Genomic DNA, 72,089 nt, shown 5'->3' with positions numbered 1-72,089 from the left:
ACCTGCAATATGGGAGGCCTGGGTTCAATCCCTGGGTTGGGAAGATCCCCTGGAGAAGGGAAAGGCTACCCACCCCAGTATTCTGGCCTGGAGAATTCCATGGACTATATCATCCATAACCAGTGGAATAAATTATCTATAATTTTATTTTAGGGCAAGTTTATACACTTACATATATCCTTTTGGGTTTTCTATATCCTTTTGTGCTTTTTCTGACAAATAAATTAGTTACTTTACTCCTGTACTTGATATTGTTACAGACATAGAAAGAACAGATAAAGACAATAGAGTTGAGAGGCCAAGGACAAGGGCTTGGATTTGCCTTCCTTGGCATTTCCTTAAATGTAAATGAGGCCAATAAGAGTCTCTTATAGAGCTGTTATCACAATTAAATGAGTTTCTATATGTAAAGCTCTAAGAACAGAGGTTCATTGGAAGTAGTCAATGAATAGTCACTGTTACTATGATCATTATTTTCTGGAACGGATGGATAACAGTTACAAGTACAACTGAGAGATTTTGGTACCCAGAGAATGAGACAAAATAAACCATCTCTCTTCAAGAGAGTGATGGTCATGAAGCTTATTTCTTTTAGGTGTGTTACCTATAAGAGAACAAAATCTAACCAAATAGTTGTTTAGATGAATAACTACATCAAATAACACAGTAAATTTAGAAAATAGACTAAATAGATATTTATTTTATTGTCTATTATATAAAAATGTATGGGTAATCACATCAGAACACACACTCACACATACATCATGGGTTTTTTGTTTTTTTTTCCCCCCCCCATGAAGAGTTACAGAAGTTGGTAACTCTTCTTTTCCACTGTTATTGCTGCCATTGTTCAGCTGCTCAGTCATGTCTGGCTCTTCGTGACCCCATGGACTACAGCATGCCAGGCTTCCCTGTCCTTCACCATCTCCCAGAGTTTCCATCAATTGAACTGAATTCTTTTTTTTTTTTAATTAATTTTTTTATTTAATTTTAAAATCTTTAATTCTTACATGTGTTCCCAAACATGAAACCGCCTCCCACATCCCTCCCCATAACATCTCTGTGGGTCATCCCCATGCACCAGCCCCAAGCATGCTGTATCCTGCGTCAGACATAGACTGGTGATTCAATTCTTACATGATAGTATACATGAGAGAATGCCATTCTCCCAAATCATCCCACCCTCTCCCTCTCTCTCTGAGTCCAAAAGTCCATTATACACCGCTGTGTCTTTTTTCCTGTCTTGCATACAGGGTCGTCATTGCCATCTTTCTAAATTCCATATATATGTGTTAGTATACTGTATTGGTGTTTTTCTTTCTGGCTTACTTCACTCTGAATAATCGGCTCCAGTTTCATCCATCTCATCAGAACTGATTCAAATGAATTCTTTTTAACGGCTGAGTAATACTCCATTGTGTACATGTACCAAAGCTTTCTTATCCATTCATCTGCTGATGGACATCTAGGTTGTTTCCATGTCCTGGCTATTATAAACAGTGCTGCGATGAACATTGGGGTACATGTGTCTCTTTCAGTTCTGGTTTCCTCGGTGTGTATGCCCAGCAGTGGGATTGCTGGGTCATAAGGCAGTTCTATTTGCAATTTTTTAAGGAATCTCCACACTGTTCTCCATAGTGACTGTACTAGTTTGCATTCCCACCAACAGTGTAGGAGGGTCCCCTTTTCTCCACACCCTCTCCAGCATTTATTGCTTGCAGATTTTTGGATCACAGCCATTCTGACTGGTGTGAAGTGGTACCTCATTGTGGTTTTGATTTGCATTTCTCTGATAATGAGTGATGTTGAGCATCTTTTCATGTGTTTGTTAGCCATCCGTATGTCTTCTTTGGAGAAATGTCTATTTAGTTCTTTGGCCCATTTTTTGATTGGGTCGTTTATTTTTCTGGAATTGAGCTGCATAAGTTGCTTGTATATTTTTGAGATTAGTTGTTTGTCAGTTGCTTCATTTGCTATTATTTTCTCCCATTCAGAAGGCTGTCTTTTCACCTTGCATATATTTTCCTTTGTTGTGCAGAAGCTTTTAATTTTAATTAGATCCCATTTGTTTATTTTTGCTTTTATTTCCAGAATTCTGGGAGGTGGATCATAGAGGATCCTGCTGTGATTTATGTCTGAGAGTGTTTTGCCTATGTTCTCCTCTAGGAGGTTTATAGTTTCTGGTCTTACATTTAGATCTTTAATCCATTTTGAGTTTATTTTTGTGTGCGGTGTTAGAAAGTGATCTAGTTTCATTCTTTTACAAGTGGTTGACCAGTTTTCCCAGCACCACTTTTTAAAGAGATTGTCTTTACTCCATTGTATATTCTTGCCTCCTTTGTCAAAGATAAGGTGTCCATATGTGTGTGGATTTATCTCTGGGCTTTCTATTTTGTTCCATTGATCTATATGTCTGTCTTTGTGCCAGTACCATACTGTTTTGATGACTGTGGCTTTGTAGTAGAGCCTGAAGTCAGGCAAGTTGATTCCTCCAGTTCCATTCTTCTTTCTCAAGATTGCTTTGGCTATTCGAGGTTTTTTGTATTTCCATACAAATCTTGAAATTATTTGTTCTAGTTCTGTGAAAAATATGGCTGGTAGCTTGATAGGGATTGCGTTGAATTTGTAAATTGCTTTGGGTAGTATACTCATTTTTACTATATTGATTCTTCCGACCCATGAACATGGTATACTTCTCCATCTATTAGTGTCCTCTTTGATTTCTTTCATCAGTGTTTTATAGTTTTCTATATATAGGTCTTTAGTTTCTTTGGGTAGATATATTCCTAAGTATTTTATTCTTTTCGTTGCAATGGTGAATGGAATTGTTTCCTTAATTTCTTTTTCTACTTTCTCATTATTAGTGTATAGGAATGCAAGGGATTTCTGTGTGTTGATTTTATATCCTGAAACTTTACTATATTCATTGATGAGCTCTAGTAATTTTCTGGTGGAGTCTTTAGGGTTTTCCATGTAGAGGATCATGTCATCTGCAAACAGTGAGAGTTTTACTTCTTCTTTTCCAATTTGGATTCCTTTTATTTCTTTTTCTGCTCTGATTGCTGTGGCCAAAACTTCCAGAACTATGTTGAATAGTAGCAGTGAAAGTGGACACCCTTGTCTTGTTCCTGAATTCTAAACTAAATTCTAAAGAAAGATCAACAAAAGGAGGCCTAAGAAAACCTCTTACATTCTATGACAGAAACAATGTGAAATCACATAGGAAGGGTCCTAGTAAATGACTTGTTTTCTTGAGTTGAATTCAAAAGAGGCGAATCTTGCGTGAACAGAACATTAACAAAAGGCAGGAGAAACATAACAGTTTTGAAAAACTGATCCTTTAAACAGATATGAAAGGGGCATAATTTATGCATCTCTGAGAGCACCGGATCAAGGTGGGGAGCTGTGAGGTGGATCTGGCACAAAATGCCTCCTGACACATGCCAGGTACTATTTACCACAAAATTCTACCACATGCATTAACGTGACAGGCATAGTCACTTGATTAACCGAAGTCAACTGGTCAGTGCATATAGTGAAATTTGGTTCAGATGTTTCCTGGTATACATGGAGAGAAATAGTAGAAAACTCAAAGAGCTGCCTCCTGAACAGAGGAAGTCATCTGAGTAGAGGTGAGAGTTGGGGGAAGACAGAAGTGAGAGGCTGAACTCAGAGTTCTCAAGAATGTGAGTCCACAATTGGGAGGCCATGGCCCACTTGCAGCAGCTCAGATGATAGTTTATATCTTAACAATCTTAAATGACTATTTATGACTTTTCTTGCCCTACTGATAAGAGCGTCCCCAATGGTTCAGAAGGCAAAGAATCCACCTGCAATGCAGGGGACACAGGAGATGTGTTTGATCCCTGAGTCAGGAAGATCCTCTGGAGGAGGAAATGGCAACCCACTCCCACATTCTTGCTTTGAAAATTCCATGGACAGAGGAGCCTGGCGGGTTACAGTTCATGGGGTCGCAAAGAGTCAGCTGCAACTGCGCCACTAAGCACGCACACATACACTGATAAAATAAGGAACTATCTCATCTGTCTCTGGGCTTCTCTGGTGGCTCAGAAAGTAAAGAATCTGCCTGCAATGTAGGAGATCTAGGTTTGATCCCTGGGTCAGCATTATCCCCTGGAGAAAGGCATGGCTACTCACTCCAGTATTCTTGCCTGGAGAAATCCATGGAGTCACAAAGAGTCAGACACGACAGAGCAACTAATATTTTCATATTCACTTTTCATCTGTCTCTACCTCAGAAGAAGCAATGATAAAATGAGAAAAGACAGATGAGATCTTCAGAAACAAGAATTCTAGTAAAAGAGCCTCAGTTCAGTCACTCAGTTGTGTCCAACTCTTTGCGACCCCATGAATCACAGCACGCCACGCCTCCCACCTAGATAGCATATTCAAAAGCAGAGACATTACTTTGCCGACTAAGGTCCGTCTAGTCAAGGCTATGGTTTTTCCAGTAGTCATGTATGGATGTGAGAGTTGGACTGTGAAGAAGGCTGAGTGCCGAAGAATTGATGCTTTTGAACTGTGGTGTTAGAGAAGACTCTTGAGAGTCCCTTGGACTGCAAGGAGATCCAACCAGTCCATTCTGAAGGAGATCAACCCTGGGATTTCTTTGGAAGCAATGATGCTAAAGCTAAAACTCCAGTTAGAGAGCCTAATGTGTAATTATTATTATTATTATTTTACTTTGGACTGATTTCATCTCCTTACACTTTTTGCTCTGACTTTAGTTTGGACCCATCAATCTTACACTTTTGCTTTTGTATTTTTTTTTTATAAGGGCAATTTAGTGCTTTGTTTTCACCTTGTGAAACCTCTGAAAGTGGTCCTTCCACCCCTGTCTAAGAAATCGATTTGATTCTCTGCCTTTTCCTACAGCCTCATGTCTCCCCTGGGACAGCTTACTATACAAACGAAATATGAAGCAAGACTACAGTTTTTACAGTGACAGAGCCAAAGCCTTTTCTGTTATCCTTCGTGTAGCCCATAGGGAAATATCAGAATGGGGATTGATTTTGGCAAAGAGACAGTCCACAGAGATGGTTGAGTTTAATAAATCTCTGCTATATGTGACTCATATTTAAGTTCCAGGAAGTCTCAGAGCTCATTCTACCAGGGCTATCTAACCTCTTGCCTCCTCAGTTACAAATTAAATATCCATTTGTCACTGATTCTTTGCAGTCCATTTTGAATGAGACAGAAGATGAAGGCCCTCCACCAGCCCATCCCCCATATTATAGAAAGCTGTTTCTGGAGCTAATTACTTTGCTATGTGTTCCAGTGGAAGCCATGGTTTGGTAGCAAATATCGCTTAGGCTAGTTGTTGCTACTTCTCAAGGACCATGGAAGTTATACCAATCATCACACATTCTTCCCAGACTTTTAAAATTCATTTTGTCCTCATGGGGTTTAAGGATGGAGAAGGCAATGGCACCCCACTCCAGTACTCTTACCTGGAAAATCCCATGGACAGAGAAGCCTGGTAGGCTGCAGTCCATGGGGTCGCGAAGAGTCAGACACGACTGAGTGACTTCACTTTCACTTTTCACTGTCATGCATTGGAGAAGGAAATGGCAACCCACTCCAGTGTTCTTGCCTGGAGAATCCCAGGGACAGGGGAGCCTGGTGGGCTGCCATCTGTGGGGTCGCACAGTCAGACATAACTGAAGTGACTTAGCAGCAGCAGCATACATATATCTGTAAATAATATGTACATATATGCATTTATGTTATATATAAGTATGTAAATATTCACAAATATATATGTACACATATATAAGATTAATAACAATAAATTATCCTATAACATTAAACTCTTTTACCTTGATTTTTGTAACTTTGAAAAGACCAGTTTAGACTAGGTGACCACTCCAGTTCTTAAATTTTATAATAAATAACTTTAGGCCAAAAATTCATTATACAGTGGTTGAGTAAGCTCTCCAATAAACAAATTTGGAGGACACCAATCATCCTGGAAACTCCATAACAAACATTTTCTCTGGAACTTGGAAAGAATATTAAACAGGCCAATTGGAACTGAGCTTCTGACCTCTCCCGATGCTCCTTGTTTGTTTTGTGTTGTTGTAATTAGCCATGTAAATCACCGGGTGAATTATGATTCATTCTAGGGACAGAATCCAATCTTTTTCATTTGTGAATCCGAAAGTGGGAACTTGCACGTAGCTGGCATTCAACAAAGTATGTGGCCAAACTGTTCAACAGCTTAGAAAGTTCTCAATCATCATTACTTTAGCTTTCATTAATAGCATTATCACCAGACTACTTCCAACACCTACGTTTATCCACAACCCTCCATATGGGCCATGCTCTTCTTCCTCACTGTGTTAACAATGTGTTGCATGGGGCAGCAGCCCCAGTCTTCTCAAACCAGCTACTTGGAATGGATTATTTATGGCGTTTGATATATTTACAACACTCCTGAGGATTGTGGACCTTGTACATATGCATAATTCAGGCACATTCAGCATTTTAAACTCTACCTGGGGTTTACTTTAAAAAGTCACATTGATTTTGATTTAAAACTCTAAAGAATAAGCAAAACCAAGCTGCTGAGTTGTTTTTATTAAGAATATTTCATTCTTTACCACTGGTTAAGATGGTGCATATAACAAAGCCCTCACTAAGCCATGTGCCCACCATCTTAATAAAGGCCTGCCTTTAGAGCTGTGTTCCATGAATAACCCACTGGGCTGGAGGTTGAGCCAGACACCTCTTGAATTTGTTTACAATTTGAAAATAAATAGATGTTCTTTCACAGGATTGGCAACTTAGCCCCACTCACTAATTTGGAAAATCTATCCCAGTTATCAGTCTGACACTTTCAGTGAGTGTTAAAACATTAAAATTATCTTGAATAAAATTTTGTTACTAACTGCCAGGCAGCACTGTCAGAAGACAGAGAGGTCAAGAACAAAATGTTTTCTCCTTCAGTCCCCGAGATTCTTCTTCTCAGAAGCTGAAATGCAGATAACATAATATTGCAATGTTCTGTTCTCATTTTTGAAATATCCGAAATGAACAAACACAAGGAACCGGAACAGGAGGAGGAAACTTCTCTAAGCATTGCCTAAATATGCCTTTGTTTTGAGCCCAGTGTCTTCATCTGTGGAATGAGCTCTAAAATCCATTTTAGCTAAAATGTTCTTTTTCTTCCTGGTTCCTAATTGAGGCTGCAAAGGAATGGACTGGAGTCACCTCTTAGAAGGGATTCCTGGGAGGTGGTTTTTCAAATGATGGAGAAAAGGCAAGTATTAGACTCACATTTCTACCCACAAAGAAAAGATTGCCAAGGGTAGTTTTACCTTAACCCAATTGCTCTAATTCACTGCTCTCTGGTTTGTTGAAGGACTCTCCATGTTTAACAAGGGCTACAGTGGGGAGTGGCACTGGCGACCCACTCCAGTACTCGTGCCTGGAAAATCCCATGGACGGAGGAGCCTGGTGGGCTGCAGTCCATGGGGTCGGAAGAGTCAGACACGACTGAGCGACTTCACTTTCACTTTTCACTTTCATGTGTTGGAGAAGGAAATGGCAACCTGCTCGTGTTCCTGCCTGGAGAATCCCAGGGATGAGGGAGCCTAGTGGGCTGCCGTCTATGGGGTCACACAGATTTGGACATGACTGAAGCGACTTAGCAGCAGCAGCACAGTGGGGAGTAGCTCTGCTTGAGACTGAGAGAGATGTAAAGATTCTAAAGATCACTCCAGCTTGGCTATGCTCTAGCTGTATTGATAGCAAAGTATGTGTTGGTGCGCTGGCGGGGAGTGTACCCCAGGCACGCAGACCTTGTGCCCTCCGTAGATGGCAGTCACCCACAAGGGACATACAGCGGTGATTTTTGTTCCAGTTACCTTCCATTACCCGATACATTTTGAACACAGGTCTGTCTACTAGCACCTTTGGATGATATTTTAACTCAGTGTATCCTAAATAAAACTTCCTTTTCTTCCCACACCCCTCTTCTCCTGTCTGTGCCAGTCACATTCAAGCATATTGCCATCCAATCAGATCCACAGGGAAAATTCAAAAGACCACCCTCGCCACACTGCTCACCTCAGCTCCTGCAACACGTCCTTCAAGTTTCTTTCATTTTCCTCCCTGAATGTATCTCAAGTCTGTCACCTTTGTCCACATCTACGGACACCACTCTCACACCCACTATCAGGTCTCACCCAGATGACTCTCATGCCCTCCTAGCACCCCACCAGGTTCGTTTTCCACTCTGCTTCCTAAGCGAACTTTGTAACAATAAGACTGCTCTGGTAAAGTCATTAAAGTCTCTCATTATTCGCAGGATTAGGAAGACAATATCTAACATGGCCCACAAGGTCCTGTAGGGTTTGGTCTCAGCCAGGTTCTCCATATTCACCTGGCACCACTCTCCCTGAGGCCCCACTGGACTGTCCCAGCCCCAGCGGACTAAAGTTAGCTTCTTAGGCAGATATTGCTTCCTTTTGCTTAAGAGCCTCAATCCCTATTTCCCTTCCTGCCACAATTTTCTCTCTTATATCTTTGCCTAGTTAATTTCCACTTCTCTTTCATATTGCAACTCCAATGTCACCTACATGGGGAAGTGCTCTGTTACGGTCTGAATGTTTATGTGTCCCTAAAATATATTTGAAACCCTAACCTCAATGTGATGGTAATCAAAGGTAGTTTGGTTTAGATGAGGACACAAAGGTGAAGCCCCCATGTTGGGATTTGTTTTTATAAGGATATGAAAAACCACTGGAATTTCCTCTCTCAGCCTTGTGGGGACACAGCCAGAAGGTGGCTATCTACTACTGAGGAAGAGAAGTCTCACCAGAAAGGCTTCTTAATCTTGGACTTCACAGATTCCAGGACTGTGAGAAATGATTATTTGTTGTTTAACTCACCCAGCCTATGGGAATTTCATTATAGCAGTCTGAGCTGACTCAAGGGCTTCCTTGAGCCCCTAGGTTGAAATAGATGTCCCTACTCTGTCATCTCATGCCTTTTAGTGGATGTTCTTTGTAACACCTGTCAGAGTTGATACTATGTGATAGTATAGTTAACTACTCAATCAGTGGTTTCTTCCCCTAAGGTCAAGGCCTGAGGTTGTGCTTTTTCATTGGCATAACATCTAGCACAATGACCAGTTCACAGTCAACACTTGATACATACCTGCTGAATGAATTTAAAGAAGTTCTAGGTACATCTGATTCATTAGCATGAAAATGCCTATTTCCATAGAAAATTCTTAGTTATAGAAAATAGGCCTGTTAACAAACACTTTCAGTGCACATAAGAGCCTGTTTATATTAGCACACTGTAAGAATCTTCTTTCAAGTAAATGGATGTCCCTTTTACCTCAAAAGAGGAGACTCCATCTCAAATATTCAAATCATCAGTTCAATTTGGATATAGCCAAAATGATTCCGTAAGCTTGGTTTTCCCTTTAATGACATAAAAATATACAATTTTAAATTTTAACCCATAAGCATATCGCTATAGTTATTCACAATTCAAGGGTAAAGGGAGCTAGAAACCATGTCCTCCAGGAAAGTGACTGAAGAACCTGAGGCAAGAGGAACATTTGAAGACTATGGGGCAGTATTCAAATGTTCATGATGCTTTGGGATAGAAGAGGCAGTAGTTTTGTTTGACTGAAAGGCAAAACTGGGAAGGAGGGGCAAAAATTATATAATCTAGGTTTCAATCCAATTAAAAAAGAGATTTCTAACATAATGCAATGTATGCTCAGAAGGCAACAGGTCATGTCCTGAGAGAAGGACTATCTGGCCAAATCAGAGACACTGTAGAAAGAATTCCTACATCAGACTCTGGGCTGTCTGCAGAAAGGCCCTCCCTTGTATGCGATGGTAGAAGGGAATAGCCATCTAGAACTCTAGTTGATATCTGAAAGGTTATTCTGTTATTAATACAAATTTGTCTGCATAATTGAAGAAATCAGTTTCTGTATGGATTGAAGCCACACTTATAAAGATAGCTGACTTTTGAATGTATTTGAAAAAAAGAAAAAGCAAGTTAAAAGGTCAAAAAGAATTTTTTTCAGGTCAGCTTAATGAACATTAGTATATGGTAAATGCATGACATTTTAGAAAAACTGGCTATTTTATAATTAATTGCTAATATTTCAGATAGGTACTATATTTCCTATCTGGTTATTTTGCCAATATTTGATTATGATGAAACAATTTATAGACAGGTTAGCTTGCTGCTTTTAATGAGCTGGATGTGCTCTCTAATGGAATTGCTAAAGTGGTGTTAAATTGTAGCTTGGGGACTTATTATTGTGAGATTCTATCTTCTTTTTGCTAGTTTTCTTCTTCATGGAGAAGAGACTTAAATTGGCTTCAGGTAGAACAGTGAATAACAATTTTGTAGAAATTACCCTATATATTGATTTAGTTTAACCTTTATTAGATATTTAGTCTATGGAAAATGTAAAAAAATCTTTTGTAAGATATTGAATATAGTTCCTTATTCTAGGACAAAAGCTGAGAAGTGGGACTGATAAAGAGCAGTGATCCAGCGGGCATGAGAGGATTCCATTAGGACTCTCATTTCAGGATTGCTCTCATAGTTAGACATGAGGGGAAAGAGTGTGGGAGACACATAGTTACTAACCCATTGATGTCCTCTCCATAAATGTCCCCTCTAGGCAAACAGGCTGATCATTAACAAAATAGATCTTATAATTTGCTTTCTTATCTCTCATGATGGTTTCTCTGCCTTTTAACTCATTTCAGCTCTATCTTCCTCCATGACAAAAATCTAGTGACTTCACCCACCCATCAAAGACCACTCCAGTATTCAAGACACATCCCTTTTATGAACTCAGCATGTATATTCTCCTATTTGATACTCAACCTTGAGCTGTTTTAGGATGGCATGCAATTTTTCCATATTTAAACTTGTTAACTCTTGTGTTCCTATTGAACTTCATGTATTTGTGCCTGGACTCTTCAACTACAGTGTAATTTCTTGGAGAGAAATGATTATATCTTACACCTGCTTGAGTAACGCTATCAAGCCACTCAGTAACTATTTAATAATTAATAGTAGGTAAGCTATTTCAGCCATGAGAATTTAATAATTAGTGGTAGATTAGTTATTTCAGCCATCTGATTCAAATTTATAAAGTATATATATATATATATATGTGCTGCTGCTACTGCTGCTAAGTCGCTTCAGTCGTGTCCGACTCTGTGTGACCCCAGAGACAGAAGCCCACCAGGCTGCCCCATCCCTGGGATTCTCCAGGCAAGAACACTGGAGTGGGTTGCCATTTCCTTCTCTAATGCATGAAAGTGAAAAGTGAAAGTGAAGTAGCTTAGTCGTGTCAGACTCTTAGCAACCCCATGGACTGCAGCCCACCAGGATCCTCCATCCATGGGATTTTCCAGGCAAGAGTACTGGAGTGGGGTGCCATTGCCTTCTCTGAAATATATCTGTAGCACATTCTAAAACCTTTTGAAAAACTTTTCACATTTATGAACTAATTTTATTTCCAGAACCTTTCTTTGAGTTAGACAGTACAGAAAAAAGGATCACTTTTTAGATGAAGAATTTACACCCTAAGAATTAAGATTCTAGCATTAATAAGAGCACTTAGGCTAGACTTAGTTCTCCTGACTATTAGTATCATATTGCTCTTTCCAGCACAACACATCATATCCAGGTCCCAGACATATAGTTCCTTGAACACACCTTTACCACTGGTAAAAGGGATCTGTTAGCTAGATACATAAAAGAGTTCTAGAACTTCATTACCTTCTCTGTGCCAAATTACTAGAAGTCAGAAATCTTCCTCCAAAGAAAGAGAGAAGTGCTAATTCTGAAACCATGCTTTTAAATCTTCAGTAGCTTTATAAGAAGGCTTAGCATACTTGTTTGCTCAGAAGCACAAGGGAAAAAAATTATATAAGCTCCAAAGTACATAGCCTCATATTTGGTTCTATACAGAACAGATTAGAAAACACAAGTTCAATTTTATCTCTACTTCTGTAAGATTAAAACAAAAAACAAATCCAGATCCAAAGTTGTTGTTGTTTTTTTTTAATATAGCAAAATCTCTTTAACTGCTTGAACCACATAGATTGGACTTAGTTAAAACACATGTTCAACTATCAGAAATGCTGTCATTCTTTTATTCTGATATAAATCATTATTCCTGCAAAATGAATTGATTCTACTTTAATTGTCTGCCAGCTGTGACTATAAAGAAGCTCTGTGAGGCTTACACTTGAATCTTTACCACAGGCGGAAATAAGGATACAAACCTCTAAAATACAGTTCATTTGGGTCATTGTTTAAGAGCTCATATTCTTTCCAATACTTCACAGTAAATTACACTATGTTTATGGTGCTATTAATCACATTATATCTTCTACACATTCAAAAGAAAAGTATCATGTCTCTTTATCTATATTCCTTACCCAGTGAAAATTGCTTAATTGTTCTCTGTATTAAAGAAAAATTACAGAAGAACATTAATTGCTTACCTACATGATATTTTGTTTCTGAAGCTAAAACATTAACATATGCAACAACAATAAAAGTGGAGATGAGTAAATTACATAAAATAAAACCATGGTTCGGTTTATGGGCTATAAAACAAACAAAGCCTGACTTTAAAAGCTGTTAATACATATAAATGAAAGTATAGAAAGTTCACATAAATAAAGGATGTATTTCTTCAAAGAAGAAAATGAAACAAAGAATCTTCACTATGTATATGACAGTTGTATGGTGTTTATTATGGCAAGGCATTTTTTGAAAATGTATCATGAGCTGAAATTTTGAAAATCAGCCAAAGCATCTTCAGAAAACTGATACTAACAGTTAAAAATCTCTGCTTTTAGAAGTATTTAAATATAGGTAGAACTTTTGTTTACTTTGATTATTAAGATCTTCATCTTATATGTATATAAATATTTATAATTTTTTCATTTCCTGGCAAGTGAATGAGTCCAAATTTAGCTTGCAAAGATGAAGCTTGCAGAGTCTTATTGTGCTTTTATATTTAGTGAATGAATAAGTACCTCAAATGTTTTTAAGTAATTCCTGTATATTAACTTGCATTCTGTTATTATTAATGTTTTAAAGAATTTAAATTTAACTAAATTTCACTGTACACACTCTTATGCTCATGGCATATATACGCACATAGCCTCATTTTACCAGTGCAGTCGCTCACCTGACAGTCTGTCATTGTGGATAAACACTGAATTTCGGGTCAGATATTCTGGATTTTGATTTGGCTATCTACCAAGTAAAACCTTATACTAGGCAAATAAATCAACTGCTTTTTACTGGTGGAATGTGGACAATTAATAGTTTCCCTTCTTAACCCAGAAATTGTGAGAATCATATGAAATTTTAACAAGCAATATAAATGTAAGAAAATATAAAATCTAGTCATCTACCATTTCAAACTACATTTAAAAATTTTTTTATTGGAGTATTTGTGCTGATTTATGCTGTACAGCAAAGTGAATCAGTTATATATTTTCACTCTTTTTTAGATTCTTCTTCCATATAGGCTACTACAGATTATTGAGTAGAGTTCCCTGGGCTATACAGTAGGTCCTTAGTTATCTGTTTTATATATACTAGTGTCAAAATACATTTCTTAAAAGTTTTAATAGGAAACTCCAAATTTTCCTTGTCTACAGAAGAGACACACGTCAGGATTCCAGGAAATTGTTCCTTTGTCTGGACACAGGCTCTGCTGGGAGCATTCATCTCCCAACACGCACTTCAGCTAAGGTCACTGTGAGGTTTCTCTCTATTTCCTTCTTTTACAGGGAGTATTTTAGTCTTAACAATTCAACTGAAAGCTGCTAGGGGTGATGACCATAATCTGTTGGCCCCCCAGTAGCTGCTGGAGCAGACACACACCAGGAGCACATTCTTTCTTGTTCGGTGATTGCGAGTAGCTGAGAAACTCACTTGTGAAATGTGTCCAGATGGGGGGAAGTATACTCTGTCCCCAGCCTGTCTGTGTGCATGCTTGATATGCAAATCAAATAATGAGTGCTGCCTCAGCCATTGGCCACCTGATTGGCTGTGGGACAGACAAATGGATCTGATTAACATCTGCAGAGATTCACAAAGGCCTGCTATTAATAAAACACGCTGTTTCCAGGTGAGTGCCAGTGAACATGTCCTGTGTACCCTCCTGTTCTTAAAAAAATGTGCACTAAAATGTACTTTTAAATTTTGTGATATAGTCACACAAAAGATGGAAATATTTCAGATATAGATGCATTCTTTAGCATCTAAGAGTTATCCAATGATTTCAAAGAATTAATCATTAATTCCAGGACAATGATTTAAAAGGTTAGAGAGGGCTCAGTAGATAAGAATCCACCTGCCAGTGCAGAGGACATGGGTTCCACCCCTGGTCCAGGAAGATTCCACATGCTGCAGAGCATTAAGCCTGTGTGCCACAACTACTGAAGTCCACTTGCGGCCTGCCTGCCTGGAGCCTACGCTCCACAAAAAGAGAAGCCACTGCAATGAGAGGCCCAGGCACTGCAACGAAGAGTAGAGCCCGCTCACCGCAACTCGAGAAAGCCCGCGCAAGGCAACAAAGACCCAGTGCAACCAAAAGTAATCTACTTAACTAGAAAAACAAATAAAAGAGTAGAGGGTGTGGATGGGTAGGTATGAGTTATCAAGGGTATGGATAAGATAGAGGGAAGACTAAGTTGACAAGTGGTCACTGGAATTGAATCCCAGCGATGTGTGTTTAGGCTAAGGGTTGGCAGCAGAAGGTAGAGCAGAGGCAGAATGGGGAGAGGAGGATGTGGAAACTAAAGGAGAAAAGGATAAGAATATAATAGAGAAAAGAATAAAATTAGATCAGAAAAGAGAAAGAAGAAACAGAAACAGAAAAAAAGAAAAAAGCAACCATCTGAGTAAGTGCTTTAGTGCTTTTTCCCAGGATTATCCAGGAAAATATTTTTCCATGATTCAGACTAATTTCTTGCAGATCTACCTTTGTCTCAAAAAGCTATCCCTCTTTTCCTCAAAATAAGAAACTATCTTATATGAGTGTACATTCCAAAGTTGCTTTGTTGTTTTTTTTTTTCCCCCTTGTGCTTTAGAAGCTATAATGAATCACTTCCCTGTATGTCAAAAAGCAGTCTCTGTCACCACAAGCAAACACATGGAATTGATTATGTCCCTTTGGATGGCTGGCTATGTGGGTTTTGAATGCTGCTCTCGCAGGTGTCAGTCCCTCTTTCCTACTCTTGACGATGGTATAAGAGAAGGAGCATATCAGGTGAGCAGTGGGATTATAGCATGGACACCTGCAATGAACTTCATTGCTGTTCTGCTAGCATTTTATGACTTTCAATGGGACTGTGAGTACTTCTTTCTGATCAAATAAACATTTGGGGAAGAGGGCTTTGAACTTCCTGGAAGGGACTATACATTTCCATGCATAAGGAAACGTATGCAATGAAAAGGATCGAATTACTAAAGAGTAATGTGGACCATGGGGAAAATGTACATTCCCAATGTTATGTGGCAAAGTTCTGTTTTTGAGATATTAACTCAAAGTAGCTTTCCCCCTCTCCCACAGTTGGCTCAAAGGAGAAAGAAAAAACAGAATATAGCTTAATTTTCACTTTTGTTTCCAAAAGAATGTGCCAGTTAAAGGCATTATGCCCATGGTCTCTGTGTTGAGCTTTAAAGCTGAAGGAGAGCTTGAGGACTGAGGAACATGCCGAGGGAGAGATAAAAGGATTTCATCCGGTGAATTGAAATGTGTAAGAAAATAGACATAAGTGGGTGGTTTGACTATTCCCTTAAGAGAGAGGGTCTATACATGAGGGCCCTGAGAACCAGAGTGAGTGCCAGCTCAATGAAGAGACAGTGTGAGAGGTATTGTTCCTGACAATGGAAGCTGAGTCCCTGTGCATAGCCATCTTGGTTTCCACGCAGGGCCACTAGCTGTCCTTTCCATAGCAGTTCAGAGCAGGACTATCCTTGTTTAGCTTCCAAGGAACTACTCAATACAAACGGTGAGTATCACTTGGGACAATCAGCAATTAAGTCTCCTAGGATTCCATCTGACTTCTTATAGATGACCAACTCCCAGTAAAGGTGAAAGTGTTAATTGCTTAGGCATGTCTGACTCTTTGGGACCCCATGGATTATAGCCCACCAGTCTCCTCTGTCCATGGGATTCTCCAGGCAAGAACACCAGAGGGGGTAGTCATTCCCTTCTCCAGGGGAATCTTCCTGACCCAGAGATTGAACCTGGTCTCCTGGATTGCAGGCAAATTCTTTACCATCAGAACCACCAGGGAAGCCCACCAACCCAGATACACATTTAAATAAACTCTTGCACACATAAAATGTTCCATAAGAACAAGGAGCACAAGAAAAGCAGAGCTAAGATTGAGGATCTTTCCTTAGTTTGGTGGAAGAAAGTCCCTTCCATCTGAATTTGAAGATAAGTGGTAAATAGAACCAATTTCTGATCCCCCCTACTCTAACCCAGAACAGTAATTAAACACTTACCCAGGAACTATAACTTTTAGACTAAATTTTTCTAATTCAACAGATGTATTTAATTAACACTTGAGCAACTCATTGAGTTTAAGTCAATAGAAGATAGAAGGGACATGGAGGGCCTTTTTTCCTTTAAATATAAGTAGCGGTTTTTGCATATTCATTCATATACTTAATCCTTTGGGACACACACACGCACATGCACAGGCACACACACACGCACACCCCTGACCCAGGCAATCATGCCTTGAATCTACAGAAGCCCTGGTAACACTGACAGTCTAGCCCTCTATTTAACACTGTAGGATCAAACTAATACCTGGAAGAAAGGAGACATGGATGCTCAGGGACAAATAATTAATTAATCTTATTAATGTTTATTGAGTCCACAATATGCAAGATCCTGTACTGCCTTTGTGGGCTGACACATTACAGTATTAAAGGCAACCCTTGTTTTTTAAGAAACAGAATCCAGTAAGAGCATAAAGTGAAACACAGCACTGTACCTGACCTAGTGGCTAACTTGCATATATGAATAAATAAATGACACTCATAAACACGTACAAAAAAGTAACAGGATGAATCACTAGAATGTCGATAAAAACTGTGATAAGGGAAATTATTTGAAAAACAGCATTCGCTAACTGTATATAGGAAAAAGAATACCATTTATTCTTCCTTCATCCTCATCATATGAGGAGAAATAAATAACTCTTTAAATACAGACCTGCTTAGGGAAGAATTAGGATGAGCTAGAGCAGAAAGTTTTGTGAAAGAGGGATCCAAATGCATAGGGAGGGGTGTGTGCTAAGTTGCTTCAGTCGTGTCTGACTCTATGAGACCCCATGGACTGCAGTCCACCAGGCTCCTCTACCCATGGGATTTTCCAGGGATGAATACTGGAGTGGGTTGCCATGCCCTCCTCCAAGGGATCTTTCTGACTCAGGGATCAAATCTACATCTCCTGAGTCTCTTGCATTGGCAGGTGGGTTCTTACCACTAGTGCCACCTGGGAAGTTCAGAGAGAGATATATGTATTAAAGGTTCCCTAAGGCTATGGTTTTTCCAGTGGTCATGTATGGATGTGAGAGTTGGACTGTGAAGAAGGCTGAGCACCAAAGAATTGATGCTTTTGAACTGTGGTGTTGGAGAAGACTCTTGAGAGTCCCTTGGACTGCAAGGACATCCAACCAGTCTATTCTGAAGGAGATCAGCCCTGGGTGTTCTTTGGAAGAAATGATGCTAAAGCTGAAACTCCAGTACTTTGGCCACCTCATGCAAAGTGTTGACTCATTGGAAAAGACTCTGATGCTGGGAGGGATTAGGGGCAAGAGGAGAAGGGGATGACAGAGGATGAGATGGCTGGATGGCATCACTGACTCGATGGACATGAGTCTGAATGAACTCCGGGAGTTGGTGATGGACAGGGAGGCCTGGGGTGCTGCAATTCATGGGGTCGCAAAGAGTTGGACACGACTGAGTGACTGAACTGAAGCTTGAAAAAAGAGATCTGTATTAGAATCGTTTCTCTAACTGGAGAATCCTCTAGGTGAGTGATTTCTTTTTACAAATGTCTCTGTCCCTCATTTATTATATTATTTGGAGTAATATAAATTTTGTGCTAGAAGGAATGTGGGAATTCCGTCATTTATTCATTTATTTTTCCTTCCATTTATTTATCCATTCTTTCATCCATCAGTTCAGTTGTTCAGTCATGTCTGACTCTTTGTGACCCCATGGACTGCAGCACGCCAGGCTTCTCTGTCCATCACCAACTCCTGGAGCTTGCTCAAATTAAAGTCCGTCCAACCATCTCATCCTCTATTATTGTCCCCTTCTCCTCCTGCCTTCAGTCTTTTGCAGCATCAGGGTCTTTTCCAATGAGTCAGTTATTCGCAGCAGGTGGCTAAAGTATTGGAGTTTCAGCTTCAGCATCAGTCCTTCCAATGAATATTCAGAACTGATATCCTTTAGGATGGACTGGTTTGATCTCCCCACAGTCCAACGGACTCTCAAAAGTCTTCTCCAACACCACAGTTCAAAAGCATGAATTCTTCAATATTCAGCTTTCTTTATAGTCCAACTCTCACATCCATACATGACCACTGGAAAAATCATAGCTTTCACTAGATGGACCTTTGTTGGTAAAGTACTGTCTCTGCTTTCTAACATTCTGTCTAGGTTGGTCATAGCTTTTCTTCCAAGGAGCAAGCGTCTTTTAATTTCAAGGCTGCAGTCACCATCTGCAGTGATTTTGGGGCCGAAGAAAATAAAATAGCTCACTGTTTCCATTGTTTCCCCATCTATTTGCCATAAAATGATGGGACCGGATGCCATGATCTTTGTTTTTTGAATGTTGAGTTTTAAGTCAGCTTTTTCACTCTCCACTTTCATTTTCATCAAGAGGCTCTTAAGTTCCTCTTCACTTTCTGCCCATAAGGGTGGTGTCATCTGCATATCTTAAGTTACTGATATTTCTCCTGGCAATCTTGATTCCAGCTTGTGCTTCATCCAGGGCAGCATTCCCCATGATATACTCTGCCTACAAGTTAAATAAGCAGGGTGACAATATACAGCCTTGATGTACTCCTTTCCTGATTTGGAACCAGTCTGCTGTTCCATGCCTGGTTTCAGCTGTTGCTTCTTGACCTGCATACTGGTTTCACAGGAGGCAGGTCAGGTGGTCTGGTATTCCCATCGCTTTAAGAATTGTCCATAGTTTGTTATAATCTACACAGTCAAAGGCTTTGGCATAGTCAATAAAGCAGAAGTAGATGTTTTTCTGGAATTCTCTTGCTTTTTCTATGATCCAACAGATGTTGGCAGTTTGATCTCTGACTCCTCTGCCTTTTCTACATCTATCTTGGACATCTGGAAGTTTTTGGTTCACATACTGTTTAAGCCTGGCTTGGACAATTTTGAGCATTACTTTGCTAGTGTGTGAGATGAGTATAATTGTGCAGTAGTTTGAACATTCTTTGGCATTGCCCTTCTTTCGGATTGGAATGAAAACTGACCTTTTCAGTCCTGTGGCCGCTGGTGAGTTTTGCAAATTTGCTGACATATTGAGTATAGCACTTTCACAACATCATTTTTTAGGATTTGAAATAGCTCAGCTGGAATTCCATCACCTCCACTAGCTTTGTTCATAGTGATGCTTCCTAAGGCCCACTTGACTTCTCATTCCAGGATATCTGGCTCTAGGTGAGTTATCACACCATCTTGGTTATCTGGGTCAGTAAGATCTTTTTTGTATAGTTCTTCTGTGTATTCTTGCTGCCTCTCACATATATTCATTTAGTGCTTAATTGTTTATAAGCATCTCAAAGATGAATTAGGCATTGACTTGTCTCTCCAGGAGGGTATATCATAGTGGAGTAGGAGGGATATATAAATACATGCATATAAAACTAAAAATGTTTTAAGTACCATGATGGAGCCATGAGGTTTCTTTGTGAACCCCAGGAAGTATCATATAATTCTTTCTGGGTTGAGAGTAGGGAAACTTCTTTTAGGAAAAATACCTGAAATAGAGCTTCAAATAATAGAATTAGCCATAAATATGTGGCTAGGGAATGACAGAAGCTAAGGAGCATTTCACAACAAGAACACATGTTTAAAATAATGACAACATCATGGGGCCTGCTCATTCTTTTTTTCTTGGAATGGAAAACTAAAGCCTAGAGGTTATGAACTGTCAAGTTTATAACCATTTGGTGACATATCTAAAGCAGAAACTTAAGATTCCTAACTCTAGTTGAGTACATACAGCACACATGCATGTAATGGAGTTTTCTACAACAGCCGCATAAAGGCAAATACATAATAACTACGGAGAATTATGATTCTTGTTATGGATTAAGTACCTAGTTTTCAGGGGCTTCCCAGGTGGTGCAGTAGTAAAGAATCCACCTGCCAAGCAGGAGACTTGGGTTTGATCCCTGGGTCAGGAAGATCCCTGAGAAGAGGGCGTGGCAACACTACAGTATTCTTGCCTGGAGAATTCTTGCCTCCAGATTCTTCCCATGGACAGAGGAGCCTGTCAGGGTACAGTCCATGGGGTTGCAAAGAGTCAGGCATGACTGAACAACTATCACTCAGTATATTTATGCATGTGTTCATGCTAAATTGCTTCAGTTGTGTCTGACTCTGTGCAACCCTATGGACTGTGGTCCCGCAGGCCATAGAGTAGACACTTGTAAAAAGAATGATAAAATTGCCCTTATAAATTTTACTGAATAAATCTTAGCAGTTCTGGGCCAAAACATTTCTACTTCTAGGTAGAAAAAGAAAGTGCATATCTATAGATGTCTTTTTTAACGTTGTTTTTCAAAGTATCCTTGCTTCAGCATTTGACTAGCTGTCATGTTCAAAAGTCCCATTTCCAAAATTAATAATAAAATAACAATCCTATCACATTTCCAAGTATTCAAAATCTAGGAGACAAGATGATTTCTTTTTGTTGCACAATTCATAAGTGATGTAATGTAGGAGGGATTTCACACTTGGCTTTAGGATGAAGGAAGTGGTTCGCTGCTTGTAGCAAGTGCAGTTAACGGGGCTAGTGAGTAATGACTGTGCTTAGGCAGACTGCTGATGCAGGAATACACAACTGGAGAGGTATCAAGCAGTCTGATTTAGGGCTCAGGGACAGTGGGGAGCAGTGAGATTGATAGCCCAGAAAGGGAGCTTTTGGTAGAGGTCCACGGCCTGCATCAGGGCTTTTGGGATTGATAGCACGGTATGCTATCAATCTCAGTGCTGTGAATGGGACTACTCTTCTCTATGAAAAATGGGTCATATTAAATACTCTGACATTGACTAGATTGAGCACTGCAGAATGACTACGGAAGCATACATGTTTGCAGGGATACTGCTGTACCATTTTGTTTTGTAGTTTGTTGAAGGAGGAGAATGAAATCCAATATAAGCCACACATATCTGAAAGATGTGATCATGCAGATGGTACTGTGACTTAAAAACTGAAGTGAAAATTAATGAGAGCTTAACAGTCATGATTAAGATCTCATATTCTTTGAAAGGATGTTAATGGTAGAATTATAGTCAGTCAGTAATAATTCAATAAAATGAAAGAAAATGAACATATGGTTGGCTGCACTGATAAAGAATAAAAATTAACCCCCAATTTGTGAAAGATTTAAAAGAATGGGTATAAATTAAAATCTAAGGGTGTTTAAACATTTTATAATATTTTACTCATACATCTGGTACCTGCTGTCTTGCAGCATATTTTTTTTGCTGCACAATAAATAAATGTTCATATAATTAAATCTGTTAGAATGAAAAATTATTCCAGGGCTTTATATTTTCATTCAAAATTAAGTTTTCTTCATTCTCACTTTACTTAAAATTAAAGTTTATATTTCTTGACTCATAAGACATTAATCCTAAAAAGAACTTTAAATTTCACAGTCTAACACCTTAGTTTTTAATGCATACCTTAAGCTCAAGATACATGAACTTGGTATATAGTCTGCTAGAAAAAACAAAAGAGGGATAATTGTAAACCCAAGTTTTTTTCTGAGACAAAATGTAAATGAAATGCTTCCTGAAATGAAATCAATTTGGTCTGCTAAGATCTGGCATAAAAGCTGCTCAAATGTGAGTTGTGTCAAGTTTTGGTCATTGGCATCGACAATCAATTGATGACATTTGCAGTTAGTGTTGCTCAATATCATATAAAATATATTATCAGTTAAAATTTTAAAAAGTAAAACAATATGGAGTATCATAGTCATTATGTACATGTGCTTAGTTGATTCAGATGTGTCCACTTTTTGCAACCTATGGACTATAACCGGCCAGGCTCCTCTATCCATGGGATTTCTCCAGGTAAGAATATTGGAGTGGGCTTGCCAGGCTCTCCTCAAGAGGATCTTCCCAACCCAGGGATGGAACCCACATTTCTTATGTCTCCTGCACTGCTAATCAAAATAACAAATAGAAGTGTATTCCAATGTAATATATAGGATTATTTTTTAATTAATGTGTTTATCAATAAATATTACCTACTGCTAGACTTTATATAATATGGTCTTAAAACAGGGAAAAATTTCCTCCGTGTTTGGATGTTTGTAGGCATCATTCTAATAGCATTAATCAAGTCCTATCTGAAAAGACACAATAAAAGAATTACAAATGACGATACTAAAGCTGTACCAGTTGACAGCCCCAAAGATCAAAAATCAAAAATTATGCTGAAGTCTAAGCAGTCAGAGTCAGCAATTTGACATGAAAGGAAAAGTTAACGTCATGTGATAATTGAGTAGTAAAGCCTGGTTCATAGGTTATGGGGAATGGACACTTAACTTGAAAATTATTATGTGACTTCTAAATGCACTTACTGTTTTTATTTAATTGTTAATTTAAAGTACTTTTGCTTACATCATTTTAATGTAGAAAATAGAAACTAAGGAGGCTTTCTAAAATGATAATATGGAGATCCACACCCTTTAAATTGCACAGGAGTACATGCAGTTTGTTTATATAAATACACTATCCAGTGGAACCAAGTGAACAGTATATTCCTAATTATCTCCCTTTCCATCCCTGATAGTTCAGTTGGTAAAGAATGTGCCTGCAATGCAGGAGACACCAGTTCAACTCTTGGGTCGCGAAGATCCGCTGGAGAACGGATAGGCTACCCGCTCCAGTATCCTTGGGCTTCCCTTGTGGCTCAGCTGGTAAAGAATCTGCCCACAGTGCAGGAGACCTGGGTTCGATCCCTGTGTTGGGAAGATCCCCTGGAGAAGGGAAAGGCTACCCACTCCAGTATTTCGGCCTGGAGAATTCCATGGACTATCCATGGGGTCACAAAGAATCAGACACGACTAAGCAAAACTCACTTCACTTCGGTTTAATAGAGCTCAGTATAAATTATATTTCTAGTTTTTATGCTGTAGGTGATGAATCATGTTAGATGATGATCATACTTACTTACATAAATAATATAAAAGATTGGATATTGTTCATTTTAGGAGGTTTTTTTCCCCATTGACTGTGAAGACATATGTTATCATTAATTGGTTTTCATAATTATATTTTTACTGCTTTTTAAAAAGTGTAAAATATTGACAGAAAAGAGAGCATTTAAGAATATTAAAAAATAGTTAAGTGATTTTATTTCATGGTTGAATGATGTAAAATTTATAATTTATATATTCAGTAGAATTATAACAATGTATCAACATCTGAGCAATATTTATTAGCTAAAGTTAAAAATTTTAAGTTCAAGATATTATGTCCCCAATTGCATTTTGAGAGTTTATTCTTCAACTATATCCCAGGGACAGAGAGCCTGATTGCAGTCCATGGGATTGTGAGAGTTGGAAACAACTTAGCAACTAAACCACTACCATACAAAAGAAGATACCATTTTAAAGAGTGCAGTTAATGTACTTTGGAGAAATTAGAAGCCAAAAGAGAGATAATAGGCAATAAAAAAAGATCACAGGCAAAATAAAATATTTTCTGACATAAATTGTACCAGAGTTTTCTTAGGTAAATCTCTTAGGTAAATTATAAGCCAAAGGAGAGAGATCATAGGCAATATAAAAGATCATAGGCAAAATAAAATATTCTCTGACAAAAATTGTACCAAAGTTTTCTTAGGTAAGTCTCATAAGGCAATAGAAATAAAAATATAAATAAATGGGACCTGATCAAACTTATAGCTTTTGCAAAACAAAGAAAACCATAAACAATAACATACAGAATGAGAGAAAATATTTGCTAATGATGCAACCAACAAGGGCTTAATTTTCAAAAATACATAACTTGATGACAAAAAAAACAACTCAATCAAAAAATGGGCAAAGGATCTAAACAGACATTTCTCCAAAGAAGACATACGGATGGCCAATAGGCATATGAAAAGACATTTGACATCACTAATTATTCAGTTTAGTTCAGTTCAGTCGCTCAGTAGTGTCGGACTCTTTGTGACCCCATGAATCACAGCACGGCAGGCCTCCGTGTCCATCACCAACTCCCAGAGTCCACCCAAACTCATGTGCATCGAGTCAGTGATGCTATCCAGCCATCTCATCCTCTGTCATCCCATTCTCCTCCGGCCCCCAATCCCTCCCAGCATCAGGGTCTTTTCCATTGAGTCAACTCTTCGCATGAGATGGCCAAAGTATTGGAATTTCAGTTTTAGCATCAGTCCTTCCAATGAACACCCAGAACTGGTCTCCTTTAGGATGGACTGGTTGGATCTCCTCGCAGTTCAAGGGACTCTCAAGAGTCTTCTCCAACACCACAGTTCAAAAGCATCGATTCTTTGGTGCTTAGCTTTCTTCAGAGTCCAACTCTCACATCCATATATGACCACTGGAAAAACCATAGCCTCAACTAGACAGACATTTGTTGGCAAAGTAATGTCTCTGCTTTTCAATATGCAATCTAGGTTGGTCATAACTTTCCTAATTTTTTTCTAAATTTTCCTAATTTCACTAATTATTAGAGAAATGCAAATCACAATCAGAAGGTATCACCTAACATTAGTCAGAATGACCATCACTAAAATGCCTACAAATAACAAATGATGGAGAGGGTATGAAGAAAAGGGAACCATCCTTCACTGCTGGTGACAGTGTAAGTTGCTGCAGCCACTATGGAAAACAGTTCCTCAAAAAACTAAAGGTAGAATTACCGTATTATCCAGCAATCCCACTTCTGGGCATATATCCAGACAAAATCACTTTTCAAAAAGATACATGTGCCCCTACATTCCTAAAAGCACTATTCTCAATGGCCAAGATATGGAAGCAAACTAAATGCCCATCAACAGATGAAATGATGAAGAAGATGTGATAGATATACACAACAGAATATTACTCAGCCATAGAAAGGACAAGCTAATGCCATCTGCAGTGACCTGGATGGACCTAGAGATTGTCATACAGAGTGAAGGAAGTCAGACAAAGATAAATATCATACAATATCACTTTTATGTGGAATCTAAAAAGTGATACAAATGAATCAATTTACAAAGCAGAAGTTGAGTTGCAGATGTAAAAATCAAACCTATGGTTACCAAAGGAGAAAGTAGGGGAGGGATAAATTAAGAGAATCAGTTCAGTTCAGTTCAGTCGCTCGGTCGTGTCTGACTCTTTGTGACCCCATGAATCGCAGCACGCCAGGCCTCCCTGTCCATCACCAACTCCCGGAGTTCATTCAGACTCATATCCATCAAGTCTGTGATGCCATCCAGCCATCTCATCCCATGTCGTCCCCTTCTCCTCCTGCCCCCAATCCTTCCCAGCATCATAGTCTTTTCCAATGAGTCACCTCTTCACATGAGGTGGCCAAAGTACTGGAGTTTCAGCTTTAGCATCATTCCTTCCAAAGAAATCCCAGGGCTGATCTCCTTCAGAATGGACTGGTTGGATCTCCTTGCAGTCCAAGGGACTCTCAAGAGTCTTCTCCAACACCACAGTTCAAAAACATCAATTCTTCAGTGCTCAGCCTTCTTCACAGTCCAACTCTCACATCCATACATGACTACTGGAAAAACCATAGCCTTGACTAGATGGACCTTAGTCGGCAAAGTAATGTCTCTGCTTTTGAATATGCTATCTAGGTTGGTCATAACTTTTCTTCCAAGGAGTAAGCATCTTTTAATTTCATGGCTGCAATCACCATCTGCAGTGATTTTGGAGCCCAAAAAAATACAGTCTGACACTGTTTCCACTGTTTCTCCATCTATTTGCCATGAAGTGATGGGACCGGATGCTATGATCTTCGTTTTCTGAATGTTGAGCTTTACACCAACTTTTTCACTCTCCTCTTTTACTTTCATCAAGAGGCTTTTGAGTTCCTCTTCACTTTCTGCCATAAGGGTGGTGTCATCTGCATATCTGAGGTTATTGATATTTCTCCCAGCAATCTTGATTCCAGCTTGTGTTTCTTCCAGTCCAGCATTTCTCATGATGTACTCTGCATAGAAGTTAAATAAGCAGGGTGACAATATACAGCCTTGACGTACCCCTTTTCCTATTTGGAACCAGTCTGTTGTTCCTTGTCCAGTTCTAACTGTTGCTTCCTGACCTGCATACAGATTTGATTGGGATTGCCATATTGCTAAGTCACTGCAGTTGTGTCTGACTCTGTGCGACCCCATAGACGGCAGCCCACCCAGCTCCTCCATCCCTGAGATTCTCCAGGCAAGAACACTGGAGAGGGTTGCCATTCCCTTCTCCACATATACATGCTACTATATATAAAATAGATAACTAATAAGAATTTATTGTATAGCACAGGGAACTCTACTCAATACTCTATAATAACCTATATGGGAACAGAATCAAAAAAGAATGGATATATATATGGATATAGTATATGTATAACTGATCCCCTTTGCTGTAGAGCAGAAACTAACACAACATTGTAAATCAACGATATTCCAACAAAGATTAATTTTAAACAAATCAACAACAATAATGACAAAAAAGATGGGGTAGATATATATAATGGACTATTACTCATCCATAATACAGAACAAAATGATGCCATTTGCAGCAAATGGATGGAACTAGAGATTATCATGGTACGTGAAGTAAGTCAAAAAGAGAAAGACAAATACCAGTGTTATCACTTATATGTGGGATCTAAAATATGAGATCAATGAACCTATCTATGAAGTAGAAAGAGACTCACAGACATAGAAGACAGACTTGTCAATGCCAAGGGGTGGTGGGGAGGGGTGGGCTGGGAGTTTGGGGTTAGCAGATGCAAACTATTACATACAGAATGGATAAACAACAAAGTTTTACTGCATAGCACAGGGAACTATATTCAATATCCTGTGATAAACCATAATGGAAATGAACATTTTTTAATGTCTATACGTATATAACTGAATCACTTTGCTGTATAGTGGAAATTAACACACTGTAAATCAACTATAGTTCAATTTTTAGAAAAGAATGTGATTGGGTCACTAGTAAGCACAAGCTTATCAACAATGTATTAATGACAATTGTTAAGTGTGTTATTTGGCATGGAATCCATAATACAGTCCCATTAGTTTAATATAAACCACATACTGCCAGATGGGGATGAATACATGAGCAAAAATGTGGACAATGAATGAGAAAAAGTAAGACACTCATCACAAGATAAAATACAGACATGGATTTGTAATGTCCAATGATTATTTGGGGGAAACGAACATATTTCTCTTTCAGGACTAAATATCTGTTCTGCTGCTGCTGCTGCTGCTAAGTTGCTTCAGTCATGTCCGACTCTGTGCGACCCCAGAGACGGATTCTCCAGGCAAGAACACCGGAGTGGGTTGCCATCTCCTTCTTCAATGCGTGAAAGTGAAAAGTGAAAGTGAAATCACTCAGTCGTGTCCGACCCTCAGCGACCCCATGAACTGCAGCCTACCAGGCTCTTCCATCCATGGGATTTTCCAGGCAAGAGTACTGGAGTGGGGTGCCATTGCCTTCTCCAAATATCTGTTCTGGACAATATCAATTATTTACTCTGATATATGTTCGTTTTATGCAAAGATGTAATGTTGATCCAGTGTAGGTAAAAAAACTTTTCACCTCTTATCTTTGAAATGATGCCAAATGAAGTGATACATGGGGGAAATTGTTCACCAAGCCATTTTCATAAGAATGCTAAAAATGTATAGAGGACTCATTTCTCATTTCATGCAGATAGAAGTTTTTATTATGCTATTTCTAAATTCTTGAATACTCTAAATATAGATTGATTGATCGATTGATAGATGGTGGATAAATGAGTCATGGAGTTTTGCTTGGATGAAGCAAGGTGCTGCTGTCCTTAGTACCTTTATCTGAGTGTCTGTGCTTTACTTTCCTGAGATCCACATTTAGGCGTGATGCATTATTTGACAATAGTTAGGCGAAGGAAAAGATAAGGTTGTTAAAAATGTCATCATTCCCCACGCCCTTTGCTTTCTCCCACGCTGCTGCTGCTAAGTCGCTTCAGTCTTGTCCGACTCTGTGCGACCCCATAGATAGCAGCCCACCAGGCTCCACCATCCCGGGATTCTCCAGGCAAGAACACTGGAGTGGGTTGCCATTTCCTTCTCCAATGCATGAAAATGAAAAGTGAAAGTGAAGTCGTGTCCAACTCTTCGCAACTCCATGGACTGCAGCTTACCAGGCTCCTTCGTCCATGGGATTTTCCAGGCAAGAATGCTGGAGTGCGATGCCATTGGCTTCTCCACGCTACGTATACATATACCTAATTTCAAAATATACCAACGCAGGCTAATGTTTCTAATGCTGTGTTGCTTCCGAAGGCAGTATTTAAAATGAGGAAGGATGGGAGATGCGAAGCCTCTTTCTGGCTTCGCTTTGCTTTCTTGTTGAAACTTTGCTGCCTCCAGAGGTTTTCTGCCTTCAGGACAATGCAGCATACCAAGATTGGTGATTGGTGAAATCTCTGATTTTTTCTCAGGAAACAACTACCAAAGAGCAATGTGAGAGGGAAGATGGAAAGAGAACTTGTATGATGCCTTGAAAGCAGACACCTTCTTGGGCTTGTTAACCTCAGGAACAGATGCATATGGAAGCAAAGGACGAGACACTGCTTTGCTTAAAACCATCTACATTCACATGACTCCTGAAAAGTTTTCATGTTCCCCAATACACAGAGATTGCTGTTCTATATAGGGAAATTGAGAGCAGGAGAGTTAACAGACTGATCCATCTGTCTATACTTGTTCTTTGTAGAGTAAGGATTATAATCAAGGCTGAAACACTTTAATTAGAGGGTCTTGGCATTTATAAATTACACGTTCCCCATGCACCCGTTTCTCAGATATGACACTCAAATTCATGAGAAATCAAAATAATCCACGTGGCTTCCTTTTGGAAAAGCTTGGGGTGCTTAATGTAAAGGTGGTTATGCATTATCTCCAGTTTTGTGTTATAAAAGACAGTATTTGTGAATTATTGTGGAGTATGAAATGTATATGTATACATAACCAATTCTTCTATCAAAAAACTCGTAAGGTGTTCACATTTTATTATTGCTCGACAACTTTATATTGACATTCTCTGGAATAAATGCACTAGAGATAGGAGTTTTAAAATTTTCTCTAGCAATATTTCTGTAATAGAGACTCCACTGTGATCTACATAGTGTGGTAATTTTAACAGGGAAGTAGAAATTGTGCAGATACAGACTCAGGCTCTCAAAATCTGAAACTATTGAATTAATTCAGTTGACAGTGCAAAAAGAATTTAAATTGATACTCCTGAAAAGGATTTGAAGTGTTTCCTCTTGAAGTTAGCAAGATGTGTCCCTGAAAAGCATATTAAAATTTTACCAGTAACTTGTCTTAATGGCAGTTTTGAAAACATGTAAAGAGAAATAGATATGCATACAGTATTATATATACTTCCCCAAATAAACAATGAAGTTGTTACAGAGAAAGGGGAAAAGTAAATTTAAACTGAAGTTATAAAAGGTAAATTCAATTTCGCAGGTAAGTCAACAACACTGAACACTAAAACAAATAACTGAAATAAAAAATAAATGAAAATAGAAAGATGCCCTAGAGATAATCAATGTAATTTGAGAATGATCATGTTTTGAAAAGTCTGGAACTTGACTCATTATATAATGGCAATTTTTTAAAAATAAGAAAATCTTAGGAAACTATATTCTATAGTTCCAGATGAGGTGTATTATCAAACTCATTCTGTAGTTTTATATTGGGCAATTACTCTGGCCATAGCTTATTTGGATAATAAAATTGCTTTGTTTTTTAAGATACTTTAAAAATCAGATTACAGGTATAAATTCTGGCGAGATGAATGTGAAACAGGGTTAATTTTTTTCTTAACAGAAAACAAATGTGATGACTAAAGATCAAATTATCATTATATGCTTTGAGTGTGTATGTTTGGAGATCAATGAAAAACATAAGGAATTAGAATTCTAACCGATATCTTAGATTGCACAGGAAAATTGTTAAAAGTTATTAGTAACCTAAGAGATCAACATAGCTATTAGAAAATATCCAAAGAACTACATACAATTTTACATTATCATTTTCAACACATACTCAAGTGAACAACCATTTGATTGGCATATGATCAAACAGTCAGATAACACCTCCAGAAAGAGACTATTCATGACTTCATTGCCTCCCAAAGTAATCTGTGTTTGTGACTCTATACAGAAGCACCCAGTTGAACACAAAAGACTAGAGTTTGGAATTCCTCGATTACTTTTCATGTTTTGGAGCGAAAAGAATGCAAATTACTTGACCTTCAAAAAGCCTTTAACCAGTTTCAACTGTCGTTTCTAAAAATTAACTCAGATTTGAAAAAAAAAAAAAATGTAACCACATATCCCTCCCTATGGACCAAGCTTCTATCCATGAAACAATGAAAAAGAATAAGCAGATCTAGGTAGAGGAAGTGTAAACTGAGAAATCCTTTAAGGATTGGTCTCAGAGAACATTTTTAGATGTGATCTGGAAGATGGAGTGCACAGTGACATCTCCAAATTTGCTGATGACACCAGCTTTTCCTGATAGTGAAATGCCAGGCTGACATGAATAAATTGCAGGGACATCTTGAGAGACTGTAGGAGTAAGCCAAAAAATAGTAACTGAACTCGAGTTTCAGAAAGTGTAAGGAAGTGTTAGATTTGAGGAAAATAATCTAAACTTTATTATTGAATGACTCATTCATTCTGCATGCAAATAAGCATGATGTTATGGACTGAATATCTGTCCCTCCATACCCACATTCGTATGCTGTTAGCCCTAACACCCAAACATAATGGTATCTGGAGATGGGGCTTTGTGGAGGGGGGGGGATTCGATTTACATTAGGTCATGAGGGTGAGACCCTCATGATGGGATTAGTATTCTTACAAGAAGAGGAAGAGAGAAAAGAGCTCTGGCCCTCTTTCTGCCACAAGAGGACACAGGGAGAAGTCTGCATGCCAGGAAGAGAATTCCCATAAGGAACAGACTTAACAGGCTCCTTGGTCATCGACTTTCCAGCTTCCAAATTTGTGAGAAATAAATGTCTGTTGCTTACGCCACTCAATTCAGTTGTCGTTCAGTCATGTCCAACTCTTTGCGACCTCATGGACTACAGCACGCCAGGCTTCCCTGATCATCACCAATTCCTGGAGCTTGCTCAAACTCAGCCTTTTGGCCTGGGTTTGCTTCAGAATCTTTACCTCTCTCTGCCACCATGCCCCCTCAAGACATTGCCACAGATCACCCTGTGGAAGCTACTGATGTGGCCTGGAAATAATCAATTATCACTAAATAAAAATATCCGACTGTCAAAAATGTTTTGGAGACAACACTGAGTTAAACAAATCAGTCAGATCTCTCTATTCTAGGTTTTTTCAGTGCCTTGAGTGTGCTGTCAGGAATCATGACTCCCCAAGTTGGGAGTTAGAGAATGTACCCTTTCCTAAACACACGTCTTTATTTTTCTTCCGGAATTTCAAAAGGGCTAGTCTCTGTGCCCACACTTTGGGAGACATGGTGATGGCCAAATAAGAGTAGATTTCACTTAGAATCCAGGCCTTCTGACATTCGGTGTCACTCACAATTTCTACCCAGTTATTATGATTCCCTCTTATTTTATGTATATAACTCTATAGAAAGTGGCCATGTTGTCCCACAAAACACTATTTTTTAATTTTCTCATACACAGTCTGGCTGGGGGGGGGGGGTGGTAGTTGCTGTGGTTTTACTACGTTAAACAAATTTGCTTTTTTTTTTTTAGCTTCCATCCAGTTTTATTGTTTTCTTGTGTACCAAGCTCATGTTTCTTTCCCACAGCCCTCAGAGGCTATGACTCAAGTGCTACGTTAATTTTAAAATGTAAAGGAATGAAACATCTGTTATCATGACAGGCCCTCAGGACTTTCATTTTTGAATGAGAAGGGTGAGAAATAGATTTAGAAGTGAGGGAAGATAAAAAGACCCAGGTGATACTCATTTAACACAATCTCCAGATACTGAGAAAAAGGCATATCTGATAGGAGTCAAGCTCACAGAAATATCTGGTCCTTCTGTGTTACAGAGTAACCTCTGGCCCATCTGTGTCTCCCCTTGACTCTGCACTGCTGCCTCCCCTGAACCAACTGCAATCTTAATTTCTGAGGATATATCTCTGTGCCAAGTGGAAGATGATATTTTGAGGTGGAAAATTAAGTTTTGTTTGTGGATTTACTTTTTAAGATCTGGATCATCATTGTCTAGTGACCTACTGAAACGCAGGCTAGAGTACAGGAAAACAGAATTAGGGGGCAAGCACAGAGGAGAGAGGAGAATTACTGGGCAACAGTGTGTGAAAGTCAAGTCAGTAATTTGAGAAGCAGCTTCCTGGAGAGAAAGTGAAATTGAAGTCGCTCAGTCGTGTCCGACTCTTTGTGACCCCCATGGGCTGTAGCCTATCAGGCTCCTCAGTCCATGGAATTTTCCAGGCAAGAGTACTGGAGTGGGTTGCCATTTCCTTCTCCACAGGATCTTCCCGACCCAGGGATCGAACCCGAGTCTCCCGCACTGTGGGCGGACGCTTTACTGTCTCAGCCATCAGGGAAGCTCTCCTGGAGAGAAATCCACACCAAAGCAAGCCAGAGTGTCAAAGTGAAAGTGTAAGTTGCTTAGTTGTGTCTGACTCCTTGCGATCCCATGGAATACTCTAGGCCAGAATACTGGAGTGGGTAACTGTTCCCTTCTCCAGGGGCTCTTCCCAATCCAGAGATGGAACTCAGGTTTCCCACATTGCAGGTGGATTCTTTACCACCTAAGCCAGCAGTGAAGCCCAAAGATCGCACAAAGTCCTCCGAGCCATAAGCAAACCAGCAACCTAAGTATCAAAAGAAGGAGGCATCTCCAAAGGGCACTAGTTCAGTTCAGTTCAGTCGCTCAGTCGTGTCCAACTCTTTGCGACCCCATGAAGTGCAGCACGCCAGGCCTCCCTGTCCATCACCAACTCCCAGAGTTCACTCATACTCACATCCATTGAGTCAGTGATGCCATCCAGCCATCTCATCCTCAGTCGTCCCCTTCTCCTCCTGCCCCCAATCCCTCCCAGCATCAGGGTCTTTTCCAATGAGTCAACACTTTGCATGAGGTGGCCAAAGTACTGGAGTTTCAGCTTTAGCATCATTCCTTCCAAAGAACACCCAGGACTGATCTCCTTCAGAATGGACTGGTTGGATCTCCTTGCAGCCCAAGAGACTCTCAAGAATCTTCTCCAACACCACAGTTCAAAAGCATCAATTCTTTGGCACTCAGCCTTCTTCACAGTCCAACTCTCACATCCATACATGACCACTGGAAAAACCATAGCTTTTACCTTAGTCGGCAAAGTAATGTCTCTGCTTTTGAATATGCTATCTAGGTTGGTCATAACTTTTCTTCCAAGGAGTAAGCGTCTTTTAATTTCATGGCTGCAATCACCATCTGCAGTGATTTTGGAACCCCCCAAAATAAAGTCTGACACTGTTTCCCCATCCATTTCCCATGAAGTGATGGGACTGGATGCCATGATCTTCATTTTCTGAATGTTGAGCTTTAAGCCAGCTTTTTCACTCTCCTCTTTCACTAGGAATGCAGCAAAAGTCCAAGTGCAAGATAACTAGACAGAATTCAGGAGAGCGAGGGAGGGTTCAGAATGAAAGATGGTGCTTGCATTCTGGGAAGTATCCGGGAGACCCAAACACAGCCATGCCATAGTTTCCAGAGGCAGTGGTGCCTCTGACAGGCAGAGAAGGATAGCCAAAGAAGGCTATTGCCTATCAGGGAAAACTGTCACCTTTTACAGTGTCAATACCTTGAAACTCCACAAAAATTTTCATTTAATTTGACTGAGTAGACAATTCTGGGAAAGAAGCAAAGGTCACAATTTAATTTTCAACAGAGCCTGCCAGCATCATTATCTTCATCTTCCCTCCTTCTATTGAGCACCTATTACATGTTCTATGAAAAACATTTTATGCAGCATATCTAATTTAATCTTAATAACAAACCTATAGAGTGCCCTCTTCATTCTCATTTTTTTGATGAGAAAACTATGTCTTGTAGAGTTAAGCAACCTGTCCTAGATCATACTTGTCTTAGTTGTGAACACAGAGTCACATTTGTCTGGCTTTACTCTTGCCTGGAAAATCCCATGGACAGAGGAACCTGGTAGGCTGCGGTCCATGGGGTTGTTAAGAGTTGGACACGACTGAGCAACTTCACTTTCACTTTTCACTTTCATGCATTGGAGAAGGAAATGGCAACCCACTCCAGTGTTCTTGCCTGGAGAATCCCAGGGACGGTGGAGCCTGATGGGCTGCCGTCTATGGGGTCGCACAGAGTCAGACACGACTGATGTGTCTTAGCAGCAGCAGCAGCAGCAGCAGCAGCAGCAGCAGCAGCAGCAGCAGCAGCAGGAGCAGCAGTGTCATTATATCAAAGAAAGCCACTCCCTGTCCTCTTTCTCTTGTGTCCATTTCAGACATGACTAATCGGTTGCTGATCTCCTTCCCACTGTACATGGTTTCAGAATCCTTCTCAGCATATTATAAGAATCCACCAGCAATCAATCAGTGGATATTTAGGTGGTAGAACTAGTGTTATATCCCTTTTCCACACCATTCTGCATTCCTCTCTTCTGCAGGCAACCACATGTAGACAGAGTAGGCTTGCAAAATGGGGCCAAGACCAGAGTTCAGATGACTGGGAAGATGCCTAAGAAAAAAAGGAAAAAAAAAATTGGTTTAAAAAAACTGATTGCAGGAAAATAAAATGAAACCTGGAAGGACTGAGAGTCTTCTCAATCCTGGCAGAATTAGGGAGTCAAAGAATGGTACTACTAAGTGGTGAAAATGGTGAGCTGAGATTTCAAGGATGAAGCTGTTTGACTTGATTCATGGTGTTTGAGCATGGGCAACATCAGGACTGGAAATTTTTACTGTAGTCATAGGAAAATAAATAAGGTAGAAGTAAGAGAGCAGAGATATTCAGAACTAGGCTTGCAAGGTAGATTTAGTTGGCTTGTAGAAATCTGCAAGTACAAATATCTGACATGGACTGATGAACCATGCATTAGAAACAACTAGCTCATTGATTATTTTTTTCATTGAGTTAACTAAGTCAATCAGTTGAAATTAGCATCTTTAATCAAACAAATACTTGATTCAGGAAAAAAATTCTGTAAAAACAAAACAAAACAATATTTTGGAAGTAAAATAACATTATATATAACTGTTCACATTTTAAACAAATGGCACAGAATATATCCAGTCAAATTTTCTGGAATTATTTTTAAGGTTCACAAAATCACAGACATTGATCTATATAATATTGTGTGCTAATTACTAGAGTTTACTTTTGAGGAATGTAATGATAGATCACATGATCACTGCCCCTTGGGATCTTACATCTTATTAGAGGCAAAGATAGGTAAATAAAGAGATTAAATATATTTTCCTCTGTGTAATGATACATTTATATAGAGAGATTGAGAAGTATAATGAGTAAAACATAACTCTCTCTTGGGGTAGAAAGCCTTCACACAGGGACTAAAGATAAACACAGGATTTGATGAGGCAGAAAAGCTGGGGAAGAATGAGAAACAGGGATGAAGAAAACACTAGGCAAAGGAAATAGAAGTTGCAAACGAATGGAGCAGAAAAAAGCTACAGCAAAAGGAAAATTACCAATGGTACAGAATGAATGGTTCCACTGTGAAGTGCAAGGACATGAGAAGAGGCAGAAGCTGAGGCTGACCAGACAGAGACCAGGTTATAAACGGCTCTGTGTGTCATGCTAAGGAGTCCTATTTAGTGATGAAAGTGTTAGAGTTTTAGGTAGCTGTGTGTTTTGGACAGATCACTGTGTATGTTGGTTGGGTGGAAGAAGCATCCAAGCATGATGAGAAAAATCCAGAAAGATCCATGAGCATAAAAAACTGATTAAGATATGAACTAAGATGGAGGCAAAGCGAGTGGGAGGGTAAATTCCTGAGACACCGAGCATCAACCTAACTTAGCTGTGTGGCTAAGGGGACACATTCCAAGAAGACCTCAGGAGCAGGTACACAATGAATCAAGGGCACAAAAGAAAGGAATTTTAGAAGCAGCCAACCTGAAGGTTACAAATGGGAACATAGTTATCAAAGTACAGGCAGCTGAAAACATTTCAATAGCACTTTTAATTAAATGAGCAGGAATAATTTTGGTAAAGAAGTTGGAATAAGTGAAAAAGTACAACATTTAAAAGTCATTCATCCTGTATCCTGCATCGAACATAGACTGGATACAGGATGCTTGGGGCTGGTGCACGGGGATGATCCAGAGAGATGATATGGAGTGGGAGGTGGGAGGGTGGTTCATGTTTGGGAACTCATGTACACCCATGGTGGATTCATGTCAGTGTATGGCAAAACCAATACAGTATTGTAAAGTAAAATAAAGTAAAAATAAAAATTTTTAAAAAAGTAAAAAAAAAAAAAAATGTAGGTTCATCAACTGTAACAAATGTACCACTATGGTATAGCTGGGGAGGCTATGCATGTGTGGGGGCAGGGCACATATGGGAAATTTGTATCTCTTTCGATTTTTCTGTGAACCTAAAACCGCACAAAAAAATAAGATCTTTAAAAAAAAAGTCATCCATAATCTACTTCTAGAGATAAACTATTGGTAACATTTTAGGACACATGTAGATTTTTCTAAGCTCCAGGAGATGGTGAAGGCCAGGGAAGCCTAGCATGCTGCAGCTGATGAGGTCACAGAGAGTCGGACCTGACTGAGTGACTAGCAGCAACAACAACAGGTGTTTCTAAACTTGAGATCTTATCAATTTAAAACAGGCTGTGTCTCGCTTCTCTCACTTATGTTAAGGAAATAGTCCTCATATTATTAAAATTCTTTAAAAAATTATGTTTAATGAATGTAGACGGGCAGGTCATGGTGGAGAGGCCTGACAGAATGTGGTCCACTGGAGAAGGGAATGGCAAGCCACTTCAGTATTCTTGCCTTGAGAACCCCATGAACAGCATGAAAAGGCAAAATGATAGGATACCAAAAGAGGAACTCCCCAGGTCATTAGGTGCCCAATATGCTCCTGGAGATCAGGGGAGAAATAACTCCAGAAAGAATGAAGGGATGGAGCCAAAGCAAAAACAATACCCATCTGTGGATGTGACTGGTGAAAGAAGCAAGATCCGATGCTGTAAAGAGTAATATTGCATAGGAACCTGGAATGTCAGGTCCATGAATCAAGGCAAATTGGGAGTGGTCAAACAAGAGATGGCAAGAGTGAACATCGACATTCTAGGAATCAGAGAACTAAAATGGACTGGAATGGGTGAATTTAACCCAGAAGACCATTACATCTACTACTGTGGGCAGGAATCCCTCAGAAGAAATGGAGTAGCCATCATGGTCAACAAGAGAGTCCAAAAGCAGTACTTGGATGCAATCTCAATAACGACAGAATGATCTCTGTTCATCTCCAAGGCAAACCATTCAATATCACAGTTATCCAAGTCTATGCCCCAACCAGTAATGCTGAAGAAACTGAAGGTGAATGGTTTTATGAAGACCTACGAGACCTTTTAGAACTAACACCCCAAAAAGATGTCGTTTTCGCTATAGGGGACTGGAATGCAAAAGTAGAAAGTCAAGAAACACCTGGAGTAACAGGCAACTTTGGCCTTGGAATGAGGAATGAAGCAGGGCAAAGACTAATAGAGTTTTGCCAAGAAAATGCACTGGTCATAGCAAACACCCTCTTCCAACAAAACAAGAGAAGACTCTACACATGGATATTGCCAGATGGTCAACACCGGAATCAGATTGATTATATTCTTTGCAGCCAAAGATGGAGAAGCTCTACACAGTCAATAAAAACAAGACCGGGAGCTGACTGTGGCTAAGATCATGAACTCCTTATTGCCAAATTCAGACTCAAATTGAAGAAAGCAGGGAAAACTGCTAGACCATTCAGGTATGACCTAAATCAAATCCCTTATGATTATACAGTGGAATTGAGAAATAGATTTAAGGGTCTAGAGCTGATAGATAGAGTGCCTGATGAACTATGGATGGAGGTTAGTGACATTGTACAGGAGACAGGGATCAAGACTATCCCCAGGGAAAAGAAATGCAAAAAAGCAAAATGGCTGTCTGGGGAGCCCTTACAAATAACTGTGAAAAGAAGAGAGGCGAAAAGCCAAGGAGAAAAGGAAAGATATAAGCATCTGAATGCAGAGTTCCAAAGAATAGCAAGGAGAGATAAGAAAGCCTTCCTCAGCGATCAATGCAAAGAAATAGAGGAAAACAACAGAATGGGAAAGACTAGAGATCTCTTCAAGAAAATAAGAGATACCAAGGGAATATTTCATGCAAAGATGGGCTCGATAAAGGACAGAAATGGTATGGACCTAACAGAAGCAGAAGATATTAAGAACAGGTGGCAAGAATACACGGAAGAACCATACAAAAAAGATCTTCACGACACAGATAATCATGATGATGTGATCACTAATCTAGAGACAGACATCTTGGAAAGTGAAGTCAAGTGGGCCTTAGAAAGCATCACTACACACAAAGCTAGTGGAGGTGATGGAATTCCAGTTGAGCTGTTTCAAATCCTGAAAGATGATGCTGTGAAAGTGTTGTACTCAATATGCCAGCAAGTTTGGAAAACTCAGCAGTGGCCACAGGACTGGAAAAGGTTAGTTTTCCTTCTAATCCCAAAGAAAGACTATGCCAATGAATGCTCAAACTACCACACAATTGCACTCATCTCACATGCTAGTAAAGTAATGCTCAAAATTCTCCAAGCCAGACTTCAGCAATACGTGAATTGTGAACTCCCTGATGTTCAAGCTGGTTTTAGAAAAGGCAGAGGAACCAGAGATCAAATTGCCAATATTGGCTGGATCATGGAAAAAGCAAAAGAGTTCCAGAGAAACATCTATTTCTGCTTTATTGACTATGCCAAAGCCTTTGACTGTGTGGATCACAATAAACTGTGGAAAATTCTGAAAGAGATGGGCATACCAGACCACCTGACCTGCCTCTTGAGAAATCTGTATGCAGGTCAGGAAGCAACAGTTAGAACTGGACATGGAACAGCAGACTGGTTCCAAATAAGAAAAGGATTATGTCAAGGCTATATATTGTCACCATGCTTTTTAACTTCTATGCAGAGTATATCATGAGAAACGCTGGACTGGAAGAAACACAAGCTGGAATCAAGATTGCCAGGAAAAATATCAATAACCTCAGATATGCAGATGACACCACCCTTATAGCAGAAAGTGAAGAGGAGCTAAAAAGCCTCTTGATGAAAGTGAAAGAGGAGAGTGAAAAAGTTGGCTTAGCTCAACATTCAGAAAATGAAGATCATGGCATCCGGTCCCATCACTTCATGGGAAATAGTTGGGGAAACATTAGAAGCAGTGTCAGACTTTAATTTTTTGGGGCTCCAGAATCACTGCAGATGGTGATTGCAGCCATAAAATTAAAAGACGCTTACTCCTTGAAAGAAAAGTTATGACCAACCTAGATAGCATATTCAAAAGCAGAGACATTACTTTGCCGACTAAGGTCCGTCTAGTCAAGGCTATGGTTTTTCCTGTGGTCATGTATGGATGTGAGAGTTGGACTGTGAAGAAGGCTGAGTGCCGAAGAATTGATGCGTTTTAACTGTGGTGTTGAAGACTCTTGTCAGTCCCTTGGACTGCAAGGAGATCCAACCAGTCCATTCTGAAGAAGATCAACCCTGGGATTTCTTTGGGAGGAATGATGCTAAAGCTGAAACTCCAGTACTTTGGCCACCTCATGTGAAGAGTTGACTCATTGGAAAAGACTCTGATGCTGGGAGGGATTGAGGGCAGGAGAAGAAGGGGATGACTCAGGATGAAATGGCTGGATGGCATCACGAACTTGATGGACGTGAGTCTGAGTGAACTCTGGGAGATGGTGATGCACAGGGAGGCCTGGCGTGCTGCGATTCATGGGGTCGCAAAGAGTTGGACACGACTGAGTGACTGAACTGAACTGAACTGAATGAATGTATCACATTTGCTCCTATAATGAATTATTGGGTATTTCACTATTTCCATATTTGGATGCAAGTTTAGTTCATCATGAGGACTTTTCTGGTCGCTCAGATCGTAAAGAATATGCCTGCAATGCAGGAGATACCAGTTTGATCCCTGGGTTAGGAAGATCTCCTGGAGAAGGTAATGGCTACCCACTCCAGTATTCTTGCCTGGATTGGAAGTACAAGTACAGGGACATATTCCAAGTGTCTATGTATACTAATTTTTTAAAAAAAATTCTAATTGTTTCATTAAGATGTGTCAAGATATTTACAAGTTTCAAATCTACTTTAGGTATAGTGGTTTGGTGTCAAAAGGGCATGAATTTATATGCCTTCTCAGGGTGGCTGAATTCTATCCCTCCCATGTTCTAGCACTTTCCACATTTCATGCCTGGTAATGCTTATCAGATATTAATCCTTATTATTTATCTTAAAAATGGCATTTTTTTTTTCAGAATTTAGTTGCTTATTTTCTAAAAGATTTGCATGCATGGTGAATTTACATACCTCAAATTAAACATTTGAAAGTATAATACTGAGGGATTTTTTTCTTAGTTAATTTAAAGGAATTAAATGACTTTAATTTCCCATACACATAATTCAGTAATATAACCTAAAATCTTTTGGAAATTTTGACATATATTATCATTTGTGAAGTTCAGTTTTTTCACCTAAAGCATATTCTACATGTTTTCACACCTGACAAAAAAAGAATTTAATGAACTAATTTAAATTTTAGATGACATGGTAAAAGTGTCACCAGTTCTTGACATTGACCTACATAAGCAAATAAACTCAATTATTATACTTGAGCTGCTATGTCATTGTTGGACCATTCAGTATCTTGAGAGAACATTTTGTTTTTTCTAATATTTAGCTTAAATTTTGTATAAATTTTATATAAATTATAACATTAAATCAAGCAACAGATATCAAAATTCACTTAACCTTTCTTTAATGATGAGATAATTGCCAAATGTTTATCTCAAGGATTATTTCACTGAATGAAATCCACTTTAATTTTTTTCCACTGAAAGTGAAAGAAGATTTTATATTTATCTTTCCCTTAATCATCCTGGGTTCACTGGGTCCTCTTTTGAAATGTTTAGAGGACTAGATTTATTTGACTTCCTTACTACTCACCTCAGTATAAAGAATTCATACTTTCAAAGCTCCTCTCTTTATAGAAATAGGTTGGTGCTTGGGTCTGGATATGCAAGAATATATGAGACACGGGCCAGGGAAGTTCGTCTTCGATTCACCAGAGTTTTAAGAATCTCCCTAGGGCTTCCGTGGTGATCCAGTGATTAAGAATCTGCCTGTTGATGCAGGGGACATGGATTGGGTCATCCCCACCTTGAAGCAACAAAGCCTGTGTGCCACAACTGCTGAGCCCACACCCTAGGGCCTATGCTCTGTAACAGAAGCCACCCAAAAGAGAAGCTTGCATTCCGCAACTAAGAGCAGCCTGCCTAATCCAACTAGAGAAAGCCCTCACAGCAACAAAGGCCCAGCACCACCAAACAGTAAAAATTAATCTTAAAAATAGAATGTCCTTAGGTGTTACTAGTTATTTGTATGAAAGTGAGTGGCCAGAGTCTCCAGGAAAGTCGTGAGAAAGTACTGAAGATATATAAATAAAAATTCACGAATATGTGGCAAAGGAGCTCTCACTCTGAGTAAGGGCCCATGGACTCCTTACTGTGATTACTGCTGTCACTCTCAGGGAAGACGCAAAGGCCACGGTGGCTGTCCCCTGAGGCTGCTGAGCTTTTGGCTCCGTGTTGTACTCCGTATAACAACTCCATTTAACACCAGTAAAGGAATTCATATTTGTTGCCTGTTGCATCTTTCTATCCATTGTGACAGTCTCATGTTGTATAACCCAATTTCTTTTTGATAGATTTCAAGCATCTTTTCTTCTGTCCTCTGTGATGCCTTCTTCATATGGAGTTCCCTAACAGGCTCCTAAAATCTGAGCATCTAATTTGATTAAATCTGGTGCTTATCTAGCTAACTCTACTAAGAAATTCATTCTCTCTTTATTTGCACTCTTATTTGATGTATCACCATCTTCAGTTTTGCTGTGACCTGGCCTGTGAGCCCAAAGGATTGAAGATGTAAGCTGCTGTGTGTTCTTTACATGCAGATAAATCAAGGGTCCTGGAAAGGACTGGGAAGGGTTGGTGGTATTGCCACTTTCCAGTCGAGAAGCTGCTCAAAGAGGAGAGCGACAGAGCTGAGAGCCCTTTACAGTGGTTATAGATGACTCCACACACTAGAAAAGGTAAATCACACAGAAAGAAATTAAGAGAGCAAATTAAAATGTTGTTTCTCCTAGAAAGTCTAAAGAGAGGTGCTTACAGATTAGTTCATCTTTAGTCTTTAATACCACCTAAGAGGAGAAGTGAAGTTGCTCAGAGGTGTGCGACTCTTTGTGATCCCATGGACTGTAGCCTAGAAGGCTCCTCCATCCATGCCATTTTCCAGGCAAGAGTACTGGAGTGGATTGCCACTTCTTTCTCCAGGGTATCTTCCCGACCAAGGGATTGAACCCAGGTCTCCCACATTGCAGGCACATGCTTTACCCTCTGAGCTACCAGGGAAGTCCTTCCTAACAGGAAGCTAAGGCAATTTACAGGGTGTATTTTTCTTTCTTTTTTGCCTGAGTGATTTTAACTTTTATCATAATCTTTCATCATGATGAAACAACTGAGCCCACTTTCTATTCCATTTCTCTTCTTCTCTGTGTTGATCGTTTTCATTTCTTGCATTCCTGAGGAAAGACTGGCCTACATGTTTGTCCTGCTACAGTAGGGAACCCACAACTTATCCTGGGGCCCATCCCTCAGTGAACAAAAAACCCAGAGGAACTATGCTGCAGATTAGGATGTGTCCTCAAGCTCCCAGTTCCTAAGTCAGGATAGTTTTTTTTAAATTCAGTCATATGGTAAAGTTTGTATCAGGTTACTAACAAAATTACAAACCAGTGTTCTCATTGGAAGGACTGAAGCTGAAGTTCCAATACTTTGGCCACCTGATGCAAACTGTCAACTCATAGGAAAGTACCCTCATGCTGGGAAAGACTGAGGGCAGGAGGAGAAGGGGACAACAGAGGACCAGATGGTTGGATGGCATCACTGACTCAATGGACATGAATCTGAACAAACTCCAGGAAATAGTGGAGGACAGAGGAGCCTGGTCTGCTACAGTCCATGGGGTCACAGAGTCAGACACAACTTAGCAACTGAACAATTTTAATCCTGAATCCAGGGCTATGGATGGAGGGGACAGGATTCCCTTGGTATAAGTAGTCTATTAAGGAATCCACATTCTCCAATAAATCACAATCATTCAGTAATGATGACAATATAAGGCCCTGTCCTCCAAAGCCTTGAGCTCTGTCCTTGTATCAGTGCATGTAAATTGGAAATGATTGCCCTGACGATAGATCCTGGGTATTCTAGCCAGCAGTCATCATTAGGGTATGTTCTCAGCGCCAAGCAAACAGGATGGTGAACACAAAACACACAAACATATAGAAGGAATTTGCAAACAGCAGTTTACCCATTAAGATGTATCCTACCGACTGCACAGAGGAGAATTCTGGCCCTAATTTAGTGCAGGTTTGGATTTGGCACATGTTACCTGTAGAGTATTTGGGTAAATTACTGATGTCAGTTGTATTTCTCTTGGAGACGAGGGAAATAGGTTATTGGCACAATAAAACATCCAGAGGCATTTAAAATGTCAGTCTAATCGCAAGAACCAGTAAGGCTTTTAATTACCTTCTGTGCAATTTTTTTTAATTGCTCCAATGGCTGTAGCGCTTGGTAAGTTCCTGACAGCGCAGCTGCAACAAACTTAATTTAAACATTATTTTTTCTAAAGCTCTCGGAGAACAAAATGAAATCTGAGATGCAGGGTAAAATTGGTACACTCTTGTTGCAGGCTCTCTGCAGGTATTCTTGGTGCTTGGTCACTAATAGAATCGCACCTCCATGTTCATCCAACTACCTGCAGGGCTTTCATTTGCTGATGACATTCTTTGGAAAGACTCTGCTGTTGTCATCACCCTCCCTCATAGAAGAGTCTAAACCAGCTAGTCTATGCTTCTAGGCCAACTCAAATTCCCACATTTCCTTTGGGGCTTGCTTAATTCTAAATTTGAAAAACAAAACAAAAAAGGAGGATTCAGAATTCTTTTCTTGAGTTGTGCTGGACATTGATGCGAGGGTAGCTTCTATATTCTACAGTTTTCATCCCCTTCAACTCTAACGTACATTTTGATAGAGACATCCTTTATTTATTTGCAAACACCCTCTATCCTTCAGGCCTCAGTTTTCTGTGGCCAGATGAGAAGCACATGCACTTTACAATCAAGGATGTCTGGGACTGAAACCCAGTTTGATCTAGCCTGTCTTCCCAGGTGACTCAGTGGTCAAGAATCCACCTGCCAGTGCAGGAGACATGGGTTCAATCCCTGGGTCGGGAAGGTCCCATGGAGGAGGAAATGGCAACCTACTCCAGTATTCTTGCCTGGAAAATTCCATGGGCAGAGGAGTCTGGTGGGCTATAGCCCATGGTGTCACAATGAGTTGAACATGACTGAACATGCACGCAACTTAGTATCTTTATTTAACCTGTTTTACTTCTATAAAGAAGGAATAATAATAATGCCTCCCCAGTAGAGTTGTGAGTTCAACAAAGTAACATGAAGTGTGACCAACAGAGAGTACGTTTTCAGTGAGAGGTAGTCCCTGGGCAATACTTACCTGCACCTCCACCTCCACTGCAAATTCCCTCATCTATATGCATATTACATGTAATATACATATATATAGTCACATGTGCATTGCTGCTTCCTGAGACATGAAAGGTTGTGCCTCAATTAGACTCTGATTAGTGGCGACAAACTCTGAGATATGTTTTCTGCAGTAAGGTGTCTAGTGCAATGCCCTTAATTTTGTTTGTTTTAGTTGATGTGCTAACAGATTCAAAAATATTCAGGGATACTAAGCCTATTAGCAGATGGATTGCTAATTAGGTCAAATTTAAGCCTAAAATTTTTAAGGTGTTTTATGGTCTATGAAGGGTAAGATCTAATTAAACAGAGTTACAAATGTTGAAGCTGGAAGGAAACTGATAGCATCCAGTTCAATTGGTTATTTAATTACACAGACAAATAGGACCAATGAGGGCAAAACTGGTTAATGTCTGAGTTGGCCAAGGTTTCCAGTCTCATATTTCCCATTTCTGGGTTGTTCCCACCATTCCACAGGCCTCCAGCCCACTCGTGTTGATGCTAAGCCCCCGACATTTGCAACTCTATTCTGCATACTCTATTTACCTACAGGGTATCAGGTACTCTTTTCTGCTGAGACGGTAATGTAACCCATTAATACTAAGAGCATCCTACCATATTTTCTGAAATCTTAGGAAAAGAGTAAAATGGATATACAGTTAAAGTATGGGACAATGGCAGTAATAGGCAGAAAGCATGAAAAAATTTCCCAAGGAAAAGTAAGAAATGAAGAAACATATGAGACAATATGTATTTGAAGTTTAGATTATGCCATGTGTTTAGTATATGCTAAGTACTTTGGGTGAGCCATCTAATTAAGCCCAAATAGCCCTAAACAGGGAATAAACTTTTCTTCTTCTTTTCAACTAGTTATATCATACCTTCCACTCATTCAGTTTAACATAAATCCCAATGACCTATATCTATGGATTCAAACCAAAGCCACCAGGTCCTAAAGCCTGATCCTTTATTCATTAAACTCCAGTACTTCTGCAAATACAAATTGATAAAAATATTAGACTAAGAGGATTTTCAGGGAGTAGCAGAGGAATTATGAAAAGAAGGCAAATTCTAGGCAAGCCAGAGAATTTGGTTGATAAAAAATAGAAAGAGATGATTAAAATCAGAGATGCCTGAGAACTCTAACATAGTTCTCTTGGCCCTGGTGGCTGATAGTTGTTACCAAGTCTGTGTAGACACAGAAAATGTCAGTTACTCAGTTGTGTCTAATTCTTTGTAATGCTATGGACTCTAGCCCATGAGGCTCCTCTGTCCATGGAATTCTCCAGGCAATTGGAGTGGGTTGGAGCACCATTCCCTTCTCCAGGGGATCTTTGCAACCCAGGGACGGGACTTGGGTCTGCTGCATTGCAGCCAGATTCTTTACTGTCTGAGCCACTCGGGAAGCCTATAGATAAAAGAAAATGCTGTGAAATATTGCCCCCTTTCCTATACATTGCACTTTCATCCCACATTTGCATTCGCTAAAATTTCTTTGTTGTGAGGCTGATTATGTCTGCATGGGCCCAGGCCACTTTGTCCTGAGGATCACCAAGGTCAATCCTGTCTTCTCTAGTACAGTCACATGTGGTACCTCAAAGGAGAGAAAGATGAAACAGAGTATTGAGTGAGAGGAAGAATGAAGTGAAGCAAAAGGGGCCAAGGCAATTGCAGAGCAGGGCAACATGTGGCAGAAGCGCCCACACACTGGCCCCCTTCACAGCCTACTGGGGCTGGGAAGTAATCCAAGAAACTTCCTTTCAGTCAGATTAACCTTGTTCTGAGGCAGCCACTTCATCCTATATTTGAAATTGTACAATATGGTTTTCCGCTATTTAATGTGATTATGTACTTGCCAAGTCCGTAAAGTCATCCTTTTTTGAGGACTGGAGGTACAGATTGTGTTTAATACAAGGATGTGGGAAGTGTGAGTTTAATTTCCTAATTGTAGTCATCTGATCACATCCTATTTTCTCTTCTTGGACTTAGTTCTGGGTTATATAACCTCACATGTTATTGACACTTTGGGCAACAAAGTTTTTCCTTGCTTCCTCTGTGTGGCTCTCAATGACAAGCCCCAGAGGTTATTTAGGAAAAGGGGCAGAGCCCTCCTGTGTCAAGGAATACCAGGACTGAAAGCACTTGTCTAAAGAGATTACTGTCCCTTCAAACTTGCCTATATCCCAGGCTCCATAGAACAGGATTTACAAGTCACCCACTCATCTCCTCCTTCTGCACATATACTGCTTCTTTTTAAAAATTTATCAATTTTTAGTTGGAGAATAATTGTTTTACAATACTGTGTTGGTTTCTGCCATACATCAACATGAATCAGCCATAGGAATACATATGTCCCTCCCTCTTAAACCTTCCTCCCACCTCCCACCCCATCCCAACCCTCTAGGTTGTCACAGAGCAACAGGTTGAGCTACCTGCATAATACAACCATTTCCCATTGGCTATCTATTTTACATATGGCAGTGTATCTATTACCATGCTACTCTCTCAATTTCTAACCCCTCCTTTTCCACTATATCCACACCCCAGCAATACTGATAGCTACCTTCCACTGATATACTGAACATTTGAAAATTTCATTTCAAATGTAATAAATTAATAACACACATCTTTCTTTTTATTACAAAAATGATCCATTATTATAATGTGACAGATGAAAAACACTCCAAATGGTAGATACTTTGAGATTCAAATTCAGGTATATGTAAGACTGATTTGAAGCTGCAACTCCAATACTTTGGCCACCTGATGCAAAGAGCTGACTCATTTGAAAAGACCCTGAAGCTGGGAAAGATTGAAGGCAGGAGGAGAAGGGGACTATGGAGGATGAGATGGCTGGATGACATCATCGACTCAATGGACATGAGTTTGGGTAAATTCTGGGAGTTGGTGACAAACAGAGAGGCCTGGTATGCTGCAGTCCGTGGGGTTGCAAAGAGTCAGACACAACTGAGCGACTGAACTGAACTGAAGACTCAAAAGCCCCACATATTTTTACTGTACTTCATTTTCTTTCTTTTGCTCAGCTAAGAAAAAGGACATCAGGTGGAAACTTCAACTTCTGAAACTCTAGTTAGTAGAAAAAAAGAGCTTCTTGAGGAGTGATACAATTAGGGCCGTGTCAGAATCACCTGGAAAATTAAAAAAATCTTTAAGGTCTCTTAACTCCAAAATAGTTTCCCTGCACACTCGATAATCACTGGCAGAGTGATAGCACATTCCTCATGGAAGGATCAACTATTCTTAGCAGCAAAAAGACCAAGAACCCCTGATCTTGGCATCTCCTTATACAGTATCTTTTCCATGCACAGAGCATGACTCTGCGTGCCTGTGTGTGTAAATGTGCGTATGCACGCGCACACACATGAATGTACCTAATGCAGTGCCTTGAAAAACACTGGAATTATTTGACTAATTAATATATTAATTATAATTAATGCAATTAAGCATATGATGCATATTTACCCACAGATGCAGGCACACACCCCTATTCCCCTCCCCTGACAACACATCCCCACCACATCTATAAAGCTCACGTGAGGAAATCTCAGTGAGGATCCTGGTAGGAAACAGTTGGCACACTCAAACTGGGAAAACCTGAGGAGGGATTATTTACAAAGCTGGGACTTGGTCCAAGAGAGTGCAGTGTAGTACCACAGAGCATAGCGCATCATTCCCAAGTATGAAAGGACAAGGGGTCGAGAACTTCTTGGAATCCAGAGGGAAGCTGTATGGAGAGATTATCACACTGAGTGAAGTAAGTCAAAAAGAGGAAGACAAATACCATATGATATCATGTATATGTGAAATCTAAAACAGAGCACAAATAAACATATCTGCAAAACGACTCAAAGACACAGAGAACAGACTTGTGGTTGAAAACAGGGAGAGTAGAGGGGGAGGGAACGACTGGGAGGCTGGGATCAGCTGGTGTAAGCTTTGATATATAGAATGGATAAACAACAAGGTCCTACTGTGTAGCACAGGGAAATATATCCGATATCCTCTGATAAACCATAGTGGAAAAGAATGCAAAGAATGCCTATAGGTGTATGACTGAGCCATTTTGCTGTACAGCAGAAATTGTCACAATATTGTAAGTCAACTGTACTTCAATAAAAAAGTAAAATTAATTTGTAAAAAAGAGGGATTCACCTGCCACTGGTTGTAACCTATAATAGAGGAATGTGGCCAACCAGTGATGACCCAGAAGGGAGGTTATAGGTGGGGAATATACATCATGACTTCAATTTCTCCTGTCTTCTGATTTCCTTCCCCTGCTAATTTCCTTCCCATTGGCTAATCCAATGGGACAGAAGAGTCCACTGAGGCGAGAGAAGTGGGTCAGCATTTAAGGACAGAAAGAGGAGTGAAAAAAATGTTAAGGATGAGTCTAGCAGGCCAAATAGAAGACATCTCAGTTCACTTCAGTTCAGTTCAGTCACTCGGTTATGTCCAATTCTTTGCAACCGCATGAATCGCAGGATGCCAGGCCTCCCTGTCCATCACCAACTCCCGGAGTTCACTCAAACTCACGTCCATCAAGTCAGTGATGCCATCCAGCCATCTCATCCTCTGTCATCCCCTTCTCCTCCTGCCCCCAATCCCTCCCAACATCAGAGTCTTTTCCCATGAGTCAACTCTTCGCATGAGGTGGCCAAAGTACTGGAGTTTCAGCTTTAGCATCATTCCTTCCAAAGAACACCCAGGACTGATCTCCTTCAGAATGGACTAGTTGGATCTCCTTGCAGTCCAAGGGACTCTCAAGAGTCTTCTCCAAACACCACGGTTCAAAAGCATCAATTCTTCGGTGTTCAGCTTTCTTCACAGTCCAATTCTCACATCCATACATGACCACTGGAAACCCCAAAAAATAAAGTCTGACACTGTTTCCACATCTATTTCCCATGAAGTGATGGGACCAGATGCCATGATCTTTGTTTTCTGAATGTTGAGCTTTAAGCCGACTCTTTTACTCTCCTCTTTCACTTTTATCAAGAGGCTTTTTAGTTCTTCTTCACTTTCTGCCATAAGGGTGGTGTCATCTGCATATCTGAGGTTATTGATATTTCTCCCGGCAATCTTGATTTCAGCCCAGCATTGTGCTTCTTCCAGCCCAGCATTTCTCATGCTAGGTAAATAAACTGGCATATCTGAGAATTGTCAGAAGGGCCTTATCAAAGCTTGGGGAAATAGTAAGTTTCATGTCAATACAAATTTTAATTTATTTCTGAATCCTCTTGGATTACAATTTAATGAAGGCTGATTGTTTGTGAAGCACTGTGTCACACTCTTTAAATGCACCATGTCTTCCTTCATCATAATAACTGTTAGGAGGTAAGTAGTGTCATTCCTATTTTACAGGCAAGAAAACAGATGTCTAGATCTCAAAAACTTGTCAGAGGCCACAAATAACAAGCAGGAGAGCTTATGTTCAAAGTTCAGCTTGTGTGTTAGTCGCTCAGCTATGTCTGACTCTTTGCAACCCCATGGACTGTAGCCTAACAGGCTCCTCTGTCCACTGGAATTCTCCAGACAGGAATACTGGAGTGGGTTGCCATTCCCTTCTCCAGGGGATCTTCCCAGCTTAGAGATCAAACCCAGGTCTCCTGCAGTGCAGGCAGATTCTTTACCATTTGAGGCACCAGGGAAGCCCACAAGTCCATCCTGACTGACCCCAAAGCTAGACTCTCTCTCATCTTATAGTTTATCACAGGTTAAATGACGCAATAATCTAAGAAACTGCTTGTGTGAAATCCAGACCTTGCACATAATCTTAACACTCAAAGAAGGCAACAGAATTTGAGCCAGGACTGGGTTATGCCATTTAGCTTAAATCTAAAGAATTTCACATGTTCATCCTTCAAAGTATGAATGTCACTGATGCTGTCAGGGCTCACGCCCACAACCGTTACAAGCTACCACTTCAAGTGCTCTGGCTGATTTTCAATTCCCAGTGTCCACATAAGAAGTGCAGAAGCCCACGCTACCCTTGTGTGTGGCAAGCCTTCAGTACAATAAAATAAACACCCCTGGGAAAAAACCTTCAATCAATGACTTAGGAATCGGTATAAAAATGTCACAGTTTCCCTACCACTTACATGAGATAATACTCAGGGGTGTTTTATATTTTTCTCCAAAGTTTTCCCATAGGATTAAGACCAAGTGTTACACTTCCAGTGGCAGGCTTCAAAATGTACAGCTTTTGGGGCTGTCCTTCCTTCCCTGTTGGAGAAGGCAATGGCACCCCACTCCAGTACTCTTGCCTGGAAAATCCCACAGATGGAAGAGACTGGTAGGCTGCAGTCCATGGGGTCGCCAAGAGTCAGACACGACTGAGCGACTTCACTTTGACTTTTCACTTTCATGCATTGGAGAAGGAAATGGCAACCCACTCCAGTATTCTTGCCTGGAGAATCCCAGGGACAGCAGAGCCTGGTGGGCTGCCATCTATGGGGCTGCATAGAGTTGGACATAACTGAAGCGACTTAGCAGCAGCAGCAGTTTCTTCCCTGTATCACTTTTCTCATTTTCCTAGCGGTGCTCCTTGTACTTCCTCTTAGGTTTAAATCTCTCTGGGACCACCCAAACTAGAACTCCTACAAGAAGTTTTTATACCAGTTTTCTTAAGAAGTTCCTCAAGAAGGAATTCTGACATGGAATTTCTTGCTGGCCAGACGCCCCACAGCAGACCCCTGCTGGTGGTTGTGCCAGGGTGGTAACCTAGCATACCATAGCATCTCAGGAACCAAGACTCTCAGCTGTAGTGAACTGGGATGGAATAGAGCTAGAAGTGGTTGCACTGGGTTAAGCAACATCTCGGCTATTGAGAAATAAGACTGCAGTCATAAGTGAAAGGACCACATATTTCACTGGTGCCTTTATTGCCATGATGGCTGAAAACGACTGGCTCAAGTCAACCAGCTATCAATTCAGGAGGATGATATGAAAGCCAGAATGTATCTATGACTGTGTTTTGAGAGACCCTTATCTCCTGCAGCCATAGGGGAGAAACTTCTAAGCTTTGTGAAACCATTAACAGCAAGCAGGAAAAAAAAAAAAAAATCATGATCTGTGTGGAAAGGGAAAGATGTTTAACAGACTGGAAGACAGAATTATGAAGTTCACGTTTTCTCTAAAATATTTGATTGACTTCAACTTGAGCAAGCACTCTTCCTGTGTGCAAATTCATCAGGAAAAGATGAAATCTGCAAAGGTATGAGGAACATGTACCTTTGTCGAGAAGTTTTGGAACTAAGTTTTGGTCTCTTTTCTTTAATGAGACAGTGAATTATTCCAAGCAACCAGCTCTCTCTTCCCAAGAATGGCATAGGAACAGAGTGTGCACCTATTCCACTTGAGATAAACAATTATTCTGGAAATGGAGACAGTCAATCAATTAAACAAATAACATACTGTAGGCAAATAGCCATCTGCAAATAAAATGTAGGGTTGGTGGTAAAAGGTGCTGAATAAATGTGAAATTTAATCTGTAATTACAATCTAAAACAAATCCTCTAAATAGAGGATGAGAGGTTCCAGGTACTTTGATGGGGCTGGAGGATTGGCACAGAGGATCCTGAAAAGGGATTTTTCCCTGAAAAAAGAATCAGAGGTGGGAAGGAGCTATGGTTAATTATTTCCTGATCCTAGAGGTGGTTCTCCTGGTGAAAGTGAAGTCGCTCAGTTGTGTTCGACTCTTTATGAGCCTATGGACTGTAGCCCACCAGGCTCCTCCATCCATGGAATTTTCCAGGCAAGAGTACTGGAGTAGGTTGCCATTTCCTTCTCCAGGAGATCTTCCTGACTCAGGGATCGAACCCGGGTATCCCACGTTGCAGGCAGATGCTCTACCGTTTGAGATTATCTAAAATCTGTTTGTGCTTTGGACAAGACTGATATTATACACTTGCTCCTGGCAGATGTGGTGGGATTATAAACTGAAATGAAAAAGATGCCAATGAAGAAAGCATTGCTCCTCTGATGGAATTATTCATAGTGCCCCTTTTTCCAGTGTCAATTTCTATTGCTGCCTTAGTCATGTTCTATTCACAATACTGCTCATTCTCTCAGAAAATGGGTAGTCTGCTCCTTATTATAATTAGCATGAGTACGGAGTTAAAAGACATGGAGTTAAAAGGTCTGGGTCTGAGTTCACTGTTCAGATACTGTTGTATCAACTAGGTTTCTTCATTTATCAAATTAGCCTGGCAGTATTTTCTTGGTGGCGCTATTGTGAGTATACAAGGCAACTTATCATGGTAGGTATTATAATTGCCTGCCTGCTAAGTCATTTCAGTCATGTCTGACTTTGTGCGGCCTTACGGACTGTAGCCTGCCAGGCTCCTCTGCCTATGGGATTCTCTAGACAAGAATACTGGACTGGGTTGCCATGCCCTCCTCCAGGAAATCTTCCCGACCCAGGGTGTGAACTTGTGTCTCTTATGTCTCCTGCATTGGCAGGCAGGTTCTTTACCAATAGTGTCACCTATTACTAACCCCCCTAAATTAAAACTGCTAGAATTCAGGACTTCCCTGTTGGTCCAGTGGCTGACTCCCTCCTCCCAAGGCAGGGGCCCCAGGTTTGATCCACGGTCAGGAACTAGATCCACATGACTCAACTAAAGATCCCACATGCTACAGCTTAGACTTGGTGCAGCCAAGTAAATAAATGAAAATAAATGTTTTAAAAAATTTTTTTAGAATTCAGTGTGAGACACATGTGACCCACATTTTGCAGTGTGATCTGAGGTCTAATTTCAGGGTTACAGTGACCAAGAGAACTTGCCTTTCAGATTTCTGATGGCAGGGAATGCAACTGCTTAAGGGCCTTGGTTGCTGCTCTCTGAAACCTATTGCAGTGTTGCATGGGGAGCTGTGCTCCTGTGGGCTGCTGCCTAACAGCCCTGGAGCAAAGGGGACATTAAGGCAGCCCCATGCCTGGGAAATGCAGTTCTTCTCTGAAGGCTGACCTTGGCTTGAGGATCTTTGAGAGTCTCAGCAAACTTTCCTTAGACTCGCACTGCAGCCTGCCATGCTTTCCCCAGATTCCTTCATTTCCTCACTCTCCTTCACTCAGGGTCAGGCTTAATCACAGTCTGACAGCTCTCCCACCCTCTCGCAGCTCCCTCCCAGGTATTTGCCCTCATAGATTTCTTGCATGTCTGATCACATTTTAGCATCCACTTCTCAAAGGATTTAAATGAACACAAGGATAAAATATTAGAAGGTTGTAAGCAGATCACTACTTCTCAGATATGTGTAGGTATTGATACTGTGGCTACAAACCAATGCCACTTGTTTTTATTTATATTTTTCTATTTACATTTTAAAAAATGTATTTAATTGGAGGATAATTACTTCACAATATTGTAGTGGGTTTTGCCATACATTGACATGAATCAGCCATGGGTGTACATGTGTTCCCCATCCTGAACCTCCCTTCCACCTCCCTCCCCATCCCATCCCTCAGGGTCATCCCAGTGCACCAGCCCTGAGCACCTTGTCTGATGCATCAAACCTGGACTGGCAATCTGTTTCACATATGATAATATACATGTTTTGCTGCTATTCTCTCAAATCATCCCACCCTTGCCCTCTCCCACAGAGTCCAAAAGACTGTTCTATACATCTGTGTCTCCTTTGCTGTCTCGCACATAGGGTCGTCATTGCCATCTTTCTGAATTCCATATATATGTGTTAATATACTGTACTGGTGTTTTTCTTTCTGGCTTACTTCACTCTGTATAATCGGCTCCATTTTCATCCACCTCATTAGAACTGATTCAAATGTATTCTTTTTAATGGCTGAGTAATACTCCATTGTGTATATGTACCACTGCTTTCATATCCATTCATCTGCTGATGGACATCTAGGTTGCTTCCGTGTTCTGGCTATTACAAACAGTGCTGCGATGAACATTGGGGTACATGTGTCTCTTTCAATTCTGGTTTCCTCTGTGTGTATGCCCAGCAGTGGGACTGCTGGGTCATAAAGCAGTTCTATTTGCAGTTTTTTAAGGAATCTCCACACTGTTCTCCATAGTGGCTGTACTAGTTTGCATTTTAAATAAAGGGAAACTTGCCCCAAAGACCTTTCATTGTCCCTGTATAGGACTGCATAATAAGCGGGAAATCAGCATCCCTCTGGCAAATGTCACCAGAAGAGTCCTCCCTCTAAACTTTTCTCATGTCATTTCATTCCTGGAAATCATTTTCTTCCTTTTATTTAATTTGACTCTTCCCTGCCCACACCGACTTAGACGTCCTCTAGAAAGCTTGCTCAGACAATTCCAAACCACAGTGGTTTTTCACTTCAGCCATCTGCTTTAAAACATTAAAGTGATCACAACTCGACTTTGTTAAACTGACATATCTTGTGTGAAAAAAAAATAATTAACTTGATGAGAAACGTTATAGCACAGAGGCATTTTCAGAAATTGTGCTTAAGAAAATACTTAAGAAAATAGTTTTCAAGCTCTTTAACAAGAATGTACTAATAGGTTAATTACAAATGACCTGTAGCCACTTATTAAAGTAAATTTAGCAGGAATCCTACTGGGGAACATTTTTATGATCCTGAGCAAGTTTCTGGGTATGGTAAACCAAAGGAACTGCATTTCTGCAGAAACTGTAGTATACCACATAATAGTGGGCACTCAAATACCCACCAATTAGCCCTATTTGCTATTTGATTCTAGATGTTTGGGTTTTCCTCGTGGCTCAAATGGTAAAGAATTCATCTCCAAAGCAGGAGATGTGGGTTCGATCCCTGGGTTGGGAAGATCCGCTGGAAGAGGGAATGGTAACCCACTATAGATGTTTATGGATGAAGAATTTCTTTGAGGCAGATGAGGATGACAGTGATGAAACTTGGTAAGAGAACAATTAGGGGGAAATAAAATCTATATTAGGATCCAAGAACTTTTGTCTAATATAAACACGTGAATTTCATGATTCTCTCAGGGACCATCTTCCAAAGCTAGCCTGACTGAAATATAAGCCCCTGAAGAGCAGGGACCCTATCTAAAAAGTGCTTAAGAAATGTACTGAATAATCCTATGGACGGATGGGTTAAAAGCACTGGCACTCCATGAGATGGTGCATACTACTATATCTAAGGGATCTCTATCCCCAAGGTCTGGCTGCCAACAAAACTATGGTAGCCAATTCAACACAGCTGTCCTTCAGTGCTTCCTTTCTTGTCTTTCTGCTCCTGGTACAGAGACCTCTCTGCCTGAAGCTACTCTATAAAGAGAACCAGCCCAGCTGGGTCAAGCCAGCTTATCTTCTCTGTCTCCACTCTGTCAGTGAGACAGCATACGCTAATAAGCTAATTTCACTCATCAGTCATCCAATTTATATCATGCAGTGACTTCCAGATCAAAAGACCCAGTGGAATCATTTGGCTCTCTCAAGGTCACAGGGACAGTTAGTACTGGATATGTGGACGCCATGCTTTCTGACACCTGGTTTGTTGCACTTTGTACCAGAGGATGCTATTTCATATATGCTATATGTTTTGAGTTACTCAAATGTGGCTTTGTTTTTTCACTTAGAAGTTACACATTTTCTATAAGTTATAGCTGTCTTTCAATCTTCTATAGCCCCACTGTTTTATTTGCAAGACCTGATGAACTTCAGCAAAGCCACAGTAGGAGAGAGATCTCTTTCCTTGAGGAAGATGGATCCTTTCTTCCTCTTTAGTTGGAGTATAGCTGGCATCACAGTTAGATGCTGCTTCTTCTAACCTTGACTGTTTTCGGAGCTTTGGCTCTTGATGCAAAGAGCATCTGAGCTGAGATGCATAGTTCAAGGTGCATAGTTACAGGCATAGATGAGTATTCCAGCAGCATTTGGGTTTGGTGGTAAAGAAATCCAGGAGTGAATTTTCAGGCAATGTAGCATAATTCATGATTAAGGTTATCGGTAATATCTAACCTTTAGTAAATGCCAGCTGCATAATGATGGCTAGCAAGCTTTCTACAGATACTGCACTGAGTTCAGCCAGGCCATAAGAATCTATTTAATGGAACTCTAATGGGAAATGACCAGGATCTGACTACAGAAGATTAAAAGTGACAATGCTAATTGACTGCAGGGGTATCTACATGAAGAAGGGCCAGAAAAATCATTTAAGTCTAAATGAAATTGGACTGATTTGATATTTGAGAAAAGTATCCTCTTCTTGCTGTGTTTGGCTGGGTGAATTAACTACTTCATGTTTCCTAGAGAAGAGTCTTTGTTGAACAATGGGCCACAGCTGTTGGGAAAAGAACTTTCCTCAGTTGGATTAGAAAAGAGATTGCAGATAAACTAAAGGTTTCACTGCTACTGCGAACAAAACACTTAAACATGAGTGTACAGTACTGGTATCTAAGTTTGAAAGGGTCTCAGAATTGTGAGTGGTGGCCCATTCTTCAGCCCTACTGAGGGCAGAGCAAGAAAGAGATGTAGCTGGTGATGGGGGATGTAGTTTCATTCATAATTAACACTTTTTTTTTTTTTAATTTAGTAAGGGAACGAACAAATGAGTACTTCCCAGGTGGCACAGTGGTTCAGAATCTGCCTGCCAATGCAGGAGACGCAGGTTTGACCTCTGGGTCAGGAATATCCCTTGGAGTAGGAAATGACAACCCACTCCAGTATTCTCACCTGGAAAACTCCATGGATGGAAGAGCCAGGCAGGCTACAGTTCATCGGATCACAAAGAGTCAGACACAACTGAGCATGCATACACACACACACAAACCAATGAAGCTTGAAAGTCAACCTACCTCTCTTTACTGATTTGTTCATTATTAGAGTCTTACCTAATTTTTGAAGAATTGATAGATATGCACAACTTTCTCATTCATCAACTATGCTGTGTTCCCAACCATATCAATGAATTTGCTCATATTCTGTTCTGCCTGCTCACAGATATGTAATTCCTACCCACCTCTCAGAACTCAGCTTAAATGGTTTTTCAGGGACATCTTCACAAACACCCAGACTAAGTGGATATACACTGTATGACTGGTTGAAAACACATAATTTAGAGACAGAACACAAAACCTAGATGAAAATTGACTTCACCACTCATTGGCTCTTTGACCTTCACAAATTATTGTTTTCATTGCCTCACGATCTTCAGCTATTCAATGGAAATGACAACTACTGTAATTACTTTGTCAGTTCAGTTCAGTCACTCCGTCATGTCCGACTCTATACAACCGCATGGACTGCAGCACTCCAGGCTTCCCTGTCCATCACCAACTCCCAGAGCTTGCTCATACTCATGACAATTGAGTCAGTGATGCCATCCAACCATCTCATCCTCTGTCATCCCCTTCTCCTCCTGCCTTCAATCTTTCCCAGCATCAGGGTCTTTTCAAATGAGTCAGTTCCTCGCATCAGGTCACTAAAGTATTGGAGTTTTACCTTCAACATCAATCCTTCCAATGAATATTCAGGACTAATTTCCTTTAGGATGGACTGGTTGGATCTCCTTGCAATCCAAGGGACTCTCGAGAGTATTCTCCAACACCACAGTTCAAAGCAACAGTTCCTTGGGGCTCAGCTTTCTTTATAATCCAAATCTCACATCCATATATGACTACTGAAAAAACCATAGCACTGACTAGATGGATATTTGTCTGAAAAGTAATGTCTCTGTTTTTTAATTCACTGTCTAGGTTGGTCATAGCATTTCTTCCAAGGAGCAAGAGTCTTAATTTCATGGCTGCAGTCACCATTTGCAGTGATTTTGGAGCCCAAGAAAATAAAGTCTCTCACTGTTTCCATTGTTTCTCCATCTATTTGCCATGGAGAAATGGGACCAGATGCCATGTTCTTAGTTTTTTGAATGCTGAATTTTAGGCCAGCTTTCTCACTCTCCTCTTTTACTTTCATCAAGAGGCTGTTTAGTTCCTCTTCACTTTCTGACATAGGGTGGTATCATCTACGTATCTGAGTTTATTGATTTTTCTCCTGGCAATCCTGATTCAAGCTTGTGCTTCATCCAGTCCAGCATTTCTAATGATGTACTCTGCATATATGTTAAATAAGCAGGGTGACAATATACAGCCTTGACGTACTCCTTTTCCAATTTGGAAACAGTCTTTTGTTCCATGTCCAGTTTTAACTGTTGCTTCTTGACCTACATACAGATTTCACAGAAGGCAGGTAAGATGGTCTGGTATTCCCATCTCTTTCAGAATTTTCTGCAGTTTTCTGTGATCTACACAGTCAGAGGCTGTGGAATAGCCAATAAAGCAGAAGTAGATGTTTTTTCTGGAATTCTCTTGCTTTTTTGATGATCCAACGGATGTTGGCAGTCTGATCTCTGGCTCCTCTGCCGTTTCTAAATCCAGCCTGAACATCTGGAAGTTCATGGTTCATGTACCATTGAACCCTGGCTTAGAGAATTTTGAGCATTACTTTGCTAGGGTGTGAGATGAGTGCAATCATACAGTAGTTTGAACATTCTTTCTATGAAGACTTAACAAGACCTTTGAGATCTAACATCAAAAAAGATGTCCTTTTCATCATAAGGGACTGGAATGCAAAAGTAGAAAGTCAAGAAATACCTGGAGTAACAGGCAAATTTGGAGTACAAAATGAAGCAAGGCAAAGGCTAACAGAGTTTTGCCAAGAGACACACTGGTCATAGCAAATTACATTGTAGGCTTGAAATAAATAAATAAATAAATATGGACAGAGGTTCATGACATTATACAGGAGACAAGGATCAAGACCATCCCCAAGAGAAGAAAAAAGCAATGTGGATGTCTGAGGATACCTTACAAATAGCTGTGAAAAGAAGAAAAGTGAAAGACAAAGGAGAAAAGGAAAGATATACCCATTTGAATGCAGAGTTCCAAAGACTAGCAAGGAGAGATAAGAAAGTCTATCCCAGTCATCAGTGCAAAGAAATAGAAAAAAACAGAATGGGAAAGACTAGAGATCTCTTCAAGAAAAGTAGAGATACCAAGGGAACATTTCATGCAAAGATGGGCACAATAAAGGACAGAAATGGTATGCACCTAACAGAAGCAGAAGATATTAAGAAGAGATGGCAAGAATACACAGAAGAACTGTACAAAAAAGATCTTCATGACCCAGATAATCATGATGTGTGATCACTCACCTAGAGCCAGACATCCTGGAATGTGAAGTCAAGTGGGCCTTAGGAAGTATCACTATGAACAAAGCTAGTGAAGGTGATGGAATTCCAGTTGAGCTGTTTCAAATCCTGAATGATGATGCTGTGAAAGTCCTGCATTCAATATGCCAGCAAATTTGGAAAACTCAGCATTGGCCACAGGACTGGAAAAGGTCAGTTTTCATTCCAATCCCAAAGAAAGGCAATGCCAAAGAATGCTCAAACTACCGCACAATTGCACTCATCTCACACACTAGTAAAGTAATGATAAAAATTCTCCAAGCCAGGCTTCAACAATACATGAACCATGAACTTCCAGAAGTTTAAGCTGGATTTATAAAAGACAGAGGAACCAGAGATCAAATTCCCAACATCTGTTGGATCATAGAAAAAGCAAGAGAGTTTCAGAAAAACATCTATTTCTGCTTTATTGGCTATGCCACAGCCTGATCATGTCGATCACCACAAACTGTGGTAAATTCCGAAAAAGACGGGACTACCAGACCACCTGACCTGCCTCTTGAGAAACCTGTATGCAGGTCAGGAAGCAACAGTTAGAACTGGACATGGAATAACAGACTGGTTCCAAATAGGAAAATGAGTCCTTCAAGGCTGTATATTGTCACCTGCTTATTTAATTATATGCAGAGTATATCATGAGAAATGCTGAGCTGGAGGAAGCACAAGCTAAAATCAAGACTGCCAGGAGAAACATCAATAACCTAAGGTATGCTGATGACACCACCCTTATGGCAGAAAGTGAAGAAGAACTAAAGAGCTTCTTGATGAAAGTGAAAGAGGAGAGTAAAGAAGTTGGCTTAAAGTTTCACATTCAGAAAACTAAAATCATGGTATCCGGTCCCATCAGTTCATGGCAAATAGTGGGGAAAACAGTGGAAACAGTAAGACTTTATTTTCAGGGGCCTCCAAAATCACTGCAGATGGTGACTGCAGTCATGAAATTAAAAGATGCTGGCTCCTTGGAAGGAAAGTTATGACCAACGTAGACAGCATATTAAAAAGCAGAGACATTAATCTTTGCCAACAAATGTCCACCTAGTCAAAGCTATGGTTTTCCCAGTAGTCATGTATGGACATGAGAGTTGGACTATAAAGAAAGCTGAGCGCCAAAGAATTGATGCTTTTGAACTGTGGTGTTGGAGAATACACCCGAGAGTCCTTTGGACTGCAAGGAGACCCAACCAGTGCATTCTAAAGGAGATCAGTCCTGGGTATTCATTGGAAGGACTGATGTTGAAGCTGAAATTCCAATACTTTGGCTAACTGATGCGAAGAACTGACTCTTTTGAAAAGACCTTGATGCTGGGAAAGATTGAAGGCAGTAGGAGAAAGGGGTAACACGGGATGAGATGGTTGGATGGCATCACTAAGTCAATGGACATGAGTTTGAATAAACTCCAGGGGTTGGTGATGGACAGGGAGTCCTGGCATGCTGCAGTCCATGGGGTCGAAGGGGTCAGACAGAACTGAGCAACTAACTGAACTGAAGAAATAAATATAAGGAGTTTCTTTTATTGTTATAAACTTTCATAGCCCTGTGCACTCATTGATATTTCATATTAGTACTTTTAGTACTGATTAGTTCCGATGCTGGTATGATTATTTGATAGATATCTTTCTCTCTCACTACAATATAAATCCCATGATGTTAGGGAGTTTACCATTGGCTTTCCAGGGCCTCAGACAGGGCTAATTCATATTAGATACTGATTAAATATTTGATTGAATAAATGAATAATGGCTTCTATAGGTGACAGCTTACAACTCCTTAAACTGTGGGCAATGGCAATGGCAGCCATTCTACCCTAACTTTCCGCAACTGTTCACTCATTGCTTCTCATTGCCTACACCTCTGCTAAAGTAACTTAGATGTTAGAGTCTCCAAACTACTTCTTTTGAATGACTCCGGCTTACACCTGAGAAGAGCATTCTCAACTTCAGTACACAGTGAGTTGAAAAGTGTTCTAAGTAATTTGTTACTAAAAATGGTAGAAAAATCAAGTTTGCAAAAAGCATACTATTTTTTCTTAAGGTAAAGTTTACAAACAGTGAAATGAGCACTCTTAAGTGTATATTTAAGATTTTACAAACATATAGCCATCTGACTACCATACCAATCAATAGACTATTTCTATCAGCCCGGAAAATTTCCTTTTACCTATATTTGGCTGAGCCACAACTCCCTTAGACAATCTCCATTCTGACTTTTTCCCCACCATTACTAAGACATAAGTTACATATAACATGTAGGTTTAAAGTGTACAATGGGTTGATTTGATGGACTTGTGTATTGCAAAATGATTACAGCATTGTGCTAGCTAACGTCTCCAACAAACATAATTATCATTTCTCTTTCTGATGCAAATGTTTAAGATTAAGAACAGCAACTTTCGAGTATGTAATACAATATTATTAACTATATTCACCATGTGTTTTACACTGGATTCCCAGAACTTTTATTTGTCTTATAATTGGAGGTTTGAACTCTCTGAATAGCATCTTCCCATTTTCCCCAGGTCCCAACTCCTGGTAACCATCATTATATGCTGTTTTCATGATTTGGCTTTTTAAGATTCTACATATAAGTGATATCATCTACCATTTGTCTTTCTCTGCCTGACATTTCACTAAGCCTAGTGCCACCAAGCTCTAACCCTGTTGTAAAAAATGGCAGCATTTCCTTTCTCCTCATGGCATAGAATTGCTGTATCAATTCTATTCTTTGGTATATATCTAAAAAAATGAAAATAGGATCTTAAAAATATTACTGCACCCTTAACGCACACACATAATGTAATATTAAAGCCATGAGAAAGAAAGAAATCGATGAGAAATTCTGAGAAGCAAAAGGCAAAGGGAAAAAGGAAAGATATACCCATCTGAATGCAGACTTTCAAAGAATAGCAAGGAGAGATAAGAAAGTCTTTCTAAGGGATTAGTTCAAAGAAAGAGAAGAAAACAATAGAATGGGAGAGACTAGAAATCTCTTCAAGCAAATTAGAGATACCAAGGGAACATTTCATGCAAAGATGGGCAAAATAAAGAACAAAAAGTATGGACCTAATAGAAGCAGAACATACTAAGAAGAGGTGGCAAGAATACACAGAAGAACTGTACAAATATGGTCTTAATGATCCAGATAACCATGATGGTGTGATCACTCACCTAGAGCCAGACATCCTGGAATGTGAAGTCAAGTGGGCCCTTAGGAAGCCCCTTAAGAAGTGATGGAATTCCACCATCAGTAAAGATGATACTGTTAAAGTGCTGGACTCAATATGCCAACAAATTTGGAAAACCCAGCAGTGGCCACAGGGCTGGAAAAGGTTAGTTTTCATTCCAATCCCAAATAAAGGCAATGCCAAAGAATGCTCAAACTACTGCACAACTGTACTCATTTCACCTGCTAGCAAAGTAATGCCCAAAATTCTCCAAGCAAGGCTTCAACAATACACGAACCGTGAACTTCCAGATGTTCAAGATAGATGTAGAAAAGGCAGAGGAATCAGAGATCAAATTGCCAACATCTGTTGGATCATAGAAAAAGCAAGAGAATTCCAGAAAAACATCTATTTCTGCTTCATTGACTATGCTAAAGCCTTTGACTGTGTGGATCACAACAAACTGTAGAAAATTCTGAAAGAGATGAGAATACCAGACCACCTGACCTGCTTCCTGAAAAACATGTATGCAGGTCAAGAAGCAACAGTTGATACCAGGCATAGAACAGACTGGTTCTAAATTAGAAAAGGAGTACATCAAGAGTGTATATTGTCACCCTGCTTATTTAAGTTATATGCAGAGTGCATCATGCGAAATGCTGGGCTGGATGAAGCACAAGCTGGAATCAAGATTGATGGGAGAAATATCAATAACCTCAGATACACAGCTGACACCACCCATATGGCAGAAAATGAAGAGAAATTAAGAGCCCCTTGATGAAAGTGAAAGAGGAGAGTGAAAAAGCTGGCTTAAAACTCAACATTCAAAAAACTAAGATCATGACATCTAATCCCATCACTTCATGGCAAACAGATGGGGAAACAATGGAAATAGTGAAAGATTTTATTTTCTTGGGCTCTAAAATCACTGCAGATGATGAATGCAGCCATGAAATTAAAAGACACTTACTCTTTGGAAGAAAAGCTATGACCAACCTAGACAGCATATTAAAAAGCAGAGACGTAATTTTACTGGCAAAGGTCCGCCTAGTCAAAGCTATGGTCTTTCCAGTAGTTATGTATGGATGTGAGAGTTGGACCATAAAGGCAGAGCACTGAAAAATTGATTCTTTTGAACTGTGGTGTTGGAGAAGACTCTTAAGAGTCCCTTGGACCACATGGAGATCAAACCAGTCAATCTTAAAGGAAATCAACTCTGAATATTCATTGGAAGGACTGGTGCTGAAGCTCCAATACTTTGGCCACTTGATGCAAAGAGGCAACTCATTAGAAAAGACCCTGATTCTGGCAAAGATTGAGGGCAGGAGGAGAAGGGAATGACAGGATGAGATAATTGGATGGTATCACTGACTCAATTGATGTGAGTCTGAGCAAGCTCCAGGAGATGGTGAAGGACATGGAAGCCTGGTGTGCTACAGTCTATGGGGTCACAAAGAATCAGATACAACTGAGTAACCAACTCTTGCCTGGAATCCCATGGATGGAGGAGCCTGGTAGGCTGCAGTCCATGAGGTCGCTAAGAGTCGGACACGACTGAGCGACTTCACTTTCACTTTTCACTTGCATGCATTGGAGAAGGAAATGGCAACCCACTCCAGTGTTCTTGCCTGGAGAATCCCAGGGATGGCGGAACTTGGTGAGCTGCCATCTATGAGGTTGCACAGAGTCAGACACGACTGAAGCGACTTAGCAGCAGCAGCAGAGTAACCAACAACAACAAATGGTTATTCAATTTTTATGTTTTTGAGGAATCTTCAAATTTTTTTCCATAGTGGCTATACCCTTCACAGTTCCAGGAACTTCTTTTTACAAGAGATTCTTTTTCTTTTCTTCACATTCTTGCCAACATTTGTTACCTCTTTATTTTTTTTCTTTTTTACATTTGTACAACTTCAAAAGTTAATTGGCAAAAGGGCTTTTTTTTTCTTTTTTGGTCTGAATTGTTCATAAACGACAAAGCTTTGGCAAATACAGCTGATCATAGCAAGAAAATGCTAATTGGATATTTGCTTGTCTTTCTCATAATCTTTTTTTTTTTTTTAATGGAGGATAATTGCTTTACAATGTTATGTTGGTTTCTGCCATAGAACAACATAAATCATCCATAAGTATACCTTTGTCCACTCCCTCTTGAACTTCCCTCCCACCCCTCACTCCATCCCACTCTTCTAGGTTGTCACAGAGCACCAGGGTGAGCTCCCTGTGTTACCCAGCAACTTCTCAGTAGCTATCTTGTATTTTTTAATGAAAGCCATTCTAGCAGGTGCAAAGTGATATCTCACTGTGGTGTGATTTTCATTATTCTGATGAAAAGTAATATTGAACACTTTTTTCACATACCTTTGTATGCCTTCTTTGAAAAAAATACCTATTAAGATCTTCCACCTATTTTTTAATCTTTTTCTTGCTATTGGATTATATGCGTTCTTTATACATTTTGAATATTAACCCATTAGCAGATATATAATTTGCAAATATTCTCTCCCATTCCATATGTTGTCTTTCCAATTTGCTGTTTCTTTTGCTGAGCAACAGACTTTTAGTTTGATATAGTCCCATGTATTAATTTTTACTTTTTTTTTTGCTTGTGCTTTTGGTATCATTGGAGAAGGAAATGGCAATCCACTCCAGGACTATTGCCTGGAAAATCCCATGGACAGAGGAGCCTGGTAGGTTACAGCCCATGGGGTTGCAAAGAGTCGGACACAAATGAGTGACTTCACTTTTGGTATCATATCCAAAAAAACTGTGGCCAAGACCAATATTAAAGAACTTTTCTCTATTTTTTCTCTAGAAGTTTTATATTTTTAGAGCTTTAGTTAAAGTCATCAATCTTTTTCAAGTTAATTTTTGTGAGTGTTCCTTTCTTCCTCTGTTGCTATATTTCTTTGTGAGTTAATGATATCTCTTAGTGCTATATATTGATTCCCTTTGGTTTACCTTTTGTGTACCAACTATAGGTTTTTGCTTTGTGGTTACCATGATATTTACATAAAATATCTCCAGATAAAATATCTATTTTACATTTTAACTGCTTAACTTTGCCCACAGACAGTAACTGTATCCTTTTACTCCATTTCCCCTTATGTGTTTGATTTCACAGTTTATCTCTTTTAATATGGTGTATTCATTTAAAAATTATGGTAGCTATCATTACTTTTCATATTCTTGTTTTTTAGCTTTTATACTAGAGTTAAGTGGATAACACATCACCATATTACAATTTTAGGGTACTCTGAATTTGATTATATACTTATATTTACCACCATGTTTTATATTTTCATGATTTCTTGTTAATAATTACAGTCCTTTGTGAAAAGAAGAGAAGCAAAAAGAAAGGAGAAGAGGAAAGACAGAAGCATCTGAATGCAGAGTTCCAAAGAATAGCAAGGAGAGATAAGAAAGCCTTCTTCAGAGATCAATGCAAAGAAATAGAGGAAAACAACAGAATGGGAAAGACTAGAGAGGAGCAACCCCACGTCCAAGGAGCGGTGGTGGAGCGGTGGAGGAGCGGGCGCAGGAGGGCCGAGAGGAGCTGCTCCACATTCAAGGTCAGGAGGGGCGGTGGTGAGGAGATACCCCTCGTTCAAGGTAAGGAGCAGCAGCTGCACTTTGCTGGAGCAGCCATGAAGAGATACTCCCACGTCCAAGTAAGACAGTAGGTGTTGCGAGGGGGCATCAGAGGGCAGATACACTGAAACCATAATCACAGAAAGCTAGTCAATCTGATCTCACAGACCACAGCCTTGTCCAACTCAGTGAAACTAAGCCATGCCGTGTGGGGACGCCCAAGACGGACGGGTCATGGTGGAGAGATCTGACAGAATGTGGTCCACTGGAGAAGGGATGGAAAACCACTTCAGTATTATTGCCTTGAGAACCCCATGAACAGTATGAAAAGGCAAAATGATAGGATACTGAAAGAGGAACTCCCCAGGTTGGTAGGTGCCCAATATGCTACTGGAGATCAGTGGAGAAATAACTTCAGAAAGAATGAAGGGATGGAGCCAAAGCAAAAACGATATCCAGTTGTGGATGTGACTGGTGATAGAAACAAGGTCCGAAGCTGTAAAGAGCAATATTGCGTAGGAACCTGGAATGTCAGGTCCATGAATCAAGGCAAATTGGAAGTGGTCAAACAGGAGACGGCAAGAGTGAATGTCAACATTCTAGGAATCAGCAAACTAAAATGGACTGGAATGGTTAAATTTAACTCAGATAATCATTATATATACTACTGCGGGCAGGAATCCCTTAGAAGAAATGGAGTAGCCATCATGGTCAACAAAAGAGTTCGAAATGCAGTACTTGAATGCAATCATAAATGACAGAATGATCTCTGTTCATTTCCAAGGCAAACCAATCAGTATCACAGTAATCCAAGTCTATGCCCCAACCAGTAACACTGAAGAAGCTGAAGTTGAACGGTTCTATGAAGACTTACAAGACCTTTTAGAACTAACACCCCCAAAAGATGTCCTTTTCATTATAGGGGACTGGAATGCAAAAGTAGGAAGTCAAGAAACACCTAGGGTAATAGGAAAATTTGGCCTTGGAATATGGAATGAAGCAGGGCAAAGGCTAATAGAGTTTTGCCAAGAGAACACACTGGGCATAGCAAACACCCTCTTCCAATAACACAAGAGAAGACTCTACACATGGACATCACCAGATGGTCAACACCAGAATCAGACTGATTATATTCTTTGCAGCCAAAGATGGAGAAGCTCTACACAGTCAACAAAAACAAGACTGGGAGCTGACTGTGCCTCAGATCATGAACTCCTTATTGCCAAATTCAGACTTAAATTGAAAAAAGTAGGGAAAACCACAAGACCATTCAGGTATGACCTAAATCAAATCCCTTATGATTATACAGTGGAAGTGAGAAATAAATTTAAGGACCTAGATCTGATAGATAAAGTGCCTGAAGAACTATGAAAAGAGGTTTGTCACACTGTACAGGGGAGAGGGATCAAAACCATCCCCAAGGAAAAGAAATGCAAAAAAGCACAATGGCTGTCTAGGGAGCCCTTACAAATAGCTGTGAAAAGAAAAGAAGTGAAAAGCAAAGGAGGAAAGGAAAGATATAAGCATCTGAATGCAGAGTTCCAAAGAGTAGCAAGGAGAGATAAGAAAGCCTTCCTCAGCCATCAATGCAAAGAAATAGAGGAAAACAAAAGAATGGAAAAGACTAGAGATCTCTTCAAGAAAATTAGAGATACCAAGAGAACATTTCATGCAAAGATGGGCTCAATTAAGGACAGAAATGGTATGGACCTAACAGAAGCAGAAGATATGAAGAAGAGGTGGCAAGAATACATGGAAGAACTGTACAAAAAAGATCTTCACGACCCAGATAATCACGATGGTGTAATCACTCACCTAGAGCCAGACATCCTGGAATGTGAAGTCAGTTGGGCATTAGAAAGCATCACTGTGATCAAAGCTTGTGGAGGTGTTGGGATTCCAGTTGAGATATTTCAAATCCTGAAAGATGATGCTGTGAAAGTGCTGCACTCAACATGCCAGCAAATTTGGAAAACTCAGCAGTGGCCACAGGACTGGAAAAGGTCAGTTTTCATTACAATCCCAAAGAAAGGCAACACCGAAGAAGGCTCAAACTACCGCACAATTGCACTCATCTCACATGCTAGTAAAGTAATGCTCAAAATTCTCCAAGCCAGGCTTCAGCAATATGTGAACCGTGAACTTCCAGATGTTCAAGCTGGTTTTAGAAAAGGCAGAGGAACCAGAGATCAAATTGCCAACATCCGCTGGATCATGGAAAAAGCAAGAGAGTTCCAGAGAAACATCTATTTCTGCTTTATTGACCATGCCAAAGCCTTTGACTGTGTGGATCACAAGAAACTGTGGAAAATTCTGAAAGAGATGGGCATACCAGACCACCTGACCTGCCTCTTGAGAAACCTGTATGCAGGTCAGGAAGCAACAGTTAGAACTGGACATGGAACAACAGACTAGTTTCAAATAGGAAAAGAAGTACATCAAGGCTGTACATTGTCACCCTGCTTATTAAACTCATACACAGAGTACATCATGAGAAACGCTGGGGTGGAAGAAGCATAAGCTGGAATCAAGATTGCTGGGAGAAATATCAATAACCTCAGATATGCAGATGACACCCCTGCCCCTTATGGCAGAAAGTGAAGAGAAACTAAAAAACCTCTTGATGAAAGTGAAAGAGGAGAGTAAAAAAGTTGGCTTAAAGCTCAACATTCAGAAAATGAAGATCATGGCATCTGGTCCCATCACTTCATGGGAAATAGATGGGGAAACACTGGAAACAGTGTCAGACTTAATTTTTTTAGGCTCCATAATCACTGCAGATGGTGATTGCAGCCATAAAATTAAAAGACGCTTACTCTTTGGAAGGAAAGTTATGACTAACCTAGACAGCATATTAAAAAGCCGAGACATTACTTTGCCAACAAAGGTCCGTCTAGTCAAGGCTATAGTTTTTCCAGTGGTAATGTATGGATGTGAGAGTTGGACTGTGAAGAAAGCTGAGCGCCAAAGAATTGATGCTTTTGAACTGTGGTGTTGGAGAAGACTCTTGAGAGTCCCTTGGACTGTAAGGAGATCAGCCCTGGGTGTTCTTTGGAAGGAGTGATGCTAAAGCTGAAACTCCTGTACTTTGGCCACCTCATGTGAAGAGTTGACTCATTGGAAAAGACTCTGATGCTGGGAGGGATTGGGGGCAGAAGGAGAAGGGGATGACAGAGGGTGATGGCTGGATGGCATCACCGACTCGATGGACGGGAGTTGATGATGGACAGGGAGGCCTGGCGTGCTGCAACTCATGGGGTCACAAAGAGTTGGACACGACTGAGTGACTGAACTAACTAACTTTCATTTTAGCTGGAAAACTCCTTTCAGTGGTTCTTGTAAAGTAGGTCTGCTGCTGCTGCTGCTAAGTCACTTCAGTCGTGTCTGACTCTGTGCAACGCCATAGATGGCAGCCCTCCAGGCTCTCCCGTCCCTGGGATTCTCCAGGCAAGAACACTGGAGTGGGTTGCCATTTCCTTCTCCAATGCATGAAAGTGAAAAGTGAAAGTGAAGTCACTCAGTTGAGTCAGACTCTTCACGACCCCATGGACTGCAGTTACCAGCACCAAAGTAGGTCTAGTACTGATGAATTCCTTCAACTTTTGTTTGTCTGTCTTTATCTCTCCATTTCTGAAGGACAGTTTTGTCAAATTTAGCATTTTTGGTTGACAGTTTTTTGCTTTCAACATTGTGACCATATCATCCCATTATTTCTAGGCCTGTAAGTCACAAGCTTTTTTCCTCTTGCAGCTTTTAAGATTCTCTCTTTGTCTTTGATTTCTGACAGTTATATATAACATACATCATATAACATTCTATACATTATACTGTGAACTGGAAATGATCTCTTTACGTTGATTTTGTTGTTGGTGTCCATTTATGCTTAATTTTTGGGTCAAAAGTAACCTTCTCCCCCTCTAACATGCTTTCATATATATGCTCCCATATTTTCTGCTAAATTCCTAAAAGTTTCATGTTTTAAAGCTCCAAATTTGTATTTTTTTAGATTCAATGTTGTGAGTTTTATTTGCCTATAAATTTTAAAATCATGTGATCAACTTATTCAAAATATGTGATGAATTTTTAATTGAGACTGCACATGGCAACCCACTCCAGTAATCTTGCCTGGAGAATTCTCTGGGCAGAGGAGCCTGGCAGGCTACAGTCTGTGGGGTTGCAAGTAGTCAGGCATGACTGAGCAACTATCACTCACTATATTTATGCATGTGTTCATGCTAAATTGCTTCAGTTGTGTCTGACTCTGTGCAACCCTGTGGACTGTGACCCACCAGGCTCCTCTCTAGGCAAGAACACTGAAGTGGATTGCCATGCCCTCCTCCAGGGAATCTTGCCAACCCAGGAATAGAACCCACTTCTCTTAACATCTCCTGCATTGGCAGGGAGGTTCTTTACCACTAGTGCCACCTGGGAAGCCTACATTATATCTATAGATTACCTCCAATAAAATGAGGTAATTTGATAACAATTTTATAATGTATAAAGAGAGCATATATCTCCATCTCATGAGATTAGTTTATATCTTCCTTAAATATATGATAGAATTAATCAGTGAAACTCTCTGGGTTAGACTGTCTTTCTGTATTTTGATTTCAAAATTTTAACATGCAATTATTTCAACAAATATATAATAATTTAGATTTTTTATTTCATCATGTTTAAGTTTTAGTAAGTTATATT

The sequence above is a fragment of the Capricornis sumatraensis genome, chromosome 3 (genome assembly GCF_032405125.1).
Source record: "Capricornis sumatraensis isolate serow.1 chromosome 3, serow.2, whole genome shotgun sequence".
NCBI lineage: Eukaryota > Metazoa > Chordata > Mammalia > Artiodactyla > Bovidae > Capricornis > Capricornis sumatraensis.
The sequence above is the reverse complement of the archived record's forward strand: the minus strand, read 5'-3'. Positions refer to the sequence as shown.